We start from the raw sequence: 72,089 nt of genomic DNA, 5'->3' as shown, positions 1-72,089 counted from the left end.
ATACAGTACATAAGTACTGTATTTGTTAATTATGACAATAAATCCTCAAGATGGCATTTACATTATTAACATTCTTTCTGTGAGAGGGATCCACGGATAGAAAGACTTGTAATTCTTAAAGGACAAATGTGACTTTGTATATTGTGACTAAATATTGCCATCTAGTGGATTTTTATGAGCTTTCAGGAAATGATAATTCAGCCATTTAACTTCTTCCCAAATGCATGATGGGAAGTGCAACCATGACTGTGCGTAATGGTACCAATTGATATATCTTCTCAGCGTTGGGAAATAAAATAGGGTGTTAAGATAAAAGATCAACTACTACCTTTCTTCCCCACATTGCTTCCCACGATATTTCTGATCGTTGAGAGAGGGATTGTAAGGCTTTAGCCAATTAAAAGAAGGCTTCAAAAGCTGCCAAAATTCTCTCTACTCATTTTACGTTGCCTTTTAGTTCTATGTATACGTAATACAGTGCCATTATAGATTGAACGCGACAATGCGTGAGTGGGTAGTGCAGCGCATGCGTTAATTGCGTCAAATATTTTAATGTTATTACCGCCGTTGATGCGATAAATTTGACAGCCCCCCTTTAAGCCAAAACTAAAGACCCTGGATGAGTGTAAGACATTTTGTCTGTAACGTTAAATACAATTAGAAAACGATTTAATTAAAATATATATATATATACGTATATATATTAAAAAAGGCATGTCCGATATTTTTTTGCCGATTCTGATACTTTGAAAATGACGTGATCGGACCCGATCGATCGGGACATCTCTAGTTCCTACCTGGCTTTTAGCCGGTTGGTCGCCTTGGCCACTCTCGCCACGCCCTCACGGAACAACCTGCGACTCGACTCGACAACGTTTTGACCTGACACGACTCGTCTTTACAACTTTGTGACTCGGCTCGACTCGACATGATCTCCAGACTCAACTCGTCATACTCTTGATTCGACTCAACTTAATTTGCCCACAACGGTTAGGACTCGCGAGTTACTTGTGACCCAGATTATAGTGACTCGCACAACTGTCTGAAAAATACTTGGCCTAAATTAGTGCTGGGAGGTAACATGTTCCCCGCTGTGAAACACTGATTCACTTGAAAATCCCCTAACATTAGGTGACCACCAACTAAAAGATATTCGTCGGCAAATCTCTGCGTACAGCCTAAATCTGTCAAGAAAATCTGATAAAAGACTCTTTGTATTTTGCTCGCATTTCTCTCCCTAACAGCTCCTGTCTTTTGGGGCTCAAAAATAAGCAATCTTGCACACATAATTAATCACTCTGGGAAACCATTGTGTGTAATTATTCAGGTTACCACGGACGTCCACAAACCCGTCTTACCCGACATTGAAGTGAAGCTTTAAGGCAATGCATAATGATGTTGGATGCAGCTTTCTGTTATATAAACTTCTAAATTTAGGACAAGATAAACATGGTCTGACACAGACAGTAAGAAATTAACCATTATCTTTTCAGCATGACCAAGGGAGAAAAAAGATCACTGGGATATTTGCCTAAGATTGCGTTCTTCCTTAGCGTCTCTCATGAGCAATCGTGCCCGTCCCCCTTGTCGATAAAGGAGTTCAGCTTCAGTTCACCAAAAGATTAAAATGGCACCCAAAACTTACCCCCTTGGATTGGCTTTACCCGTTCTGAATGAACGCTATCTACAGCTGAACTGAAAGAGTTGGTCATTAGAATATAGAGCGAGCGAGTCAACATATGTCAACATAAAACAATAACTATGGTAATGAAATTTATCTAAGCAGTATTTGCAGTAAGGCAGAACCGTGGTGGTTTGCGGATTTGAGCGGTAAATCATGAATGCCTTTCAAGTATCTTTGAATTTAAATGATAACTCATTCAGTTAATTTGCTGTTTACCAGCTGATTTTTTTTTAGAAGAGAAATCATTTATTGAACAGCTGGAGCTCATATTTCCTCTTTTCATTTTTTTTTAACTGTCTTAATGATTTGTGTGACTTTTAATGTCTCATTTTATTTGTGTTACTATTTCAATTTCTCTGATGTGTCTGCTTTTCATGTGATATGAAGCACTTGGAATTAGAGATGTCCCGATCGATCGGCATCGATCGAGTCCGAACATGTCATTTTCAAAGTATCGGAATCGGTAAAAAAATATCGGCCATGCCTTTTTTAATATATACAGTATATATTTTTTAATTAAATCATTTTCTAATTGTATTTAACGTTACAAACATAATATGTTACACTCATCCAGAGTCTTTTATTTAGGTTTAAGGTAGGGTTATCAAATGTATCCCGAAAATGGCGGTAATTAATTTTATTAAAAATGTATCACGTTAAAATATTTAACGCAATTAATGCATGCGCTGCACGACCCACTCACGCATTGTCGCGCTCAATCTGTAATGGCACCGTTTTACCTATATAGAGAGATAAAAGGCAGCATACAATGAGTAGAGTGAATGTTGGCAGCCTTTGGAGCCTTTTTTTAATTGTCTAAAGCCTTACAATCCCTCTCCCTACAATTAGAAATATCATGGGAAGCAATGTGGGGATCTTTATCTTAACAACTTATGTTATTTCCCAACGCAGAGAAGATATATGAATTGGTAGCACTACGCACAGTCATGGTTCCACTTCCCATCATGCATTTGGCCATGGCTACAGTATCATTTACTGAAAGCTCAACAAATACACTAGATGGCAATATTTAGTCACAATATAAAAAGTCACAAGTCTTTCTATCCGTGGATCCCTCTCACAGAAAGAATGTTAATAATGTAAATGCCATCTTGAGGATTTATTGTCATAATAAAAAAATACAGTACTTATGTACTGTATGTTGAATGTATATATTCGTCTGAGTTTTATTCATTTTTTTTCTTAATGCATTGCCAAAATGTATATGATTGGGAAAAATTATCGGGAATGATTGGAATTGAATAGGGAGCAAAAAAAAAGCAATCGGATCGGGAAATATCGGGATCGGCAGATACTCAAACTAAAATGATCGGGATCGGATCGGGAGCAAAAAAACATGATCGGAACAACCCTACTTGGAATTACTAAATTTTGCTATCCAAATAATATTTTATTTTCTCGATGCATAGACTTCATAATGTATTGACTGGACGTGGGGCCGATTCATAGGGGGCCTATCCCTGTCAAAGCTGACTGAGTGGAAACACAGACAAAGAGCTTTTTCCGTGAAAATTCTTGTGAATAAATGCTGAAATCCCTGAATTACTTATAGATATGGAGGTAAAACAGTCTTGATTCTTGATTAAACGGAAAAAAAATGTGCAGTTAGCATTTATTTTTACGTAAATATTGCGAAGTATGATGCTAGTCAGTAAGCAAGTTAATGGCCGCCATATGTAAACAAAGAGCCTTTCCCGTTGAAAAGTCTTGTGAATAAATGCTTATAAATCCCTGAATTCTTGATAGATATGGACGTAAAACAGTCTTGATTCTTTGTCAATAGCAACAAAAAACAAACAAACAACAAAAACAACGGGCAGTTAGCATTTACAGGGTCCCCCCAGGATTGATAAATGTAAATTCAAGACTTTTAAGACCTTTTTTAATGCCATTTCAACTGAAAAGTAATACTTTTCTCGCACCCATTATTTAGATAATATTGAATCATATTAAAAAAAATAAAGCACTGAACATCAAATTTAACCTCAATTACTAAGTGTGTTTGACAAAAGAATGCACATTTACTGAAGATAGAATTAAAACACATTTAAATATAAGGTCTTTCAGATTTTTTTTCCCAGGATAAAATGGATTTTACACTATTTCTCTAAAGCAACTTCAGAAATTACATTTGCAATACAACAGGTTTCCCTTTTAAGAGGACCTAGGTTGGTGATTGTCAACTTGGTCACCTTAACTGTAAAGTGCTTGGGAAAATCTTGCAATTGGCAGTGAAAGTTTAAAAAAACAGCCACTAAATGGCAGTAGTTTACCATTAATTACCACAAAATAAAAAAGCTACACATGACCATTTCCCTTGGTAATTGTTTTTTTTCTAATCACATTACAAGAAGTATACAAAACACATGTTAACTTTGTGAGCTATTGACGACATTTCTTTTAATCAGATAGAGAAAATCCATACTCTTATTCAATCAAGAAAAACATTTAAATATACCAGGAGGTGTTTTACTATCACCTACATTATAATTTGCCTATCACCATGCCTTGTTATTCAGATCAACGTTACCCTGCACTCGTTCCAATAATAGTGTCAACCGTGTTGTGTATCCGAGGGTGATGGTGGATCTACGACTCCGGTTTATCCATGCTAAGGCTAGTGCACCTGCCAATACCCCATTGAACACGGCTAACTCTTGAGTTAAAACTACGAAATTCACATTCATTCGAAAGGCAAACGGTGCAGAAATACATTATTGCATTTAACACATTTTAATTGGAGAAATTGGCTACTTACTTTGAAATGTTAAGCAGGTCCACTGCCCTCGCATGACCCATAAACTGCGACCCAAATTATCTCACGATATCACGATACAGCGATTGTCAATATGCTGGTCAGAAGTTTGATACATGATATTCTATGAAACAACTGTTGAAAGGAAAAAAAAAAAAAAAATTCAAAATAGAAGAAATACTGTTAAGTCATTTATTAAACAGTGACACCTTTTCTGTGCAACATTGCTGTAAAATATACATCTACCGCAAATTGTGTATATAGAGCAGGGGTCGCGTTAAACGAATATTTTCCATCGTTGACCGGTTTTTTAAAACGGTGACGGAAAAAACTGAAGTCCATCTGTCATTTTGACAGGTTGCAACTCACACCCCAGACCACAGGGTGGCGAGTGAGCATATTAATTAGCTATTGTCTCTCTTGATGCATGCCTTACTCGGAAAAATGTCAAGGCAACTGAGTGTTTGCCTGGCACAGCCAAACTGTTCTCCCTGTATTTTTCAAACACAGAGAAAAGTCTGGGACATAGCCTCTCGAGTAGGTACAAAATCAATCGACAAATTAGTTTTGTTTATTTGCGTGACGTGTTGTTCACGAGCAACGTCACTCTTGGGCGCCGAAAGTCGTCTCTACAACAACACGGATGGCGGGAGAGCCGAGAATATGTTCCAATCCGCGGTAAATTCAGTTTTAAATGAGCTAAAACACATCGACACGAGACATTGACAACAGTCTGTCTCGCGCTAGCCATGTTGAATAAAGTCCATTCTCCTCGTATGTTTACTTCCGCGCGCAAGTCCCTCGTCCTGCCCTCGTCGCTTTGCTAACGGCACGTCTGCCTGTTGCTGATTGGTGCACTCCGCTGTCTGTTTGCCTCTTGTTAAGCTTGTTTGGACAGAATAATAATTAAAAATGAATGAAAACTAAATACTACTGAATATGTCATTATTATCATTTTAAAAATGTAAGTGACGGGTAAAAATAGATTATGACCGGATTTTTATGACACTGTCAGTCAAAATGACAGACAACGAAAAAGTCTAGCGCAACCTCTGATATAGATGCATATATGGCAATGGTAAATGGGGTTATACTTATATAGCGCTTTTCCACCTTTCAAGGCGCTTAAACCGCTTTACACTATCTCGCTGTCCACCTACTGGTGACGCAGCACCAGGAGCAATGTCTTGCTCAAGGTAGAGGGAACAAACCACAACCACTGATATCTCTTGGAGAGATCATGATAAAATGATAATGATAAAATTGGTGGGTCTTTTCTTCCTATATGACCTTTGTTGCCAAAAGCATTGGTTTGAGCACTTCCGCCATCCGCTTCAGCTTTTGAGACGTCTGACTCAGTCTTCCTCACATTCTTCCTCACCTTGAAAAAAAATATCGGACATGCCTTTTTTAAATATATATATATATATTGTTTTTTTAAATTTAAATCGTTTTCTAATTGTTTTTAACGTTACAGACAAAATGTCTTACACTCATCCAGAGTAGTTTTGGCTTAAAGTAAGGCTATCAAATTTATTGCGTTAACGGCGGTAATTTTTTTTTTTTAATTAATCACGTCAAATAATTAACGCATGCGCTGCACAACCCACTCACGCATTGTTGCGCTCAATCTATAAAAACGCCGTTTTACCTATAGATAGCACTAAAAGGCAGCGTATAATGAGTAGAGAGAATTTTGACAGCCTTTGGAGCCATTTTTTATGTGGCTAAAGCCTTACAATACTTCTCTCAGCAATTAAAAATAACTTGGGAGGCAATGTGGGGAAGAAAGGTAGTAGTTGATCATTTAATTAACACCCTATGTTCTTTCCCAACGCAGAAAAAATATATCAATTGGTGCCCCTACGCACAGTCATGGTTGCGCTTCCCATCATGCATTTGGGCAGAAATTAAATGGCTGCAGTATCATTTACTGAAAGCTCAACAAATACACTAGATGGCAATATTTAGTCACAATATACAAAGTCACATTTATCCTTTAAGAATTACAAGTCTCTTTATCCGTGGATCCCTCTCACAGAAAGAATGTTAATAATGTAAATGCCATCTTGAGGATGTATTGTCAAAATAAACAAATACAGTACTTAAGTACTGTATGTTGAATGTATATATTCGTCCGAGTTTTATTCATTTTTTTACTTAATGCATTGCAAAATGTATACGATCGGGAAAAATTATCGGGAATGATTGGAATTGAATCGGGAGCTAAAAAAAGCAATCGGATCGGGAAATATCGGGATCGGCAGATACTCAAACTAAAACGATCGGGATTGGATCGGGAGCAAAAAAACATGATCGGAACAACCCTAGTTATAAACGTCCTAGATCATTGGTTCGATAAAATGTAAACAAAGCTTCACGCGTGGCTATCTGACGACATCATTTCCTCGCCGAGGTTTTACAACAGCACTAGCAAACGTGCCAAAACGGGGGACATCTTTTAACATTGAGTGGCGAAAGGATACGATTTCCTCGCCAAAAGCAGTCGAGACTCGTTCCCCGGTTTTTGCATGCTTTGCCGGTGTGACGTGGACGTGAGCAGGAGGGGCAAAACAGCCTACATTCTGTAACCATTTCTCTTGTTTTCACATTCACAATGCGAATGTTTTTTTTTCTTTCATCTCTCTGCAAATCACATTCACAAGCAGACAATGAGAATATAATTTATTAGAATACACTCTGTGAGCGTCACACATTATTAGAGTTAATATTTATTTCTACGTGCTAAACGTAGCTATTAAAATGAAATACAGCAAACGTGCGTGTGCGAAAACCCGCCGAGCAAGGACTAAAGCAATTTTTAGCATGATTACTGGAGTGACACATCAGACAAGTTCCACTTTCCCCTCCCATCCATCCTTGCTTGTCTCATTAGCCTTCATGCATTTCTAGACCCATTCATTGTTTACGTAGAGTCATTTCTGCTCCATACAAGTGTTTCCAATTTGTCACCACATCTTGTTGACATAATGTTGTCGCACTGTCAGTGCTTTCTATTACCATATGAATGCCGTTTGAACACATTCCGACCTCCTAGATTGGTTGTGGTTCTGCTGAAATCTCTGCCAGATGTCTAAATAGGATCATCCTTGACAATTGTAATGCAATGCGTGTCCCTCAAAACATTCTCTTTCAGTGAAAAAAATAAAATGTAAATAAAGATTAGCAAATTCTGCCTTCTGTAACGTCGCTATGGATGTAAATGTTCTCTTGGACCTATCTTTCTCAACTCACAAATTCTAGTAAAAACATTTGCTCAATGAACATTGTCTTTTCAAAGAGGGATTATTAACAAAAATAATGCTTGCAATATCTTAGCGTTTTTTAACAATCTGCAATTTGGTGATTTTGTCAGCAGACGAGGACCCAAAATCAAGGAAACAGAGATGCAAGGTAGACAGCCGTTGGTGCAAAAATGCTTCATTAAAGTTACCAAAACCCAAGTACAAACATAAGACAGGTGATCCAAAAAGTGTCAAGGTAATTCAAAAGCCAGAGTTCAAACCAATTCACTGGGAACACGGCAGGAAGGGAATAAACGAACACATATCAGACCCGTGCGGTCCATTGAACGAGCTAGGCAAATGCTAGGGGCATCGCAGTGTCCAAAAGGGCGTCAAAAAAAAAAAAAAAAAAGGTTCAAATAATATTTGTTGATGGCAGTATTCATAAAAATATACAAGGCAATAAAACAAAAGAATAACAATAGTAGTAAGTCTTTAAAGAATAATGAAATCATTTTTCTGATGCACTTTCTGCCCGTTTGACATTTTCCTGTGATGCGGCAAACTCTAATGCAGGTTGGACTTTCAGTAGCAAAATTAGTGGTGTGTTTCCCTCCTCCACAACATTGGCGCCTTTTTAAATCACTTAAAGTGGCTGCTGCTGGCCCAAAAAACTTCTAATATCCCTCCTCTTCGAAGGGGGTGGAGGAGGCGGCATATTTTTTGACATGTATTTCTGTTGGGGTTGTGTGAGTGTGTGTGTCGGGGGTGGGTCAAGTCATCAGCCAATGAAACGTGCGTTTGAGGCAGGAAAATTGGGCCGGCACATTCAGCAAGTGAAATGGGGTGAATGTAAGTTTGAAATAGTTCACTTAATAATGGTAGGCTCAATGTTCAGTGGTTCGATTCCCGGCTATGACTGCCCACTGTCGAAGTGCCGATGGGCAAGGCACTGAACCCTGATTTGCCTCCAATGGGTTGACAGCGCCTTGCATGGCAGCAGCCCCATTGGTGTGTGAATGTGTGCGTGAATGGGTAAATGTGTGCTACTGTAAAGCGCTTTGGGCATGGTAACCATGCAGATAAATGCGCTATATAAGTACTGTCCATTTACCATTTACCTATGTTATCCTTGCAACATACAGTGCCCTCCATAAATATTGGCACCCCTGGTTAAGATGTGTTTTTTAGCTTCTAATATATATATTTTTTTAATTCAAATAATATGGGACCATAATGGAAAAAAAGGAGAAAAATCCAACCTTCAATACAAGTGCATTTATTCAGTGGGGGAAAAATCCCACATAAAGAAATAATTATTTGACATCAAATAATGTGTGTCACAATTATTAGCACCCCTGGCGTTAATACTTTGTACAACCCCCTTTTGCCAACAAAACAGGATCTGGGGACTGAGATGGCCATGGGAGGAGCTTGATTTTGTGTCTGGTGAACCATTTCTGTGTAGATTTGGCCACACGTTTAGGGTCATTGTCTTGCTGAAAGACCCAGTGACGACCCATCTTCAGCTTTCGGGCAGAGGGCAACAGATTTTGATTTAAAATGTCCTGGTATTTCAAATCATTCATGATGCCATGCACCCTAACAAGGTTCCCAGTTGAAGCCTGGAAGTGTGTGCTTTGGTCAGATGAGCCCAAGATTGAGTGTTTTGGCAACAAACACTCTAAGTGGGTCTGGCGTGCCGCGAAAGATGTGCATGCTGAAAAGCACCTCATACCCACTGTGAAGTATGGGGGTGGTTCAGTGATGCTGTGGGGCTGTTTCGCTTCCAAAGGCCCTGGGAACCTTGTTAGGGTGCATGGCATCATGAATGCTTTGAAATACCAGGACATTTTAAATCCAAATCTGTTGCCCGAAAGCTGAAGATGGGTCATCACTGGGTCTTTCAGCAAGACAATGACCCTAAACATATGGCCAAATCTACACAGAATTGGTTCACCAGACACAAAATCAAGCTCCTCCCATGGCCATCTCAGTCCCCAGACCTTGTTTTGTTGGCAAAAGGGGGTTGTACAAAGTATTAACACCAGGGGTGCTAATAATTGTGGGCCCACATTATTTGATGTCAAATACGGTTTCTTTATGTGGGATTTTTTCCCCCACTGAATGAATGCACTTGTATTGAAGGTTGGATTTTTCTCTTTTTTTCCCATTAAGGTTCCATATTATTTGAATTTTAAAAAAATTATTAGAAGCTAAAAAACACATCTTAACCAGGGGTGCCAATGATTATGGAGGGCACTGTATCTCAGTGACCTATATAACTAAACTCATTATATCATGCATATAAGGTTGCTTAAAATTTGGTAGGGACAATTTGAGCATCCTGAAAAGTTGCTAGTCTTAGGTCCCTACCGTCCCTATGCAAACCTACGCCCTTGATTATGTTTAGCTGCATTCTCTGAAACAACATGATATGATATAAACAACCATAATTGGAGTAGCTGAACAGAATACAAAATAATACAATACACGATTGCCCTCTTTTAATACAACCTCTCTTGCAACGGTTGTAGACCCACAGACTGCTCCGTGCCAGTAGTGCCAATCACATTCATTTGCTGTTCAGGGTCCAGTCGAAAAACACATCGCTGAGAAAATGACAAGATGTTAAATTATACCTCTTAGTTTTGTCACTGTGCTTGTCCTGTCTCATCTCATTTATTTCAAGGTTTTGCATTTTTCCTGTAACGCCGTGCAATATCAATAGCAGTGTCAAATCAATCTGAAAAGAACTGTTTCATCTTCCTTATGAAGTCATTAGAATAGCGCAATATTTTTGAAGAAAGCAGTTTTTTGCCATTATGTAATACACAAGTACTTTTCATCATTTGCAGAAAAACTAAGATTACTATTCTGTAAAAAATAAATAAATCAGTGCAATAAATGCAAAAGACATGTTTGTTATATTTAGCGCGAACCTTCATTTGCATTAATGACTTAACCCCAGACCTAATTATCATATGATGCACTTGATTTATGATAATAGCTCTGATGTTTGCTTGAACCTATTAGCTTTTATGAAGTCACGCCGCTGTATGTCTTTACACACACGCACACATACATGTAGAGTGTACGCGTGTGCCGATTAACACGGGTGCAAGAGCCCTGGCTATATCAAGTTCTTTTTTGCGGTATTCCAGACACTGCTTCTCTGATGCAGGCCAGCCCATTTCCACGGGAGAGTCCACTCTTAATACGATTAGAGTGCCTAAGACTTTAAGATAAATCCATGCATCTACATGACTAATTTCTTCCAGATGGAAAACATACCACAGCCGCTTATTGCTATTCTCCACATTGGAAAAAAGTTGACTTATTACCACACAATACCGACTAAGTGGGAAATCTCTCGGACATGGCTGGCCAACATATGCCTGCTTTAATTTGATTTTCCTCTACGGTTCTTGTTAAGTACTTTACCATTTCTTGTTCTGCAGTGAAAAGGGAAACGGGGTAACACTTTCACCATGGGACAAATAAGCTGCACTTTGGTCGTGCTTCTCAACATTGCTGCTGAGTATTTGATGCAAAAATGGATTAAGACTAATCCTTTGGAAAATGTGTTTCTTTCAAACCATATCCTTTTGTAAGTGTGTGCTACTATAAGCTTTAATCTGTGTATTTGGAATCAACCTTGTCAAGGGAAGAGGTACACAAATGATTATTTGCTTGACCTAAAGACCGCTAACACCTTTAATGTCTAATCGGATATTCGTGTCATGGAGGCTAGTGAGTGCTGTGTGGGGATGTTAGTGAACCTCACTGCGCCAATACTCTTAAAGACCAAATGTGAAGTAAGGTTGGCCAACCATGTTTTTGAATAATATCAATGGCTAAACAATTATAAGCATATTTTCGTTATTTTTTTTAAAGGGATCCTGTTTTTAAGACAAGTAAATCTTCAAAGATAAATGTTAGTATGAGTTATAATAATTTGATATTAAAACCCCTCTTAATGTTTTTGTTTTAATAAAGTTTGTAAAATTATTTTAAGTGATACGTCGCCATTCTTGTGTATAAAAGTACCAAAAAGAGGAGAAGTGAAACCACTCGTCACTCGGGAGCTCAGCAGTACGCAAACATGCGCTCCCTGACGAATTCCCAACATTAGCCACGTTTACGTGGAGCCAAATATTCCAATTGTAATCGGTTTAAATGTTCAAACCGAATAAATGTGTTCCATATAAACACCTCATTCGGAATGAACAGGCCCAAACCGAATGGAATTTCATTCCGTTTCACAGGGGTGGAATATTCCTTTTCCCAAACCGATTAGAAGTAAAATTATATCATGTAAACAGGGAAGCGGAATGGTGTCTGGTTGCGTTCTTTCTGCACATGCTCTGTACTGACGTGGTGATGTCACTTGGTGACGTAAGTAACGTCACTTGCAACATGGCTTCCAAGCACACGCATAGCGCACCTAATTGGAGTCCGGCGGAAAGTTTATATCCATGAATCCCTCCACCAGCCCAGACAACTTTTTAAATGAACGGCGTGTCATTCTGAAGTTTTGTTTCCACTCGAAAAGTTAAAACAGCAGCTGATCTGACGATCGATCTCCATGTTTTGCAACGTGACGCTTTGTTTTGATTAATCTGCGCATGTCATACGGCAGTTGTCAAACGTCCTTTCGGAATAAAGGCAGACACATGTAAACACTGGATCGGAATAGATGAAGTGACATGTAAGCAGCTGATCTGAAATTTCCATTCGGAATTATTTGAATGAATGAATAAAAGCATGTAAACGTGGCTAATGTTGTAAGGTCCAAGTCAGAGTCACTGTCGTCACTGTAGCGTGCCATAGTGCTTTAATTATTTAGTATGATTTGGGGAAAACTCCCACGAAGAATCGTCAACAAAAAAGATAGCAATAGTAATCCAAATCCGCGTTTTTTACTCACTCGAAGATCCAGGAATTAGACCGATCCCATGGCAATGTCGCAGCCGTCGATTCCACAAAATAGATTGATCCGAAAAGCCGCTGCGGGACCGACGAATCAAAAAAATGGACAGATCCGAAACCAATATTGCAGACGCGGTGGGACCGTCGGATCCAGAAAATAGACGGATCCCTTACTTGACTGAGGATCCGGGGAACATGTTCGGGCGCCAGTTGTAATGCGTGGTGGGTAGGGTACGTGCATACAGGGACCAAAAAGGGGGAGAAGTTTCCATTTATGCACATTTATTCACTAAAAATAATAATTCCACCTTGACCACTCACTTCACTCCCCTTGTTTCCATTTGACTGGAAATTGCATCCAAAAGCAGCACTCGTGGCATTTTGCTTCGCGAGTTTAGGCAGCAATAAGCAATTGTTGAACACGAAAGATACCAATGACGTCATCACTGCGAGCCCGCAAACCATGGCGCCAGCTAACGGTCAAAATATGGACTAAATATTATAAAATATTGCCACTGATTTAACATTTTATGTGTTTCTAACAACAGAATTGTGGTTTATTAGAGCCTACATGTATTTAATTTAGAGGATCACTTTAACGCAACCCTTCCAGATTCTTTGTTTAACCCATAGCAACGCCCTTGACAACGAAAATGCTTTTCTTCGACAATCTTCGGAAATGACGTCACACCGAGAACTGCGAGGGAAGTCCGCCATACACACAGTATTGTTGCATTGCTTCTCGGTAAGATGCCACAGTGATGTATTGTTCTCAATCTAAAGAAAAGTTGTATGAGTGGCTGAAGGATAGCAGAGCATGTGAATGGACATCTTTTGTTTGCACTAAGCGAATGAATTTCACGCCATCATCGAGTCATGTTCTCTGCTACAAAGACTTGGAAGATGCCTGCTTCCTCAACCGGTCTGCTTATGGTCAAGGATTTGCAAAAAAGTAAGTGTGATTTTTGGATAGAGGACTGATGACTTTGTCAAAGCAGAGCTGCCAAATGTTGTGGAACAGTGCTTAATTTGTAAATCATAAGGTGCCAGAACGCAAAGTACATATGACAGCGCAGGGATGACGGCACGTGGACAGGTCGCGGAACATATTGTAATAGCCCGAATAGGGAAATAGAAAGGAAAGGAGTGAATGATGGCTTCCTTCACTTTATTGTGGCAACAGTTAAATAACAAAAATAACAGCGGACTGCTGCAACATGCGACCGCCAACTTTGCTCTCATGCCGCACTCTTCTCCTCACTTCCCGCTACGTCACCACTCTGCTGTCTGATGGCCCCTTCACGGGCCCGTACACAGTTACGGGCATTACATGATGCAGAAAATGGTGCTGAAAACAAAACACAAATGCCCATTTGCCATGCTGTGGGACTTTCCTTTTTTACTTTTTGTTTTCTACATGCTTTTGTGACTCGTTTTGAACCGTCTTGTCTTTTTTCAAAAAGAAGGATCTTTTTGAAAAAAGACAGTAAATGCAACAGTCTTTTTGGCATGTTGAAAAACCGTTTCATCCTGGCTTCTTGCTCCCAAGATGCCGCAAATTTCAAGTTTTTTTTTTTTTAAATGTCAGGAGTGTGATTTGTTGGTCCAGCTTCTCAGCGCACCAACAAATCTCCGACCCTTTCATATGACGTTAATTTTCATAAACTACATGCAATGGCGTACCGCAAGCAACACGTCACTTCCGCTCATTAATATTCATGACAGTAGCTACTGTTGCTAAGTAGGGACAAGCCACCGTTTGTCCCTAATAGGAAATGAATAGAAATTGTGTACGAAGGAGATGTTTACAGAGCTAAACCGACCAATTCTCTCCGAAAATGATGTGCCTGGTGCCAAATTGACTGGCAAAGATGTGGAAGAACATAAAAATGTTCAGTTAAAGAGCTGGCTTTAGTGTCGAAGGCTGAAAAAAATGAGCCGACCAAAGCATAGCTTTAGCTTTTTTATCGACGCGACTGACAATGACATTCTCCCGTTTCAACAAGCTATCATTTACCATCAGCACTGTCTTTCTTATATATCCTCTGGTTGTCCTACGTCTCTTACCGTTCTTGGGGGTAATTTAGTTAGTTTTGTGTTGCGATCGCAAATGCTACTCAGTGACAGCCGACGAACACTTTTCATTTTTTCATTGATAACACATCTTAATTCTATAATTTATTTACACTTCCCCCTTACTAAAGTTATATATATATATATCCCCGTGAGTCATCACCTTATCGTGGTGGAGGGGTTTGCGTGTCTCAATGATCCTAGGAGCTATGTTGTCTGGGGCTTTAAGCCCCTGGTAGGGTCACCCATGGCAAACAGGTCCTAGGTGAGAGGCCAGACAAAGTATGGCTCAAAAAGACCCCTTATGATGAGCAACATTAATGAACCCCAGTTTCCCTTGCCCGGACGCGGGTTACCGGGGCCCCCCTCTGGAGGTGGGGCTCGAAGGCAAGCGTCTGGTGGCCGGGCCTGTCCCCATGGGGCCCGGCCGGGCTCAGCCCGAAAAGGCAACGTGGGTTCCCCTTCCCATGGGCTCACCACCTGTGGGAGGGGCCAAAGGGGTCGGGTGCGTAGGGAGTTGGGCGGCAGCCAAAGGCGGGGGCCTTGGCGGTCTGACCCCCAGCTGCTGAAGCTAACTCTTGGGACATGGAATGTCACCTCTCTGGCAGGGAAGGAGCCTGAGCTGGTGTGTGAGGCAGAGAAGTTCAGACTAGATATAATCGGACTCTCCTCCACACACAGCTTGGGTTCTGGTACCAATCCTCTCGAGAGGGGTTGGACTCTCTTCCACTCTGGAGTTGCCCATGGTGAGAGGCGCCGGGCAGGTGTGGGCATACTTATTGCCCCCCGGCTTGGCGCCTTTACGTTGGGGTTTACCCCGGTAGACGAGAGGGTAGCCTCCCTCCGCCTTCGGGTGGGGGAACGGGTTCTAACTGTTGTTTGCGCTTATGCACCAAACAGCAGTTCAGAATGCCCACCCTTTTTGGAGTCCTTGGAGGGTGTGCTAGAGAGCGCCCCCTCTGGGGACTCCCTCGTTCTACTGGGGGACTTCAATGCTCACGTGGGCAATGACAGTGAGACCTGGAGGGGCGTGATTGGGAGGAACGGCCCCCCCGATCAGAACCCGAGTGGTGTTCTGTTATTGGACTTCTGTGCTCGTCACGGTTTGTCTATAACGAACACCATGTTCAAACATTGGGGTGTCCATATGTGCACTTGGCACGAGGACACCCTAGGCCGCAGTTCAATGATCGACTTCATAATCGTGTCATCGGACTTGCGGCCGCATGTTTTGGACACTCGGGTGAAGAGAGGGGCGGAGCTCTCAACTGATCACCACCTGGTGGTGTGTTGGCTCCGATGGCGGGGGAAGATGCTGGCCAGACCTGGCAGGCCCAAACGTATTGTGAGGGTCTACTGGGAACGTCTGGCAGAATCCCCTGTCAGAAAGAGTTTCAACATCCACCTCCGGCAGAACTTCTCCCTTGTCCCGGGGGAAGAGGGGGACATTGAGTCCGAGTGGGCCATGTTCCGCACCTCCATTGTTGAGGCGGCCGATCAGAGCTGTGGCCGTAAGGTGGTTGGTGCCTGTCGTGGCGGCAATCCCCGAACCCGCTGGTGGACACCAGCGGTAAGGGACGCCGTCAAGCTGAAGAAGGAGGGCTATCGTGCCTTTTTGGCCTGTGGGACTCCGGAGGCAGCTGACAGGTACCGGCTGGCCAAGCGGACTGCGGCTTCGGCGGTCGCCGAGGCAAAAACCCGGACATGGGAGGAGTTCGGCGAGGCCATGGAAAACGACTTCCGGACGGCTTCAAAGAAATTCTGGTCCACCATCCGGCGCCTGAGGAGGGGAAAGCAGTGCACCATTAACACTGTGTATAGTGAAGATGGTGTACTGCTAACCTCGACTCGGGACGTTGTGAGCCGGTGGGGAGAATACTTCGAGGACCTCCTCAATTCCACCGACACGCCTTCCTTTGAGGAAGCAGAGTCTGGGGACTCCGTGGTGGGCTCTTCGATCTCTGGGGTTGAAGTCACTGAGGCGGTTGGAAAGCTCCTCGGTGGCAAGGCTCCGGGGGTAGATGAGATCCGCCCGGAGTTTAATCTCTGCTTTTTGCAGATGATTTAGTGCTGTTGGCTTCATCAAGCCGTGACCTTTAACTCTCACTGGAGCGGTTCGCAGCTGAGTGTGAAGCGGTTGGGATGAAGATCAGCACCTCCAAATCCGAGACCATGGTCCTCAGTCGGAAAAGGGTGGAGTGCCCTCTCCGGGTCGGGGATGAGATCCTGCCCCAAGTGGAGGAGTTCAAGTATATTGGGGTCTTGTTCACGAGTGACGGTAGGAGGGAGCGGGAGATCGACAGGCAAATCGGTGCGGCGTCTGCAGTAATGCGGACTCTGCACCGGTCCGTAGTGGTGAAGAAGGAGCTGAGCCGAAAGGCAAAGCTCTCGATTTACCAGTCGATCTACGTTCCTACCCTCACCTATGGTCACGAGCTTTGGGTCGTGACCGAAAGAACAAGATCCCGGATACAAGCGGCCGAAATGACTTTCCTCCGCAGGGTGTCCGGGCTCTCCCTTAGAGACAGGGTGAGAAGCTCGGTCATCCGGGAGGGACTCGGCGTCGAGCCGCTACTCCTCCGCGTAGAGAGGAGCCAGCTGAGGTGGCTCGGGCATCTGGTTCGGATGCCTCCCAGACGCATCCCTGGAGAGGTGTTCCGGGCATGTCCCACGGGCGGGAGGCCCCGGGGACGACCCAGGACACGCTGGAGAGACTATGTCTCTCGGCTGGCCTGGGAACGCCTTGGGATCCCGCCGGAGGAGCTGGTTGAAGTGGCTGGGGAGAGGGAAGTCTGGGCTTCCCTGTTAAAGCTGCTGCCCCCGCGACCCGACCCCAGAACAAGCGGAAGATAATGGATGGATGGATGGATGGATATATATATATATAACAGAAACGGTAACAGTGGCAGTCAGATACCATTGTAATTCTTTTCAGGTCATTCATTGTCAGACAGAAGCCATACGACACAACGTTACGCTAAAGAAATAAGTTACAAATATAAAAATGGCTTACCTCTTTGTCCTCTGAAAGACCATGACAACCCAACTAAATGTTTACTGCATATGAAATGTGAATGGGTTCACCGAGCTGGTGTTAAAGTCCGCATAAGTCTTCACATTTTTTCCTCCCGAGTTTTTGGTTTCCGGAAACGTATGAAGAAAACATCCTTCATGTGTCGAAATGTCTAGCGTCGTTTCTACAAGTTCCAAAAAAGCAATGCGTGATCGGCATGTTCGTTTTTGAAAGATTACCGGAGAAAAGTAGCACAAATTACGTTGTGTCTATGCAAGGGCGGGTCTATAATGTCTCACTTCGGCTTGACTTCCGCTTTATGATGCAACGTCACGGTCTAAAAATAGCCTGCGTGCGGTACGCCATTCTTGGGATTTGTTGTGTAAATGAATTTATGCATATTACTATTTTATTTTATGCTGTAATGTCCTAACTGCGTGTAATATTCTGATATGTTTTTCGAGGCACCCTGAAGTGCACGCAACGTTAGTCTTGTTTTGGTCACATGACGCGGGAGTCTGATAAAGCCCCAAGCTGTGTTCGTACTGTTAGCTCCATGTGTTACTAAAGAAACAAAGTTTGTTCGTGTGTTCGATACCTTTGTCAACAAAAAGCTCATAACAAGACACTATGCACGATCTGTTTAAGAGACGCTTGGACTGGAGAGCTGTGAGTAGTAGGAGGCGAGGGGGAGATGAGCGAGAAGCAAAACTTGGCGGTGGAATGTGGCGGCAGTCCGCTATTATTTTGTTTTCTTATTTTTGCCACAATGAAGTGGAGAAAGCCATCAACGACTCATCTCCTTCTTTCCCCCCAACGTTTTTATATTATTATTTTATATGCACGAGAGCTGCCGGATCTGCAAAAATGAACATGAAGTCTGATTATTAATTTTTTAAACAATGTCATCAGATAGACAAAACCATAAAATGATGTGCAAATGCCTGCATCTTCAAATCATGAAAATAATAACAGCCTATATTTTACCAATCTTCTAATCTCGATGGGTTTTGTCTCCATTCCATGTCAGGTAGTCTAGGCACATTGTTTGCATCCTGATTAGCGTCTGGCTAATACATGTTAGATCCAACATAAAATTCCAACCTCCTCTTCTTCCTCCAACTCTTCAAAAACTTGGATCTCCTCCCTTGCGCTCGATCTATCACTTATATCGCGGTTTGAATCATTGTTTGAAGGGCTTTGTATGGCGGCTGTATGGCGCGCTGTTCTCGGTGTGACGTATCACTTCTGGGTTCGTCCCCTTTCAGGCTCGAACTTCGGAAACGCGATTATTTTGACAAATATACAACATATAAATTATTTTTATCATGCTTTATTTGTTGGACAATGTTTAATTACTTTAATTGTGACTCTATTTGGCATGTTATGAAATTACTTCACATTTGGTCTTTAAAGGGAACCACGGACAGAAAGACTTGAAGGTCTTAAAAGATAAATCTTAGTATGAGTTATAATAATTTGACATCCGAACCCCTCTTAATGTTTTCGTTTTAATCAAATTTGTAAAATTATTTTAACTAGTAGGTCGCCATTGTTGTTTACATCGCAGGGCCGTGACGTCACATGGACACGCTGCCGGACTTCCTCAGTGTCACTCTTTAACTACATAAACATGTCTTCGCTTCTGCCCTTCAAATTTCAACCTAAGCGGAATATTAATGAGAAGAACAGCCCTTTTGATATTTCCCAAAACGAGCAGCAAAAGCTAAATGAACACGAAAGACGGGATGAGACGAGTAGCATACATGTGTCAAGTTCGCTAGTGACAACTAGCACTCTCCTGCTCTGGTGACAGAGCACAAGAGTGTTTGATGTCAAAAAATGTTTGCAGATCTTCACGGTAAACTATTGTGTGATCCAACTTATTCCAATATTATTATGGAGGTAGTTAGCATCCAGAGCTGTCCTGTGCTTTACATATGATTAGGGTATACAGTGAAACATAGCAGTTTGATTATTTTTTGCATCACACGAAAACGCTGATAGTTTGCCTCTACTGAGACGTCTAATGATGGCTTACCTTATTTTTGTCACGTAAAAGCGCTCTCCCCATCAGAAAGCAAGCAGCAAACAGTAACATACAGATTGAGTAAAAGGGTTAATTGCACACTCAAAAAAACATGCGATCGCAAAAAGGGAGACGCAAAAAGGGTCCGTTACAATAGATCGGCATCATTTTCAAAAAGTAGGGAAAAACATTGTGAGAGGCAGACAAACAAACAAAAAAAAAGGCAATGATGCAGCTAGCAACAAAGGCATGTACAAACTGTCAAATAGCAGCAATCCACCTAGGATTGATTTAAAGACACTGCTGATGAGCTGGAATTGGATGCAGGTACGACGTCGGGAACTCATCCCACAGCTCTGCAAACAAAAAAAATCTGACCAGAAGCAGAATGTGCCAAAATCATCCCAGTCATCATACTAGCTTTGCTTGCTAGCTAACACAGCTATTCTCCCAGTCCAGTCCAACTGCATCATCACCCCCAGCGTGCATTGCGTTAGTAAACCATGGGGCCCTCTGTAGGTCAAAACATGGATTAAATATTATAGGTTTTTAAATCAATAGCAATAATATATGTTTCAAATAAAATATTTAAATAAAATAGACAAATTGTGGCTTCTTAGAGCCTAAAAGTTGAGGTTCCCTTTAAAGCGACTGGTGGATTGTGAACCGATGATTTTAGTAGTGCTGCAACAATTAATCGATTAACTCAAATAACAGGGAAAAAAAAGCTTTTAATCAAATTTTGCTGCTTCAAGGATTTGTTTAATTAAAGTGCCGTTGTAATGGGTTGTTTTGGAAGTGTTTGCAATTAGTTTTATTCATTTAGGTGGATATACTGCCCTCTAGTGGCAACAATGAATATGATATGTCATATAATATGGCTGGATCCAGCTGCTCACTGTTAAGACCAACTTCAGGTTGTAAGTTTTTGTTTGAGTTAATATCATTGTTTATACATTCGTAATTTAGTTTGGAGGTTTATTTAGTTTTTTTGTTGGAATATTTGTTTGTAAAATTAGGAGCCTTGTAAAAAAAAAAAAAAAAGGCACCTCATAGCATTTAAGCTAGCGGACTTTTGCTATGAAAGTTAACCAATTGTTCTTTGGTTGTACTTCGATCCTCATTTATTATTATTATTTTTTTAAATACTGTTTAAGGCTAAGCTCAGGTACTGCATTTTAAATGCATTTATTGCTCTTGTGAAATAAAAGAGCAATTCCGCATAGTTTGAAAAAAACACTTGGGAATTTTGTTTTGTATTCGCATTTAATGCTCTTTCGAAAGTCCATTATTCAAACTAAACAATGGATAGATTAATCGATGACTTAAATAATCGATAGCTGTAGCCCTAGATTTTAGCCTCATGGTTAGGGTTACATTGCTTGAAACTGATGACAACAGTGTCTTACACCTTGCACATGTGTACATATAATATACACAGCAACACTGTTACATTTGTGCATGATAAGCATTCCTGTAGCAAAAGTAGCATTATTAGCTTAAAGGTCCTGTAAAGTCATTTTTATGATTTTTCTAAATACGTGGACTAGGTTTTAAGATACTGCAAGTGCTGAAAACTATGGTACTAAATCAAGGCCAAAAGTATTGTAATCTCAAAAAAAAAAAAAAAAAAAACAATAGGAAAAAAAATTGAAAGTGGAAGTTTTTTTGTTGAATCCCTGAAAAGCTTTTCAAAAAAAAACTTTTTTTTTTTTTTCAGTTAGAAAGTTGATCTAATCAGGTTCAAATAATAACTTTATGGTTGCGGTTTGCTAATTTTCACCTTTGTTTTTTTTTTTTTTTTTTCACTTTCAGATCTGACTTTTTTTTCAGTTTCAAAACTTTTGGTGGTGTTCTGGTGCGGGGGGCATGGCCTCGACGACAGCCCGTTTGGCTTTTGAGAGACAGCCTATCAAAGCAACCCCAAATGATGATTTGGCAAGGCTGTTTTATCTTTATTGTAAGCAATCATTGATTAGAGCAAATATATAATAAATATCTTAATAATCATCTCATCAACCAGGGGCGGAGTTTAGGACTGTGCTCAGGGAGCGGTGGCACTCTAGGGGGCCTGGTTTGTGGGCGCAAAAGGGGTGTGGTTGGATGAGGGGAGGGTCAAACAGAAAGGTAAGATGATGCACAGAGCTGCAATATAGTATTTAAATGTTAAAATGTAACCTCCACCCCTCCAAACGCACCATGATCACCTTAAAGGGCCAGCTCAAGAGTGAAGGGGCCCGCAAATAATTATCTAGTAGGACCCCCACCCGCCGGGGGTTCACCTCGGGGGGCCCATTCATACGCATCGCACCTGATCCCTGTTAACATTTGTTCCGCCACTGGAAACTGCAATTGAGTTATTTGAATTGATCGATAACTAAATGCAACAGCAACACAAATAAACGTGAAATACCAGATTTTGAAGAGGGGGAGTTTAGTTATTCGGACGTTTATGGTTGAATGAAAAGATTACCTGGAGAATTTAATTAACTTCCACTCAGAAAAGGGCAAAAGTGATGTTTGCACCTTGAACATCCCTTTCTGTAAATTGCCACTGTGCTGCCATCTGCAGTCCCATCATGAAGAAAATAATTTACAGTATTACAGGTTTTGTAATGACAAGCCAATATTGGTGTTTTTAAGTGCAGCGCTACGGTTTAAACTTTAAAAGCTTTGCAATCACCAGAGGTAGGTTAATCACGCGTTACATTTACTTTGAGTACCTTTTTGAGAAAATGTACTTCTAAGAGTAGTTTTACTGAGCCATACTTTTTACTTGAGTAGATTTTTTTTTGTAAGGAAGAATCACTGCTTTTACTCTGCTACTTAAGAGTCGTTACATTTTTCCTCTTTATTCTACTTAAGAGTCGTTACATTTTTCCTCTTTATTCTACTGTATATAGAGTATTAGATTTTTTATTTTTTTTTTGCCAGAGATGCCAACAGTGGCTCAACCAGTTTCACCTATAACTATAAGACTTTGCAACAATAATCACATGACTCCAATTTACCAATTGGACTCAAGCTTGCTGTTCTATGGTCACTCCAACCCATTCAATCACATGCCGTCTTTAAAGTTGCCTGGTATAGACCCTACCCACCGACGTCACAAAATCACGTGCTCGCTGTATGGTTCCGCCCACTTGTCCGTCATTTTGTGTCTGTATTATCAATGGTCTCAATTGATCGAGCAATTTATAATGCATTTCATGGAAGACCGTAAACGGATGCCGTAAACTCACTTGATGCGTTGCATAAAAGGCGTTATGTGGAAAAGCTTCAGTTTATCCATTCGCCAGATCCATATTTGATGCCTAAATCAATGTTTTTCGACCCGCTGTCTCCGCCGTATTTGCCTGACATCTGCTAGCTACCCTGAACTGTACAACTATCTTGTCCACACAAAATCAGCCTATTCTCACGAAAGTTTGAAAAACTTTAAGAGCTTGGAGGCTTATAAATACTTCGTTGCTGGTTGGGTGAAACAGGTCCTCGTCCACGAAAATTCGGCAGGAATCTATCTTGTGCTTGGAAAGGTGAGTTACGAAATTTTCAATTCAAAATCTTTTGTTATTGCTAACATCCACTGTCAAGTCTAATGTATTTCATGTCGTTTGTCAATGGAGTTAGGGCTTTTAATGTTTATATGGTTTAGCGATAGCACTCTCACTACATACATACGTGTATGTTGTCGGCGATTAGCCTAGCAATGATCTTAATTGTGGTTGTCAGCTCAAAACCCTCTAAATATATATTAAATGCAAATGACTACTACATAATCTGTGGTAATCGTTTGGAGCCCAGTTTTCTCGTCGAATTGCAGCAGCCCATCTCGCTCTCTTCTCTCCGGGTCTCTCGGAATCCGGTAGAACTTCAAGTCTCTCCGTCTTCTCCGTCTATCTTCTCTGTTATTGCAACCGACCGCCACACACGCCTTCACCATTTTGATTATTAATGTTAACGAGCAGAAAAACACGTCGTAAATAGGAGGAATGTACATAGCCGTAACAGGGAAACATGATGTGTTGACGGACAATTGGGCGGCACCAGTCAGGAGGAAGGAGTTGTGACGTCACGTGGGTAGGGTCTATACCAGACTCACCGCTGTTCCAGCGAATAAGTCTGGCGACCATCCAGCGGATCAAATTCCGAGGGCGGAGCAAGCCACGGCAAACAGACAGCAGAGTGGACCAATCAGCAACGGGCAGACGTGACGTTGTTAAAGCGACAAGTAATTAGCGTGAGCGGAGAATGGAGAAGTTTAATTAACATGGCTAGCGCGAGCCATGTTAACTGTTGTCAATGACTTGTTTTGATGTGTTTTTGGTAATTTAAAACTGGTTTTACCGCTGATTGGAACATATTCTCGGCTCTCCCGTTCGCCATCTGTGTTGTTGTAGAGACGACTTTCGGCGCGCAAGAATGACGTTACTCGTTAAGAACACGTCACGCAAATAAACGAATCTGATTGGACGATTGATTTTGTACCTTGCTCGAGAGGCCGTTAATGGGCTGGGTCCCAGACTATTTCTCACAGTGTTTGAAAAATACAGGGAGAATAGTCTGGCTGTGCCAGGCAAGCTTTAAAGTAGGGAGTCAAACGATTCAAATTTTTAATCGAATTAATTACAGCTTAAAAATTCATTAATCGTAATTAATCGCAATTCAAACCATCTAGAAAATGTGCCATATTTTTCTATAAATTATTGTTGGAATGAAAAGATAAGACACAAGACGGAGATATACATTCAACATACCGGAAATAAGTACTGTATTTGTTTATTATAACAATAAATTAACAAGATGGCATTAACATTATTCACATTCTTTTAAAGCGATCCATGGATAGAAAAACTTGTAGTTCTCAAAAGATAAATGTTAGTACAAGTTATAGAAATTTTATATTAAAACCCCTCTTAATGTTTTCGTTTTAATAAAATTAGTAAAATTTTCAATCAAAAAATAAACTAGTAGCTCGCCATTGTTGATGTCAATACAGTGCCTTGCAAAAGTATTCGGCCCCCTTGAATCTTGCAACCTTTCGCCACATTTCAGGCTTCAAACATAAAGATATGAAATTTAATTTTTTTGTCAAGAATCAACAACAAGTGGGATACAATCGTGAAGTGGAACAACATTTATTGGATAATTTAAACTTTTTTAACAAATAAAAAACTGAAAAGTGGGACGTGCAATATTATTCGGCCCCTTTACTTTCAGTGCAGCAAACTCACTCCAGAAGTTCAGTGAGGATCTCTGAATGATCCAATGTTGTCCTAAATGACCGATGATGATAAATAGAATCCACCTGTGTGTAATCAAGTCTCCGTATAAATGCACCTGCTCTGTGATAGTCTCAGGGTTCTGTTTAAAGTGCAGAAAGCATTATGAAAACCAAGGAACACACCAGGCAGGTCGGAGATACTGTTGTGGAGAAGTTTAAAGCCGGATTTGGATACAAAAAGATTTCCCAAGCTTTAAAAATCTCAAGGAGCACTGTGCAAGCCATCATATTGAAATGGAAGGAGCATCAGACCACTGCAAATCTACCAAGACCCGGCCGTCCTTCCAAACTTTCTTCTCAAACAAGGAGAAAACTGATCAGAGATGCAGCCAAGAGGCCCATGATCACTCTGGATGAACTGCAGAGATCTACAGCTGAGGTGGGAGAGTCTGTCCATAGGACAACAATCAGTGCACACATCTGCACAAATCTGGCCTTTATGGAAGAGTGGCAAGAAGAAAGCCATTTCTCAAAGATATCCATAAAAAGTCTCGTTTAAAGTTTGCCACAAGCCACCTGGGAGACACACCAAACATGTGGAAGAAGGTGCTCTGGTCAGATGAAACCAAAATTGAACTTTTTGGTCACAATGCAAAACGATATGTTTGGCGTAAAAGCAACACAGCTCATCACCCTGAACACACCATCCCCACTGTCAAACATGGTGGTGGCAGCATCATGGTTTGGGCCTGCTTTTCTTCAGCAGGGACAGGGAAGATGGTTAAAATTGACGAGAAGATGGATGCAGCCAAATACAGGAACATTCTGGAAGAAAACCTGTTGGTATCTGCACAAGACCTGAGACTGGGACGGAGATTTATCTTCCAACAGGACAATGATCCAAAACATAAAGCCAAATCTACTATGGAATGGTTAAAAAATAAACGTATCCAGGTGTTAGAATGGCCAAGTCAAAGTCCAGACCTGAATCCAATCGAGAATCTGTGGAAAGAGCTGAAGACTGCTGTTCACAAACACTCTCCATCCAACCTCACTGAGCTTGAGCTGTTTTGCAAGGAAGAATGGGCAAGAATGTCAGTCTCTCCATGTGCAAAACTGATAGAAACATACCCCAAGCGACTTGCAGCTGTAATTGGAGCAAAAGGTGGCGCTACAAAGTATTAACGCAAGGGGGCCGAATAATATTGCCCGCCCCACTTTTCAGTTTTTTTTTTGTTAAAAAAGTTGATATTATCCAATAAATTTTGTTCCACTTCACGATTGTGTCCCACTTGTTGTTGATTCTTGACAAAAAAATTAAAATTTTATATCTTTATGTTTGAAGCCTGAAATGTGGCGAAAGGTTGCAAGGTTCAAGGCGGCCGAATACTTTTGCAAGGCACTGTAATTACACAAAGCTCACTCATTGTGCTGAAACCAATAAAATCATTTGGACCCAAGCGCCAGCAGAGGGCGCCAAATGCCAAAAAACAAGTAACGAGCGGCCATTACACTGCTATCATTTTAATCTGTTTGAGCGGGGCATGTGCATTAATTGCGTCAAATATTTTAACATGATTAATTTAAAAAAATAATTACTCCCCGATAACGAGATAATTTTGACAGCCCTACTTTAAAACACTGTAAAAAATGAAGTATTTGACATAGAACTCCGCTGTCAACATGACTCAAAGCACTGATTTTAATCTTTCTCACAGTTTTTATTTAGCACTGATTGACTACGGAAAAACGGAGATATACTCCATTTAGTTTTATAATAGGAAATATGTTTTCTCTCCAAGGGGTCACTCATGATCTTTGGACGAATAATGCTTAATTTCTGTAGATTTTTTCTCTCACCAGAATTTTTTTTTTTTGTATTTCTTTGGCTTAATGTGGTTATGCAATATGGCATTGTACTAGGAGTGTAACGGTACACTACAATCTCGGTTCGGTACGTACCTCGGTTTTGAGGTCACGGTTCGGTTCATTTTCGGTACAGTAAGAAAACAAAATGCAAAATATAAATGTGCTAGTTGGTTATTACACACCTTTGTGCTTTCAACAATAGGAACATTAGCCCATACAAAGCTAGAATTCTGCTCAAAAAGAAGCGGTTATTTAAAGATAATCCAACAACAATTTGCCTTTCAGACCCCGCGTATTGGTCAACTTTCTTTCTGAAAGAAAGAAGAAAAAAGAAGTCCTGCGCTAAAGAGAAAAGCAATCCCAATGACAAAGATTTTAACATGTATTTTACAAATGAAATGCCTCAATGAAACATTTTTTTTTCTTATGAACGGTTTTCAAAAGCTTGATTGGTGGATTTTCTCAAGTTAAAGCACCACACAGAAATTAATAAATTTAATTGTGTGAGCAGGACCTGTATATTATTCTTATTATTTAATTTATAGGTGTTTTAGCTCATTTCAATTTATTTTATTTAAATGGGCTATTATTTATTTGATTATGTGTTCATATTTTACAAATGTGATGTAGTATTCATTTATATTGTATGTTTTATCTTGTATAACTTTAGTTTCCTATGTGAATATTACTTCCTACTTGTTTTGTTGTGGTAGGAGGGTTTTGTATTGAACACGGGGCCGTGTTGGTTATTGTTATAGCAGAGAAGACAGCAGTAAATCAACAAAGACAAGTCAACTGTGCCCCCATCTACCACTCAAGAGATCTGATGGACTCAAAAAGTGGGTTATGATTACATATTAGTTTAAAAATCGACCGGATCCACCGTATTTTTACACGAGTGACATCCGGTCCGATCCTAGCTAGTAGTATTGACGCAGGAGGGCCGTGTCTCGCGTCAAATAATAAACTCTGACGTTCTTTTCGCGTGCGTCGCGTTGAGCCGCTTCTGGGACGCGTCTAACACGCGGCCGCGCTGTGACTTGTGTGCATTGGCTGATTGACTTTAACGCCCGCGTTTCACTGCGTTGTCGCGGCGGCCACGTTGTCACGCCGTTGACGTTTCTGGGTTATACTGTCCTACCGTGTTGGTCCTCATTATAGTAGAGAAAACGGAGCAAATATAATCTACACAAAGAAACTGTAACCCGATCGACTCACAGCCTCGAAAAGTAGGGTTACGTTATGTCAGAAACCCATTCGGTACGCCTCTGTTCCGAACCGAACACCACGTACGAAACAGTTCAATACAAATACATGTACCGTTACACCCTTACTATTTATTAATACACGAATGTATATGTTACTTAATGTTAAGTAATGTATTAGATATATTATATATTATTATAACCTAACATTAAGTATGGTATTATTTCACGTGAACATACCTCATAAGTATTACTTAACCTTAATTAACCGTTACTGAATGTTTTTTGGCCCCTTAGTTACTGTCAGATTATGCATTGACTTGTTAATGTTAATGTTAATTAATATATTACTAAATGTTAAATAAGGGATTATATGAATTATTATAATGTTACTTAAACATTAGTTATGGTCTTGAAATGCATTAACTAATACATTAATTACTAACAATAATAATAATTTCATTAATCACGTTAAAATATTTGACACAATTTACGCACATGCCCCGCTCAAACAGGTTAAAATGACAGCACAGTCATGTCCACTTGTTACTTGTGTTTTGTCGCCCTCTACTGGCGCTTGGGTGCGACTGATTTTATGGGTTTCAGCACGAGCATTGTGTAATTATTGACTTCAACAATGGCGAGCCACTAGTTTATTTTTTAAATGAAAATTTTACAGATTTTATTAAAACGAAAACATTAAGAGGGGTTTTAATTAGGGCTGTCAAAGGATTAACATTTTTAATCGAGTTAATTACAGCTTAAAAATCAATTAATCGTAAATAATCACAATTCAAACCATCTATAAAACATGCCTAGACGGATATATACATTCAGCATACGGTACAAAAGTACTGTATTTGTTTATTATAACAATAAATCAACAAGATGGCATTAACATTATTAACATTCTCTTAAAGCGATCCATGAATAGAAAAACTTGTAGTTCTTAAAAGATAAATGTTAGTACAAGTTATAGAAATTTTATATTAAAACCCCTCTTTATGTTTTCGTTTTATTAAAAATTGTAAAATTTTCAATCAAAAAATAAACTAGTAGCTCGCCATTGTTGATGTCATTACACCATGCTCACTCCCAAAACCCATAAAATCCTTTGGACCCAAGCGCCAGCAGAGGGCGCCAAATAACAAAAAAACAAGTAACAAGCGGACATTACACTTGTGCCATTTTTATCTGAGCGGGTCATGTGCGTTAATTGCGTCAAATATTTTAACGTGATTAATTTAAGAAATTAATTACCGCCCATTAACGCGATAATTTTGACAGCCTTAGTTTTAATATAAAATTTCTATAACTTGTACTAACATTTATCTTTTAAGAACTTCAAGTCTTTCTATCCATGGATCGCTTTAATACAATGTTAATGTTCATGCCATCTTGTTAACTTATTTTTATAATAAACAAATACAGTACTTATGTACAGTATGTTGAATGTATATATCCGTCTTGTGTCTTATCTTTCCATTCTAACAATAATTTACAGAAAAATATGGCATATTTTATAGATGGTTTGAATGGCGTACCGCACGCAGGCTATTTTTAGACCGTGACGTCGCATCGTAAAGCGGAAGTAAAGCCGAAGTGGGACATTAAAGACCCGCCTTTGCATAGACTCAACGTAATTAGTGCTACTTTTCTCCGGTAATCTTTCAATCTTTTTTTGGAACTTGTAGAAACGACTCTAGACATTACGACACATGAAGGATGTTTTCTTCATACGTTTCCAGAAACCAAAAACTCGGGAGGAAAAAATGTGAAGACCGAATCAACTTGCGCGGACTTTAACACCAGCTCGGCGAATCCATTCACGTTTCATATGCGGTAAACATTATTTTGGGTTGGCATGGTCTTTCAGAGGACAAAGAGGTAAGCCATTTTTATATTTTTAACTTATTTTTTAAGCGTAACGTTGTGCCGTACTGCCTCTGTCTGACAATGAATGACCTGAAAAGAATTACAATGGTATCTGACTGCCACTGTTACCGATTCTGTTATATACATATATATAAAAAAAAAAACTTTCATAAGGGGGACGTGTAGATAAATTATAGGATTAAGATGTGTTATCAATGAAAACATTAAAAGTGTTCGTTGGCTGTCACTGAGTAGCATTTGCGATCGCTACACAAAGCTAACTAAATGATGCCCAAGAACGGTAAGAGACGTAGGATAACCAGAGGATATATAAGAATGTTACGTCCGCGAATACGGAAATAAGGTTGGACCAAGCAGCAGACAACAAGCGAGGATGGCGTTCAAGGGTTTATTAATAATAAACGAAAAAACAACACGCGATTGCGGAAAGGTAGAACAAACAAAAAGGGTCCGTGAAAGTAGGTCGACGGGGCTCAGTAATACAAGGGTTTATTAAGCGCTAACGAAAAACAACACGCGATTGCGGAAAGGCAGAAAAACAAAAAGGGTCCGTGACAGTAGGTCGACGGGGCTCAATAATGCAAACTCGAGGGTAACTGAGACAATAGGCAGATAGCCGGTAAAATACAAATACTCAAATACCTGCACAAGTTAGTGATTCACCGAAGGGCAGCACAACAAACAAAATCCTAGGCAGGGAATACGCGAGAGTAGCGAGGCTATAGTGCGAGAATGCAATGGCGATCAGCAAGCAATATCTCGGCAGCTTTCTTCGGGATCAGCCGTACTTAAGTGCTGTGTTGATGAGCCAGCATTGAGTGCAGGTGCAACGTCAGGAACGCCCCCCACAATGAGCTCTGTAACAAAACATAATCTAACCAGCAGCAGAACGTCACAAAGAAAGGTAGGGCTGATGGTAAAGGATAGCTTGTTGAAACAGGAGAATGTCATTGTCAGTCGCGTCGATAAAAAAGCTAAAGCTATGCTTAGGTCGGCTCGTTTTTTTCGTCTTTTTCAGCCTTCGACACTAAAGCCATGTCTTTAACTGAACATTTTTATGCTCTTCCACATCTTTGCCAGTCAATTTGACACCAGGCACATCATTTTCGGAGAGAATTGGTAGGTTTATCTGTGTAAACATCTCCTTCGTACACGATTTCCATTCATTTCCTATTAGGGACAAACAGTGGCTTGTCCCTACTTAGCAACAGTAGCTAATGTCATGAATATTAATGAGCGGAACTGACGTGTTGCTTGCGGTAGGCCATAGGGATTAATTACGATGAATTATTTTTTTTTTTATAGCTGTGATTAACTTGATTAAAAATGTCAATCGTTTGAAAGCCCTAATGTTAATACATGTTAGATAAGGGATTAAATGAATTATTGTCATGTTACTTAAACATTATTTATTGTCTAAAATTCCATTAACTAATGTTAATTAAGGGGCCCTTATTGGAGAGTGTTACCCAAATACGTGTATTAAAATTATGAGTCTTTGTTAGCTGTTTGTGAAGTTTTGTGCTTTTACGCTACGTTCACTTACATCCAGGGCCGGCCCAGGCCATTTGGGGGCCTAAGCAAAATAATGCAAAGGGGCCCATATTTTTGGCCCACCATTTCGTCACAGTGTACTGTGAAAGCCATACATGCAATCCAACCCATAGTCCATATTTTGGATATTAATCAGATTTTGTTGCACTGCATACTTCAAACTTCTCACCCCAAATGATTGTCAAACGTCTCACCCCAAATGATTATCAGTACTGGCGCCAAACCTTTTTCTAAAAGAGGAATGAAAGAAGTTAGGGAAGAACTTTTATTTTTTTTTAAGCTTGTAATCAAGTATCAAAACTCACAGAAGTCAAATAAAGCAAACTGTAGTACACAAAATAGAATATAAATTAAAAGATTGAGGGCCCCCTAGTGGTCAAGAGCCCTAAGCAGCTGCATAGTCTGCGTATTGGCGGGGCTGGCCCTGCTTACATCCTATGTAACTCCTGGGGGCTCCCCCCCCGTTCTTAAAATCTAGTGACGCCCCTGCTGTTTGGTCTTATTAATGTTCCTAACCCCAGCAAAAAGTGTGCATGCACGTTATGCTGTTATATCGTCCCTACCAATAATGAGCCCCTAGCACCTCTGATAATCACGCAATTTTAAGGGAAAAAAGGCAAGTTAAAAAAAATGTAATTTCCTCCATCACTGTGCCGCCCTCTATGGGTCCTTTTTGCGACGCCCCCTCCGTAACTTTCTCCCTCCCTCCCTTCCATCTCGCCTCCGCCTCCGACGTACCCCCCTTTTAAACTATTGCTTTCCATTCCCTTGCCATGGCAGCCGTGCGAACGGAGGATTTATGCCTTTGGCGCACCCTCTCCTGTTGCCACACGACGGTAATTGTTCCATGATGCGTTTGGCGCTTTCGATGTTGATGAGCACCGGCAGTTTGCGCCAAGCAACTTCCACTAGTTGCGACGTTTCCGAGGAGCCGAACGCGTGAAAGAAGAGGATTTGCGCATCCTTGCACGGACACATGCGCTGAATTAGACGCCATATGATTGGCGTGAGAGGGGGGGGAAAGTGCACACCAAGAAGCTGGCTGGTGCACGCCGCAGCAGACGCGGACGAAGAGAGGGAGGGAGGGAGGAAAGGAGGGGGGGGATTCGTGCTTCTCCCTGCGTGCACATGAATGAAAGTCACGGCTCCGGTCTCCTCTAATGTGGGATTACTGTGCTCTTTTTTTTTTTGCCTTTTTAGCCTTCATTTCCCGCATTTTTGGTTTTTTGAAATGAAAAATTGTGCCTGCCAACTTTGATTCGTGGCGTTCTTTAAAATGACACTGCTGAATTCATCTGCTGGAAGAAGACTGGAGCCAATATCGGCGCGCCAGCTGACTCGTCAATGAGACTGTTATGGAGCTAAACGCAGAGGAGACTTGAATCTTAAGAATTCTCCCGGCTGCTATACCGAAATCCATGTTTGCACCAAGACCGGAGCCCGAAGAAGGGCTATGGGCGTGATATCTTTTTCATTTTAATTTGTTCTTTTTCCCTCTCTCTCGTTGCTGTTGCGGATGCGTTGGCGTTTACAGGCATCTGCACGGTAAGTAGATGATTATTAACCCGCTTTAGAATGAGCTATCCGTGGTACTGAAATGGTTTTGACGTCATTGAAGTTGATTTCTGTATTAGGTGTTTGCAGTTTTACGCATTGCAAATTGTGCATTGCGCAAGAATATTGTGATTCATGGGGAATAAAGTCTATATTGAACGCCAAGTGAATTTTGCTGGTGTGTTAGACGGCACAGATTTGGGCATGTTGCTAGTGTGTAAGCTTTTGTGTTCTTTTAAGGACGAGGGGAAGGGGTGATGGTGTGTATGTGTGTGTGTGTGTGTGAGAGAGAGAGAGAGAGAGAGAGAGAGAGAGAGAGAGAGAGAGAGAGAGAGAGAGAGAGAGAGAGAGAAGAGGAGGAAAGGGAAACTATCTAGGCTTCTAAAGCAGATGTCAGCTTGCAAAATTATTTACCTCTTTAATAAAACTGCAGTAGGATCAATTTTGATTGACTTCTGTTTATTTACCTGAAAGCTAGCAACACGGTAGCAGACGTTTCCGTATTTAAGTGTTTTTTTCCCCCTTCTTCTTTCTTTTTTTTTATAATGTCACCTCAGCCGATTTATCCATTTATGTTGCTTATCTGTGGAACAATACTCCCACCTTCTAAATCCAGGGTTGGGTGACGCTATGCCCTGCCGATGTCTGCTATGTGGGATGAGTGATAAATCTTTTGGCGACAGGGGGTTAAGATTGTGGTGCTTGTTTGAAAAACGAAACAAGACATCTTGTGTATTTGCGAGTGTGTGTACATACAGTAAAAAAAAATATGTACATGAACTCCATGTCTGGATGATTAAATCCATACACATTCGGGCATTTAATTATGACATTTTGGCAACCTTTTCATCTGAATACACACAATAACAACTTTATTATCAGTACGTGCAAATTTCAATTTGGTCTGTGTGTTTTGAATTGTGCATATGTGCTGTGGTTTTATGGGTAACCCTTAAAAATCAAACGACGTGCCTTGTCTGCGTAATGTTAGGCCTGCTTTAGTTTGCGTGTTCAAATTTTGCTCCTAAAAAAGCTGCATTTCTATGGTGTTTAATCAAGGCCAAAGGTATTGTACTCTGGAAAAAATAAAGAAACGATTGAAAGGGGAAAAAATGAAACTGAATGTTTAAGTTTTATTGTTGAATCTTTCAACAGTTCCAAAGTGGCTTAGATTTTTTTTTTTCACTTTCAGATTTTATTTTTTCAGTTTCAAATTTTTGTTTTCACTTTTTTTTTTTCACCTAATGCAATCTTCTCATATGCTTGCAAGCATGACCAGTTGTTTTTCGCAGAAATTGCTGATAATTAGTTTGCCACAAATAATGACCTATTTTGCAAGCTGCGCAGGAAGAGTTAATCACCAACACACCTCCTTATTTGTATATAAGGAAGGCCGAGCTATCTGTTTAGTGTGCATTTACAGCTACACGGCTTGTTCTGTAACTAAATGCACCCAGAAAGTTCTGAAATTAAAACTGTGCAGTATTGATATCTTGCCTCCAGTCTTCATTTAACAATCTAGTCTAGCCGTCTCACCTGAATTTAAAAAACGAACACGCAGAGGATGTGAAAGACTGCCTCCAATACTGTCTTGTTCAGCTGCTCGACACGGAGAATGGAGATTTGAGTGTCCGATTAGGGCTGCAGCTATCGATTATTTTAGTAGTCGATTAATCAATGAACTAGTTAGTTGGAATAGTCAAGTAATCGAATAAGGAACATAAAAAAATTAAATACCTGAGCTTCAAATGGTATAAAAAAATTAATAAATGAGGATCTATGTACAACAAAAGAACAATTGGCCATCTTACATAGCAAAAGTTCGCAAGCTTAAATGCTATAAAATGCAAACTTTTTTTACACTGCTCTTGACAAATGGTCAGACACATATTCCCACAAAAAAAAAAAAAAACGGTTGAAAAGACCTATAAACTAAATTATGAATACATTAAAAAAAAACACTAGCTCAAACAAAAGCTTATGTTGGTCTTAACAGGGAGCAGCTGGATTCAGCCACGTGAAATGAGGCAGACTACAGGGCAGTGTATCCACCCAAATCAATAAAACCAAATGCAAACACTTTCAAAACAAACAACACCTCTTTAATTAAACGAATACTCGAAGCAGCAAAATTTAATTAGAATGTTTTTTTCTAATTGAATACTCGAGTTAATCGATTAATCGTTGCAGCAATATGTCCGATTGATCTGAACCGTTTTTATGTATCACATAGCAGTATGACATACATCCCTTGTGATTATTCAACATACCTCGTTTATTAAGCGAAAGCAGCAAACAGGAAAGTGTTATTGGGGAAAAAAAGAAAAGAGGGAGAGAGATACAGCAAAAGCACAAACAACAACTAGGAACACATTAATCGCCTATCATAGACTTCATAACCTATTGACATGACACGGGAAATGGGGCCAATCTGTAGGGGGCCTATTTTCAAAAACTTCAAATATTTTCAAAACCAAACCTGCTACTGACCTGAAACCAAAACAGGCACCTACCTTAGTCATATATGAGTCGCCATGAGCAGCGGCATCCAAAAATTCAAAGTCGTTCCCTTATAAAATCCCGATTAATTATTTTTATATAAGTGTAACACAATTTAAAATGGCTACAAAAGCCTCAGATTTTACACTAGATCCACAAAAATCCCCAAATGCAGAGATAATCACCTATATTTTCAGGATCAATAGCAATATTTACCATATCATAGAAGTTTTTGACCAAAATAGCAACTTATTTTTTTTTTTAATGTATTTACTGGAAGTTTTCAACAGCTAATAAATCACTCAACTTAACATCAGAAACTTATTACTTGAGGAAAACATGCAGAATCAATTATAGATAATATGTAAATAGATTATTAATAAATTCTACATACAATCACAACTTATTATAGATTAGAACAGCCCTTTATTATCATTATACACTATATACTGTAAGCGAATGAGGCTAACGGCCGCCTGACGTAAACAGAGCTTTTCTGGTGAAAATTCTTATGAATGAATGCTTAAATCCCCGAATTCTTCATAGATATGGACGTAAAACAGCCTGGATTGTTGGTTAAAAGCAAAGAAACCGTGCAGTTGGTGTTTATTTTATGTGTATATGTCAAAGTACAATGCTACTCTGTTAGTGAATGAGGGTAGCGGCTGCCTGACGTAAACAGAACTTTTCTGGCGAAAATTCTTGTGAATAAATGCTTAAATCCCTGAATTCTTTATAGATATGGACGTAAAACAGTCTTGATTCTTGGTCAAAAGCAAAGAAACCATGCAGGTAGCATTTATCTCTTGTAAATATTGCCAACTATGAGGCTAGTCAGCTACGAAAATTAGCCGCCTCCATGTGTAAACAAAGAAGAAAATTCTTGCGAATAAATGCTTCAATCACTGAATTCTTTATAGATATGGATGAAAAACGGTCTCGATGCTTTGTTGAAGGAGCTAAAAAACGGGCAGTTACGCATCTTTTTACATATTTATGTCGAAGAATGACGGCAATGCCGTAGCGGTTCCCATTCTCCCATTGATTTTTTTCACAACGTTTAAAAATGCATGCATGGTACAAAAAATATAATATTTACCTTGAATGAAGATTCAAGCTCAGCCGCCTATGGTAAGGCGTCACGCAAAGAATGACAAAGTGTCACGTCAACAGGTAATGAAGTCTATGGCGTAATGATAGGCCTGCTTTGGTTTGCCTGGTCCCCCCAAAAAAGTGCATTTTTATGGTGTTAAATCAAGGCCAAAGGTATTATAATCTGAAATAAGAAACGATTGGAAAAATAAAATTTGGAACCGAATGTTTTATTCTTGAATCTTTCAAAAGCGGAAAAAAACTGTTTGATTTTTTTTTTGGTTACAAAGGTTTTTCAGGTTCAAAGATTTTTTTTCCCACTTTCAGATCTTATTTTTTCAGTTTGCAATTTTTTTTTCCACATTCAAGTCTGTTTTTCGCTTCCAGATCTTTTTTGTTTTGTTTCAAGACGAGTTGACTTGTGAGACAGCCTATCAAAGCAACCCCAAATGATGCTGCCTTCATGAAATGTGGGTACTTTGATTAATTGTGACGCCACTCTCTCCAATTTATTTTCTTGATACCTGTAGTTAAAGTAATGCTAAGACGAGGAGGGGGCATTCTGCCATGTTAGCTGCACAACAACTGCACACCGCTCTCTCACTGTTTACGTCTTTGCCGTGTAGTAAAGCATTATTTTACGCCAAATTTGTGTTGTCCATGTGGCAGCTACGCGCTCCTCCGACGTTGGCTGGTTTGTTTAGCTGCTTCCTCGGTTCCCCTACCCGCAACGAGTCCGACGAGTTGCAACTTGCCCGCCGCCGGGCTGGTTGCCGATCGGCGAAGAAAATCGACAACCCCGCCGCCGTGTGACATGATCCTGGGTAGTTTTGTGTGATTTTTTGCTTCGAAAGCCGAGAAAAGGACAAAAAAAAACCTCAAAAAACATCACTCAGTTCGGGTTAGCATGTCGGTTAGCTGTCACGCCTCCTGGTTTGTTTATGCTTTCCCCAGCCGGGGCAGGGAAATGACAAAAGCCGGACTAACTCCAGTGGGATAAAATATAGTTTGGAAGGTGCAAGAAGTGGACAGTTTTGACCATTATGGAGTCATTTTGCTATGTCGTACTGAATAAATGCATTTTCAATATTTCATATTCCATTTAGCACAGGACTGTTATTTGTTTTGACCATACCATTTAATTAGCAATTGGGGAAAAAAATACTTCGATAAAAAGAATATCCTGTGAAAATATTGGAGTACAGAGATTGAAATAATCATGACATTTTGCCGCACTGTGTCGTATTTTCCTCATTCTGAATCTTCCCCCTCAATAGGCTGGATTCTAAAGAATGAAAGAATCAGATGAAACAATGACCCTGCCGATGTCATCCCCCAGCTGGGGACGCGAGAGCGCTATAATGACATGGCTAAACGGCAGATTAAAAGACTAATTTATTATCATCTGCGCTTTGCTAAATTGTTGTATATAGTCGAATCGTCTCAAAATTAGGGCTGTCAAAATTATCGCGTTAACAGGGGGTAATGAATTATTTTTAATTAATCACGTTAAAATATTTGACGCAATTAACGCACATGCCCCGCTCAAACAGATTAAAATGACAGCACAGTGCAAATGTTCACTTGTTACTTGTGTTTTTGGGAGTTTTTCGCCCTCTGCTGGCGCTTGGGTGCGGCTGATTTTATGGGCTTCAGCACCCATGAGCATTGTGTAATTATTTACATCAACAATGGCGGGCTACTAGTTTATTTTTGGATTGAAAACTTTATTAAAATGAAAACATTAAGAGGGGTTTTAATATAACATTTCTATAACTTGTACTAACATTTATCTTTTAAGAACAACAAGTCTTTCTATCCATGGATCGCTTTAACAGAATGGCAATAATGTTAATGCCATATTGTTGGTTTATTGTTATAATAAACAAATACAGTACTTTTGTACAGTATGTTGAATGTATATATCCGTCTTGTGTCTTATCATTCCATTCCAACACTAATTTACAGAAAAGTATGGCATATTTTATAGATGGTTTGAATTGCGATGAATTATGACTAATTAATTTTTAAGCTGTAATTAACTCGATTAAAAAATTTTAATCGTTTGACAGCCCTACTCAAAATATGATTCTAATTCACACAATAATGCAATTTAAGATTTTTTTATGCTGTCACAGGCACTTTGGACATTGAGTTTCAATTTTTTTCCCAATGGTTTCTTTTTTTTCAGATTACAATACTTTTGGCCTTGAATCAACAACATAGAAATGCACCTTTTTAGTAGCAAAATTTGAACACGCAAATTAAAGCAGGCCTAACATTACGCAGACAAGGCACGTCGTTTGATCTTAGAGGTTACCCATAAAACTGCAGCACATAAGCACGGTTTGAACACACAGACCAAATAGAAGAATAGAAATAGAAATTGGCATGTACTGGTAATAAAGTTGTTACTGTGTGTATTTAGATGAAAATGGGTTAATGTTGGTGTTATCTTAAAGGGTAGGGTTGGGTATAGTGGTTGTGCTAGGATTATTAATGAATTGCACTAGGGTTAGGGTTATAAGTACAAGGGGTGTGTTTAAGGTTAGGGTTTTAAGTAGGGATGTGGTTAGGGTCTCGGTTCTTGGGTTGCTATTAAGGTAAGGGGTTCGGGAAGGGTTTTGAGACTAGTAGTAAAAAAAGATTTGAATGTGAAAAAAAAAAAATAGAAACTGAAAAAATAAGATCTGAAAAGTGAAAAAAAAATATCCTTGCAACCAAAAAATAATCAACTTTTTAACTGAAAAAAATCAACTTGGGTTAGGGGTTAGGGTTAGTTTTTTTTTTTTTTTTTTTTCGCTTTTGAAAGATTCAAGATTTCTTTTTTTCAGATTACAATACTTTTTGCCTTAATTTGACAACATAGAAATGCACCTTTTTAGGAGCAAAATTTGAACACGCAATCTAAAGCAGGCCTAACATTACGCAGACAAGGCCCCTCGTTTGATTTTAAGGGTTACCTATAAAAGCACAGCACATACGCACAATTTAAAACACACAGACCAAATAGAAATTAGCATGTACTGGTAATCAAGTTGTTATTGTGTGTATTTAAATGATAAGGTTTAATGTTGGGCTAGGGTTGGGTATAGTGGTTGTGCTAGGGTTTTAAGTAGAAGGGTTGTGGTTAGGGTTAGGGTTAGGGTTTTTGGTTCTAGGGTTGCTGTTAAGGTTAGGGGATGAGGAAGGGTTTACTAGAATAAAAGATTTGAATGTGAAATACAAATTTGAAACTGAAAAAAATAAGATCTGAAAATGAAAAAAAATGAGGTCTTAAAGTGGGAAAAAAAATCTTTGAACCTGAAAATATCAACTATGTAGCTGAAAAAAAAAAGAACGTTTTTAAAACTTGAACATTGTTTCATTGTTTTTTTTTTTTCTATCGTTTTGCCCCCCTGAGGTCACAATACTTTTGCCCTTGATTTAACACCATAAATTTCAGGCAACTTTAATGATTAACTACTGTGCGTGTGTAACACAGCGCCCGTCCTTTTTCTTTCCCTCCCCAGATGACAACTCATACTGAGACCCCACTTGAGTGAGCTGGGGCGTCAACACCCAGGAAACATGCATATCTGGGCCCTAAATGTAATCCTTGTGATTGCATCATCTCTAAGGCTGGTCGAGATGTATGACAATTACGGGGAAATCTGCCGCAACCTATGCACGTGCGAGGAGAAGGAAGGCGTCCTCATCGTCAGCTGCGAGAACCGCGGAATCATCAGACTGACGGAGATCAGCCCGGTTCAGTTCTCCGCCTACCACCTCCTGCTGACGGGAAACCTGCTGAAAAAACTCTTGGTCAACGATTTCATCAATTACACCGGAGTGACCATCCTGCACTTGGGAAACAATGACATTTCCGAGATCGAATCCGGCGCCTTCAACGGGCTCCAGGGATTAAAGAGGTTGCACTTGAATAACAACAAAATAGACGCTCTGAAAGATGACACGTTCGCGGGACTGGAGAGTTTGGAATACCTTCAGATCGATTATAATTACATCAGCAACATTGAGCCCAACACTTTGAGCAAGCTGCACCAACTGACGGTGATGATTCTGAATGACAACTTGCTCTCTTTCATGCCCGCTAACATATTTCGCAACGTCCCCCTCACGCACTTGGACCTGCGGGGGAACCGCTTAAAAATGTTTCCGTACATCGGGCTCCTGGAGCACATGGACAAGGTTGTGGAATTACAGCTGGAGGAGAATCCGTGGAACTGCTCATGCGAGCTGATTGCACTCAAGGCCTGGCTGGAGAGTATCGCCTACACGGCTCTAGTGGGAGAAGTGGTGTGCGAGACCCCTTTCAGGCTACACGGGAGGGACCTGGACGAGGTGTCCAAGCAGGAACTCTGCCCGAGGAGGCCCCAAGAGGACACGGTAAGGCCGGCGCCTCCGAGTAGCACCAACGGATATTACCAGACGACGCCGGCGGCCGTCACCGCCTCCGCCACTTCGTCCGCCGTCTTTCGGTCGTCTTCTCGACCTACCAAGGGCACGCGGCAATTCAACCGGACCCGGTTAAAGCCCACGTCCCGACTCCCGGGCGGTAGCCCTTACAACTACGGCCCCATTATTGCTTTTCAGACCAAATCCCCCGTGCCTTTGGACTGCCCCACCGCCTGCACGTGCAACCTGCAGATATCGGAAATCGGATTGAATGTCAATTGCCAAGAGCGAAAGATCGAAAGCATCTCTGACCTGAAACCCAAGCCATACAATCCGAAAAAAATGTACCTTACCGGCAATTACATCCCCGTGGTACGGAGATCAGATTTTGTCGACGCCATCGGATTGGATTTGCTTCACCTTGGAAACAACAGGATAACTGTGATCCATGACAGGGCTTTTGGGGATTTAACAAATCTGCGTAGGCTGTATTTAAATGGTAATCTCATGGACAGGCTCACAGGGGAAATGTTTTTTGGGTTGCAGAACTTGCAATATCTTTATTTAGAATACAATAAAATCAAGGAGGTTGACGGGGGCGCCTTTCGCTACCTTACCAATCTCCAGCTGCTGTTTCTGAATAATAACCTCCTGAAAACATTACCCGTGGGCATTTTTTCCAGCCTCTCCTTGTCTCGGCTTAATCTGCGCAACAACCGCTTCCAAAACCTGCCTGTGAGCGGTGTTTTAGACCAGCTCAAGCTACTGGTGCAGATCGATCTCTTCGAGAACCCCTGGGACTGCTCCTGCGATATCGTGGGAATGAAAATATGGCTGGAGCAGCTCGGCGCCGGCACCGTGGTCAACGAGGTCGTGTGCGAGACGCCCAAACGCCACGCCAAAACCGACCTGCGTTCCGTCTCGTCGGAGCAGCTGTGCCCCGACTACTCCGACGCCTACGTTTCGCCCGCCTCCCCCACCGAGGAGCCGCTAGACGACCGGGCCGTCCCCACGGACGCGCCCCGCAAATTCAACTCCCCCGGCGGCACCGTCCCCCTCTCCGTCCTGATCCTGAGCCTCTTGCTGGTCTTCATCATGTCCGTCTTTGTGGCGGCGGGCCTGTTCGTGGTGGTGATGAAGAAGCGCAAGAAATCCCAGAGCGACCGCGCCAGCACCAACAACTCTGACGTCAGCTCCTTCAATTTGCAGTACAGCCTCTACAGCAACCGCTCCGGCCCGAAAGCCAAGGCGCCGGCCGGTCACGTCTACGAGTACATTCCGCATCCCATGGGTCACATGTGCAAAAACCCTATTTACAGATCCAGGGAAGGGAACGCAGTGGAGGATTACCGCGACCTTCACGAGCTCAAGGTGACTTACAGGAGTACCCCGGACGAGGAGAGGAATCGCAGCATGCTGAGGAGCCCCGCGTACAGCGTCAGCACCATCGAACCGCGCGACGACCCCTCCCCGGTCCAGGATGCGGACCACTTCTTCAGAGGGATCCTGGAGGCCGATAAGCAGTCTCCTCATCAATCCATCCCGGCCCTCCCGGTGGGGGCGAATCTAGAGTACAAGTACACCGGCCCGGTGTCGTACACCTACAACCCCAATTTTGATGTCAGGCGCCAGTTCTTGCACCCGGACAGGATTAGAGAAACGGTGCTCTACGGCACATCGCCCAGTACTGTTTACGTGGAGCCCAACAGAAACGAATACTTGGAGTTAAAAGCAAAACTGCAGTCTGAGCCCGATTACCTCGAAGTTCTTGAGAAACAGACCACCTTCAGCCAGTTCTGAGCCGCAAAGTCATGCAAAATGAAGCATTTTGTCCCGTTTTAACCCTTCGGGAAACTCGGGTGCCTTGGCACATACGGTACACGGACAAGCAGGAGGAAAGTTCTGCGGGGTGTGCCGAACAGTCTTCTTTTTATTTGTGCGACGTGACATTACGAGAACGGCGGATGAACACAAATTGCTAACTAACAATGCAAATTTTATTTTTATATAGCAATGATTTGAAGTGTATAGGTATGCCCAGCTTCAAATTCAGGAATAAAACGACGCGTAGGGTTTATGGTCACAGCCAGAAAATAGAAAAAAAAAATGTTGATACAATCACCCCCTGGAAAAAGAAAAAAAAACAGCAACAGAAAACAAAACAAACTGTACAGCAGATGATAAAACTGTGTAGGATTATTTCCTGCTGTAGTCTGTAAGTAAGTATTTATTGATATAACCTGCCATGTTTCAATATCAAACTTTTGATTCAACATCAACCTGTGTCATACATCACCATTTTCCGAAGGAAGAAAAAAAAAGGCTTTTGTTCGGTTGTTTCATTTCCTGTAGCTTGGCATTGTAAAGTGGCTTTCTAGTTTTCGAAGGAAATGGCACACCCCAAATATATATACATATTTTATATATATGACTGTGTCAATTGACGAGGAAGACAAAAAAAAAAAAAGAAGCGTCTTTGTATGATTTCAGCACTTTTTTGGGAATTAGAAGACAAGCTCACCAGATCTCATATAAACAGAGAGGATTACAGGTAGTCCCCGGGTTACGGCGCACGCGATTTCGACTTTACGAGGCAGGAGTCTCATCCGCCATTTTGTTAGTTGCGTAAACAGTATCTTATTGTACCTTTCAGAATCTTATTTTTTTATTATTAAAAAATGTTCTGTCCTCACTAAAGGTGAAGTTGTTCAGCTTTACAGACATCAAACAATCGTGGTTTTTGAAGCTTTTTACTTCCTTCACGTTTGCAAAACTGTAACACACATACATGTACTCTTATGCAGGAGTAAAAGTGGCTAGAATTTCCTGCCGGAACTCCCTGACTCCTTTTTTTAAATATTGTTTAGGGGCGGTGGGGGACATTGAGGGGGGAGGTCCTTCTTCCTACAACCACTAAAATTCAAAAACTACCTTTGGCACAGTTATAAATATACCGTATTGGCTCGAATATAAGACGGCCCTGATTATAAGAAGACGACCCCCTTTTTCAAGACTCAAGTTTGAAAAACGACTTTTTGAGCACCAAATTAATTTTTATACAGAAAATAATTACATTACATCCAGGGGTGAAAGTGGCTAGAATTTCTCCCAGACGTAAAGATCGTTACGGAGCCAGAAATTGTATTTATCTATTTATTCATTTCATTTGGGGTGGGGGTCAAACCTCTTAAACTACTGAAATGCAAAGAAAACTGTTTTAGCACAGTTATTTCTATAACATATACAAAAACTGATTGTCATTCAAAATTGTATTTTTTCCAAAATAAAAGTAAACAAAAACAGCAATAACCCCAACCCTCATCTCCTAATTTTTATTTTCCCTCATTTCCTCACATACTAAATGCCAAATCTCAATTTGAACTACTTAAGAACATAAGACATTATATTGAAATTGAAGTTAAAGTAAACGTTTTTTTTTTTTTAATAATAAAGTTATAAGTAACATACATGCAAAGTGAAATGGACTATATTTTGAAGATCATGCAAACATTGACTTTTTGAAATCATAAGGAAATGAATAAGTAGCCTAACATAAATATAAGTCCAAAGTGCACATTGACAACTAAGAAGTTCTGAACCTCCCCATCAGAGTAAACAAAACTTAATATGATAAATAAGCCTCCTCAATCCTTTCGTAGCTCTTAAAGGTTTGATCCATTTTATGTTGCATTGCCCTTTTTTTTGTCGCATCAATTCAAACATTTTTTTTTTTTTTTTTGCTGTTCCAGAAAACATGCACATTTAAACCAATCAGAGCTAACCATCTCTGCTGATCACATCAGTATGTCAGTCAATTGAATGGATAAATGGCGTTTTGCTTTGTTGCGTGCATTCGCACATTGACGTGACTCATAATCGTCAGACTCAGATAACTGCAGCATCTGGGGATACCTCCATGCTGTCTGTGGAATAAAATCAATAATAAATGCATGCATGTGTGGCAGCTTAGCATTTTTATATTTTTTGCGTTTTGACAGTTGCTGTCATATTTTCATAATCAAAGCACCGTGTACCGGAACAGCATTCCGGCCCTGAATCTTATACCGGAACTGCGTTCTGGCCCTGAATCTTATACCGGAACTACGTTCCTGACAGTTCTGGCCCACTTTCACCCCTGATTACATCTGAAACAAATGATTATGACAATATATTTGAGAGAAAAAGCATATTATTTTGCCTTATTCAAATCTTAATATCTGAACTAGGGCTGTCAAAATGACTGCGTTAACGCGCGGTAATTAATATTTTTAATTAATCACGTTAAAATATTTGACGCAATTAACGCACATGCCCTGCTCAAACATATTAAAATGACAGCACAGTGGAGTTTCCGCTTGTTACATGTTTTTTGGTGTTTGGCGCCCTCTGCTGGCGCTTGGGTCCAACTGATTTTATGGGTTAGTACCATGAGTGAGCATGGTGTAATTATTGACATCAACAATGGCGAGCTACTAGTTTATTTTTTGATTGAAAATTTCACAAATTTTAATTAAACAAAAACATTAAGAGGGGTTTTAATATAAAATTTCTATAACATTTATCTTTTAAGAACTACAAGTCTTTCTATCCGTGGATCACTTTAAGAGAATGTTAATAATGTTAATGCCATCTTGTTGATTTATTGTTATAATAAACAAATACAGTACTTGTGTACCGTATGTTGAATGTATATATCAGTCTTGTGTCTTATCTTTCCATTCCAACAATAATTAATAGAAAAATATGGCATATTTTATAGATGGTTTGAATTGCAATTAATTACGATTAATTAATTTTTAAGCTGTAATTAACTCGATTAAAAATTTTAATCGTTTGACAGCCCTAATCTGAACATTTAAATATGTAAACTAAAGTGCAATCACATTCGTAAATGAATGGCTTCTGGTTTTTGAAATGTAAATAAACCAATCTATTGTGATAAAACAACAAAAGTGCAATAACTGCATTAACCATCAAAGTGAAGTCTAACTGTAACTAGTCTTGAAACAAATCTGAATAAGGAAAACCACTGCAATAAAACAATGCAAACTGTTTAAATGAGAGTAGCTGAGCTCTGTCATGACAGAACATCACTTCAATGATATCTGGCGCCATCTAGCGTCATGAATGGAGAGAGTAGCTGAGATCTGTCATGACAGAACGTCGTTTCAAAGATATCTGGCGCCATCTAGCGTCATGAATGGGCAGAGTAGCTGAGATCTGTCATGACAGAACATTGCTTCAATGATATTTGGCACCATCTAGCGTCGTGAATGGGTATAATGTCTAGACCACGAATATATGACGACCCCCTCTTTTTCCGTCTTATTTCAATGCAAAAAACACCGTCTTATATTCGGGCCAATATGGTAATATACAATAAAACACAAAAGGTTTCACACACACAGTGGTTAGCACGTTTCCCTCACAGTTCTGAGATCAAGGGTTCAATCCCAGACTCCGGCCTTCCTTTTTGGAGTTCACATGCTCTCCCCGTGCCTGTGGGGGTTATCTCCGGGCACTCCGGTTTCCCTCCACATCCCAAAAACATCCATGGTAGGTTGATCGAACACTCTAAATTGTCCCTAGGTATGACCCTTGTGAGGATAAGCAGCTCGGAAAATGAATGAATGCATGAAAGATTACACACATGCATTTGGCTACTGCATTCCACTGGAACAAGGACAAACTGATTTCCATTCAAAATTGTAGTTTTTCACTGATTTACAAAATTCCATCTAAAACTCAATCTAATTGTTATTTTCCTTCATTTTCTCAAATCTAAAAGCAAAACCTCGAAGAACATAGGATGCACTTTAAAATTGAAGATTATGTAAACATTGACTTTATTTTTTTTTCAAAGTAAGATATAATTAACATACATTAACAATTTAATAAGTACAAATGACATACATTATGCACAGTGAAATGGAATATATTTTCAAGACAAAGCAAACATTGACTTTTTTTTTTAATTATCAGGAAATAAATAAGTAGCTTTACATAAATGAAGTCCAAAGTGACATGGAAACATGGAAGATCAAAATGAAATAAACATCATGAATTCTTTCCTTTCTCTTAAAGATCTGATCAATTTTCCGTTGCATTGCTCCTTTAATTCAACAAGCTCAATTTGTTGTTCCAAAAAATGGAGAGGGCTCTAGCTGCAAACCGCCCTTCTCAGGCTCCTCTTCCGCTCATCTCGGTCCTCTGTTTTGCACCCAACTCTCTTGGGGAGAGAAAACGTGCATTTGAACCAATCAGAGCTAACAATCCTTGCTGATCACATGTCAGTATGTCAGCCACCGTTTGACACCGCTTGTCAGATACAGAGAGAGACCCTGGGAAGAACTACTTAGAATAAATAAATGAATACTAAATATAGGTGGAAACGGATCACGGTACACAAGCACTATATTAGGCTTGTTGTTAAAACTTGTGTATGTAAATCTGGGGTTAGTAGATTGTTCTTATTGGAGATGTATGCCAGAATGGCGTTCCGCCTCAAAATTTCATACCGGTACGCCGTTCCGGCTCCTTACGGCCCACTTTCACCTCTGCTCTTATGTTCAAAATGACACGCATTTTAACAATTAAACACTGAACACAAAGCAATTGGCGTTCAGACGTCCATCTAGTCTGATCAATATGTAAATTTAACTGATTAAATTTGCCCAACAAAAGTCTGCTAGCTTAAATGCTACGAATGCTAATGTATTTAGAATTCTCATCGCAAATCGCTCACACATAACAGCACAAGCTGTGGCGCAGTCGGTAGCTGGAGTTGTCCTGGGACCGAAGGGTCAGCGGTTTGATTTCCGGCTACGACTGCCCACTGCCAAAGTGCCCTAGTGCAAGGCACTGAACCTTAATTTGCCCCCAATGGGTTGGCAGTGCCTTGTATGGCAGCAACACCATTAGTGTGTTAGTGTGAAAGATAAATGTGTGCTAATGTAAAGAGCTATTGCCGTTGTAATGATGTAGATAAATGCGCTATATAAGTGTTCTCCATTTACCATCTTTAAACGTCACGTATTTTAACAGTAAAACACTTGACACAAAGCATTCAGTGTTAAAATGTCCATCTCCTCTGATCAATATGTAAATTTAGCAGATTAAATTAGCCTAATTTGCCTAACAAAAGCCCGCTAGCTTGAATGCTACGAATGCTAACGTATTTACAATTCTCATGGCAAATCGCTCACGCATAACACCACAAGCTGTGGCACAGTTGGTAGCTGAAGTTGTCCTGGTACTAAAGGTTCAGCGGTTCGATTCCTGGCTAAGACTGCCAACTGTCGAAGTGCCTTTGGGTAAGGCACTGAACCCTAATGTGCCCCCGATGAATTGGCAGCGCCTTGCATTGGCAGCAGCACCATCGGTGTGTCAATGTGTGCGTGAAAGGGTAAATGTGTGCTAATGTCTAAACGTCACGCATTTTACCAATCAAAGCAATTGCGGTTCAAGCGTCCATCAAGTCTGATCAATATGTAAATTTAGCACATTAAATTAGCCTAATTTGCCTCACAAAAGTCCGCTAGGTTAAATGCTACGTATGCTAACGAATTTACAATTTTCATAGCAAATCACTCACAAATAACACCACAACTGTGGCGCAGTTTGTAGCCGTAGTTGTCCTGAAGAGTCAGCAGTTCATTTCCCGGCTACGACTGCCCACTGTCAAAAATCTCTTGGGCAAAGCACTGAACCTTAATTTGCACCCAATGGGTTGGCAGTGCCCTGCATGGCAGCAGCACCATTGGTGTGTGAATGTGTGCTAATGTAAAGCGCTTTGGGCATTGCAGCAATGTAGATCAGGGGTCCCCAAACTACAGCCCGCCTCCACATTTGGTCCGGCCCCCTGAACAATACCAGAAAGCATTTTTATTTTATTTATTTTTTTCTCAATAGTGTTATTTATTTCCTGGCCTTTTTCTGTGAAGAACTTATTTGGTTATTATCTATTTTATTAATATTGTTATTATTATTTATTAATATATTATATTATTATTTTATTTACTTTTGTTCCGTGAAGAATCCAGAAAGGGTTATTTGATTGTGGCTTTCTGAAAAACAATAATTTTTTACATTTAGGCACTCCTGCAATCACACTTTTTCTGTGACAAACTGACCCCGGCCCCTCCTCAGAGAAGGGAAAAGTTATGTTGCCCTCACAGGAAAAGGTTTGGGGACCCCTTATGTAGATAAATGCACTATATAAGTACTCTCCATTTACCATCTCTAAACGACACAGATTTTAACAATAAAACAATTGACACAAAGCAATTAAGCGTCCATGTACTGTTTACATAGACTGACGCTGGGCTGCTATAGGTGTGCAAACACCCCAGTAATGGCAGCCAACCACTAGATGGTGACGTACACAAATCTGTACTCGGAATAGTCAATAGAGTAGACAGGCATATTGATGTGTCAAGAGGCACAGGCCAGATTGCGGTCGTTAACATTTGATTTATTATTTCTCTGCAGCCCGGTAGCACGGACCGGTACTGGTCCCCGGCCCTGGGGTTGAAGATCACTGACGTAATGTACACCTGTTCAAAATGACACGCACTTTAAAAATAAAACTTTTTACACAAAAGATATTGTGTTCAAACATCCATCTAGTCCAATCTATATGAAAATTTAGCAGATTAAATTAGCAGACTTTTGTTGGGCAAATTAGAACGCTACGAATGCTAACGCAAAAACTTCATTATAAATGCATACTAGGCCTGAACGATATTTGAAAAAAACTATCATTGCGATTTTTGGGGGGGTTTGCGATAAATTGCGATATCATATATATATATTATAGCTAATAAAAGAGATCCAGGATCTGCACACTTCCTGCTTTTCTGAAGTAAAACTAAAGTTTACATGTTTAAAAAAAAAAAAAAAAACATTGCACTTCCTGCGATGTGACTATTGGGCATGCGCACATTGCGATGGCGATGTTCAAACGTTATATTTTGCAGGCCTAATGCATACACAAACATATATTAGCTGAAACAATTTACAGCCTTATGTGGGCCAAACTAGAGTGAAGCTGTCCTTTATCCATGTCAGATGTCCAGCCAAACCCAACACTGCCACCAGAGGGCAGTGTATCATCCATCATTAAACAAAATAAAACCTTTAGCACTTTTTGCGTAGTTAATTTGTAGGAGTTAATCGTAACTTACGCGGAAATTCTGGTTATGTCGCCAGCGTAGGAACGGAACTTGTTTGTAACCCGTGGACTACCTGTATTTTCAAATGAATCGGGGTGTTCATTCTTAATATATAGAGTTATCGAAACAAACAAGAAAAAAAAGACTCCTAAGTATGATTTGATTATGTTGTGTAATGATGCTATTTTAGTCTGTGTAACACCTATTTTTATACAAGCATTGGCAGAATCTCTATCCCTAATCAAGTCTATGTTTTGGATTGCTTTGCACTTCTTGCACTATATTGACCAAACTATGTTGTTGTCATCAAATAAACATGATGTCGGTTCTCATGATATGAGTAGTGCAAAAATATGAGGAGCTGGGAAGGGGGGAGGGCAGCCAAATGGGGAATATGTATTATGTAAGTATAGACTCTGAGGTCTATGTTATATACGGTATGTGAGGAAAAGGAAGGAGCCCTAGGCTACTTTTTTCCTTCATTCACAGCCATTGACAGCGATAAACGTCAAACGCCTGACATTGAATTCATGTTTTAGTGCTGTTGACGGTGATAGATGTCCAATCAATTTTCCAAGTTTGATGGTCGGTTTCCTTAGATTTAGTGTTTTAAATGGTTAAAAAAAGAAGTTATAGTGGTACCTCTACTTACGCACTTCTCTACAAAGAGAATTTTCAAGTAAAGACACGCCTCAACGTGAAAATATTGCCTCTTGTTATGAAAGAAATTTTAAGGATACAAAAGGCGAAAATACCGTATGGTTGGGACTCGCAGCTTCCAGAGTTTACTGATCGTAACATGCTTATAGCTGCTCTGCCATTGGCTATTACCTAGCATTGTGTTTATTGTGCAATGATCTAATTGTAACATGTATTTGTTACATGTGTTGATGCATTTTTATGCATTATAAAAGAGTTATGTCTGAATTTTGGGGTTCTTGGAAAGAACGCATCTCTACTTACAGAATTTTCAGGTTACAAAACTACTTCCAGAACCAATTAATATCATGAGTAGAGGTACCATTGTACTATGCGGTCACCCAAAAAATTTTTTTTAGAGCTTATCTGGTTGTCCATCATGGTCAACGGCAGCCAGTGAGTTAATAACAATGGTCAAAAAACAAAAAAAGTTCAGTTATTTTAAGTCTTACAGCTGTTTTAAAGCATTGTTTTGGGTGCTGAATCTAAATATGATTTTAGTTTTTTCCCAGTTATACTAACTTAAGATTTGAATTGGACATAATTTTGATTTTTTTCTTTTTAGTATTCCTGGCTCATTCTATCAAGTGGATTTGGAAACTTAAAATTTTGAGTTGAAACTTCTTAATGGAAGTCCAGGTTCCATAAAGTTTGGAGTTTTTAAAATCATAAATTGTTTTATTTTTTTGTTTAGTTTAGTTTAGTTCTCCATCAAAAGTGCCTTGTTTTTTTGTTTATTCCTGACTTACAGTATGTATATCCATTTAATGTTGTAAACTTTAAAATTTGAGTTTTAATTAGCGGGAGTCCAGTTAAATTAAAATTTTGAGTTATAATGACATAGCGGAAATCCAGTTTAATCAAAATATTGTGTTTTACCTGATTTTTTTTTTTTTTTTACATTTTTTTCCATCAAAATCTGACTTGAATTATCATATTCTGCATCCCTTATTATTATTTTTACAGCGTTGTTTCAACATGTCCACAATCACATCCTTTGCAAAAATTAATTATAATAATTAGAAAAAACGAGTTCAATAAGCGTTGCAAATATGCCTTTTTTTTAAAAATATATATTTTTTGTTTGTGATATTTTGTTTCCCATTAAAACAATCCCATATGTTAAATAAAGTTTTTATATAAAATGCATACAGTGGTATGAAAAAGTATTGGAACTTTTTGGAATTTCTCAGATTTCTGCATAAAATCACTATCAAATGTGAAATATGCAATATGAAAACCTATAAATGCTTGGGTGGTGTTAGCCAAAGCAGACACTGTTTTACATCTGTGTGATTTTAACAAAGATCAGATCACATTTGATGTTGATTTTATGCAGAAATGTGAGAAATTTCAAACCACTGTAGTTGAAAAAAATTGTACGGAAAAACAGAAAAACTAATATCAGCTTTGGATTCTGCACCCAAATTACGTAAAATATTTATAGCGGTTAGACCTAAAACGATAACAATAATATTGCCCGGTGTAATCAAATAACCCAATAATCTAATACAAATGGACCTAGACTATCATTAATGGATTAGGACAGGGGTCAGCTACCTATTACACTCTGAAAGCCATTTTGGTCCAGTTTCCATGGAGGAGGGGAGACAGCACTGGGAGCTGGACATGCTTTTTGTCATCTGAAATGAATGTTAACTTGGGTACATCTATAAATATGAGTACATGCTGTTATGTTAACGGATAACACATTGTTATTCTCAGAACACTCACCCATGACATGAATTCACCAATTATGTAAAGTCACGGTGCCACTCAGAAGGTGTACCCATAACGCTTGTGCGTATACAAGTGGCCTAAGTGTTCTGTTAAAAAAAAAAAACCTGACTGGTTCGACTTACTAAAAGGAAGCTAATTTCCTATATTATAACTTGTAAGGGCAACAACGGCGCAAAGGCTTGTGGGTAAACCTTCTGAGTGGCACTGTGACTTTACATATAGTGGTATGAAAAAGTATCTGACCCTTTTGGAATTTCCCACATTTTTTACATAAAATCACACAATTGACAAAACAGTGTCTGCTTTAACTAAAACAACCCAAACATTCATAGGTTTTCATATTTTAATGAGGGTAGCATGCAAACAATCACAGAAGAAGGAAAAATAAGTAAGCGAACCCTCTGCCTAAGGAGACTTAAAGAGCAATTAAAACAATTTTTACCAAACATTTTAATTCAGGTGTGTGCCCAATCACTGATGAGTGGAATAAAGCTGCCCTGCCCATTATAAAACACACACCTGGTAAGAAATGTTTTGATGAGAAGCATTGTCTGATGTCAATCATGGCTCGGTCAAAACAGCTGTCTGAAGACCAATTAAGCATTGTTGATTTGTATAAAGCTGGGAAAGGATACAAAACCATATCTAAAAGTCCGGCTGTTCATCAATCGACAGTCAGAAACGTTGTCTACAAATGGACAGAGTTTGGCACTGTTGCTTCTCTCCCAAGGAGTGGCCGTCCACCAAAGATAATGCCAAGAGTTCAGTGTAGAATACTCAGAGAGGTAAAAAAGAACCCTAGAGCGTCTGCTAAAGACTTACAGACATCACATATACTGTATGTACAACTATAGCCTAGAATGGTGTTCATGGGAGGACTCCACGGAGGAAGCCATTGCTGTCAAAAAAAAAAAAAAAAAACCTGCTCATTTAATGTTTGCAAAAACGCACTTACACACTTCAAGTTTTGGCAAAATATTTTGTGGACTGATGAAACCAAAGTTGAATTGTTTGGGTGTAACACACAATGTCGTGTGTGGAGAAAAAAATTGAACAACTCACCTCATCCCCACCATGAAGCATGGTGGAGGGAGCATCCATCATGATTTGGGGCTGTTTTGCTACCTCAGGGCCTGGACAACTTGTAATCATTAATGTAAGAATGAATTCAAAAGTTTTGCAGGAAAACCTGAGACCATCTGTCAGACAGATGAAGCTAAAAAGAGCATGAATGCTGCAACAATACAATGATCCATAACACAGAAGTAAATCAACTTGAACCTCATTGAGATGCTGTAGTGTGACCTAAAGACAGCGATTCATGCCAGACATTCCAGGAATCCCACTGAACTAGAGCAATTTTGTAGAGAGGAATGGGCCAAGATTAGTCCTGATCGATGTGCCAGACTGATCTGCAGCTACAGGAAGCGTCTGGTTGAAGTTACTTTTGGCGCAAAACATTAAATGTGATGGTTCACTTACTTATTTTTCCCCCTTCTGTAATTGTTTGCATACTATCCTCATTAAAATATGAAAACCTATAAATGTTTGGGTGGTTTTAGTTCAAGCAGAAACTGTTTTTTCATCTGTGCGATTTTGACAAAGATCAGATCACATTTGATGGTGATTTAATGCAGAAATGTGAGAAATTCCAAAAGGTTCAGAAACGTTCATGCCACTCTAGTTGGTGAATTCGTGACACGTGGGATTGTTCTGTTCAAAAAAAAAAAAAAAAAAAAAAAGGTACACAACTGAAGCCTGACTTTTTCTGCTTACTAAAGAAAAGCTAATTTTTTTGTGAAAAATCTCATAAATGCAACATTATATTTTAATCAACTATCCACGTTTAATTTGTAAATTTGAGCCACATCAATAGCCGAATGTGGCTCCAGAGCCGCGGGTTGTCTACCCCCGAATTAGGATGTCAGTGATTCACTCAAGGTGTATCAAATGTCTCCAGTTATGCGTGTTTTGTCGAGCGTTATACCCAAAAGCATGACAAATTCACCACAACGGCCTTGAGATTATTTTTTGTTTTCATTTTTATAAGTATCCCCAAAACAACAAAGCACCGCCTCTGGATTTAGAGTCGGCTGTTTTCTATTTTAAATCCTTAAGTAAACATCCCACACATGTGATTTTTGTGAAATGACCAAAAATAGTTGACCCACTTCAATTCAGTATATAAGGAGGTTTATAAAAACGCGGCACGCAAATGCGATTCGTGGCTTTACGTCTTTGAATGTCAGATTTCTTTTGTTTCACCGCGGCTACCTTTTGTGCAAATGAGCCGCCATCTTTTCATGAAAGAAGCGATGAGAGCAGAAGGCACCATTTGGGAGATGAGGAATCCTGGAACTGAGTGTAACTGTGGACATGTCACAGACGTGAGCAGGGGCAGTGAATCATAGCCAGGATGTGTGTGTGTGTGTGTGTGTTTGTTTCTCTATGTGTGTGTGCGCGTTGGCCTTTCAGATCAGTTTGGCTGACAGCATTTTTGTTTTATGTACATGCATATATATTTTTTCGCTGCTTACGCGCCAAATCTTTAATTAGAATGGACTAGCAGTGCGGCCCGACGTTGCTCGGGTTTGTGTAACGTGAACGCAATACAACCGAATCGCAGATAAAACATACTTTCCTGAGAAATGCAGCTGTAATGTAGTAATAGGAAAAGGACACCATAAAGGGGGTAATGAGCAATCGCTTTTCCAGCTCTCTGTACAGTATTTTAGAGAACAATGAGAGAGACAGTTTTTATGTTTCACACATGCTGCTTTTGTGCCCCAAACACCGCACGCACCAAGAGACAGCACCTCTAATGCACATAAAACACCACAACATAACGAATAACAATTGAAGGGATTCTGACCTTTTAGCCAAATTACCGGAATCAAGCCAGCCGAACAGCCAGACCCGCGCTGGCGCAGCTCCAACGACCCAGGCCGGCGAGACCCCGAAAGCCCGGCCAAAAGGCCAAACTCCGCGCCTTCACCCTAGTCTTAACCAGGGGTGAAATTGGCTAGAATTTGTTGCCGGAACTCCCCGACGTGAAGGTCGCCAGGGAGCCAGAAATTTAAAATTTTTTTTTTTTCCTTTTCTTTTTTTTTTTTTGGCGGGGGGGGGGGGGGGGGGTCAAACTTCTTTACTGAAATGCAAAGAAAACTGTTTTAGCACCGTTATTTCTATAACACATACCAAAACTGATTTTCATTCAAAATTGTATTTTTTTCAATGATTTGCAAAATAAAAGTTAACATAACGAGCAATAACCCCAACCTCCTATTTAAATTGAAGTTAATGGAAACATTTACTTTTTGTTTTTTTTTAATAATAAAGACATAAGTAACATACATTCAGAAAAATAAGTACAAATGACTTATATTATGCATAGTGAAATGGAATATAATTTAAACATCGCACAAACATTGGCTTTTTTAAATCATAAGTAAATGAATAAGTGGCTTAACATAAATGAACAAATATAAGTCCAAAGTGCCCATTGACAGCTAAGATGTTCTGAACCTCCCCATCAGAGCAAATAAAACTAAATAGGATAAATAAGCCTCCTCAACTCTTTCGTTGCTTTTAAAGATTTGATCCATTTTATGTTGCATTGCCCTTTTTTTGTCGCATCAATTAACCTTTTTTTTTTTTTTTTTTTTTTTTTGCTGTTCCAGAAAATATGTACATTTGAACCAATCAGAGCAAACTATCTCTGCTGATCACATGTCAGTATGTCAGCCAATTGAACAGATAAATGGGTCCAGGCTTTTTGCTTTGCTGCGTGCACTCACACGTTGACCTGACTCATCATTGTCAGCAGCTGGGGAAACCTCCATGCCGTCCGTGGAATAAAATAAATAACAAATATTGGTGGAAACGGATTAAGCCACACAAGTACTTTATTATGCTTATTGTTAACACTTCTGTATGCAAATCTGATGTTGGTAGATGGTTTTCTTCTTAGAGATGAAATGCATGTGTGGCAGCTTAGCATTTTTTTTTTTACACAGTGTTTTGACAGTTGCCGTCATATTTTCGGAATCAAAGCACCGTGTACCGGAACAGCATTCCGGCACTGAATCTTATACCGGAACTGCGTTTTGGCCCTGAATCTTAAACCGGAACTGCGTTCCTGACCGTTCTGGCTCACTTTCACCCCTGGTCTTAACCCCTTGTACTGACTCCCTTTTGAAAGCTGGAAAAAAAGGCTTCGAAACACAAGTTGACAATTTATTCTGAGTCGACAGCAATCATACAGCACAAAGGGACCCATGCAAGGATCTATGGTCACCATATCACAAGTCAACAAAAGGTTCCCAAGAAAAAATGACAACCCCTAGTTAAACATTGTCTTTTTTAAGGCTCTCGCGGGGCGGGCCGTGGGCAGGAAGAAGAAGAAGTAGCTCGCTGCTGGGGCAGTTGCCTATCGGTGAAGACAATCGACAACCCCGCCGCATTGTGAAATGATCCGGGGTAGTTTGATGTGATTTTTCGATTCGAAGGGCGAGAATAAAACTTGGAAACAACGCTCGGTTTGGGTTAGCATGTCGGCTAGTTGTCACGCTCCCTGGTTTGTTTACGTTTTCCAAAGCTGGGGAAGGGAAATGACAAAAGCCGGACTAACGCAGGTGGCATAAAATAGAGTTAAGTAGGTGCAAGAAGTCGACAGTTTTGACCATTATGGGGTAACTTTGCCAAATTCTGAATCAGATGAAATCGTGAGCCTGCCGACGTCATCCTCCACCTACGGACGCTAGAGCGCTACAATGACAGACGGGGCTAATCGGCAGATTAAAAGACTAATTTCTCGTCATCTGGGCTTTGTCAAATTGTTGTATACAGTCGAATCGTCTCAAAATATGATTTTAATTTACATAATAATGCTATTTATGACTTTTTTTATCCTTTCATACGCACTTTAACCCCTTGTATTGACTCCATTTTGAAAGCTGGAAAAAGGCTTCGAAGTTGAAAATTTATTCTGAGTCGACAGCAATCATCCAGCACAGAGGGACCCATGCAAGGATCCATGGTCACCATATCACAAGTCAACAAAAGGTTCCTGAGAAAAAATGACAACCCTGAGTTAAACATTCATTCTTTTTAAAGGCTCTCGCGGGGCGGGCCGTGGGCAGGAAGAAGAAGAAGAAGTTGCTCGCCGCCGGGAAGGTTTCCAATCGGTGAAGACAATCGACAATTCCGCCGCCGTGTGATATGATCTGTGGTAGTTTTGTGTGATTTTTCAAAAGGCGAGAATAAGACTTGGAAACGGCACTCGGTTCAGGTTAGTATGTCAGCTAGCTGTTACGCCTCCCGGTTTGTTTACGCTCTCCGAAGCCGGGGACGGGAAATGACAAAAGTCGGACTAACTCCGGTGGCATAAAATATCATTCGGGAGGTGCAAGAAGATTTTGACCATTATGAGGTAATTTTGCCATGTCGTACTGAATAAATGCATTTTTAACATTTCATATTCCATTTAGCACAAGACTTATTTGTCATGACCATACCATTTATTTAGCAATTGGGGAAAAATACTTAGATAAAAAGAATATCCTGTCAAAATATTGGAGGAAAGAGATTGAAACAATGATGACATTTTGCCGCTCTGGGTTGTATTTTCCTCGTTCTGAATCTTCCCCCCTCAATGGGCTGAATTCTAAATCAGATGAAATTGCGACCCTGCCGACGTCATCCTCCAGCTGGTGACGCAAGAGTGCTATAATGACAGGCGGGGCTAAATGGCAGATTAAAAGACAAATTTCTCGTCATCTGCGCTTTTGCCAAATTGTTGTATGTGGTTGAATTGTTTCAAAATCTTTTTCTAATTCACATAATACTGCAATTTAAGACTTTATTTATTTTGCTGTCACAGGCACTTTCAATTCAATGGAAGATTGCAATAGGTATTACATTTCCAGGCGATGCGTTTAATGCCAGTAAAATCACTGTAGTACACCGTAAAACTTGTAAGGGAGTGTATTCGTTTTATTTATGGTTGTGCACTAAACATAAGAGTTCGGAAATGATATATGGCGGAAACCACTCAGGTGACTTGAAGTTCCGACCCCCAATTTGGCCAGATTTCAAAATTGTCCGATATGCATGTGTGATACTTCATTGGAAAGCTTAAAATCTCCATTTTCTGGGGGAAGAAAAATTTTGAACAGGAGGGCATTTGAAAAATAAAAAAAAAAATTTAAAAACAGCAAACAGCAAAACCCTAACCATAGGTGAGAGCACACGAGAGCAGAATTACAGACGCCATTACTTTAACGAGATATTATCGCATACTTACCTTGTTTTGATCCAAAAACTCCATGTCGCATGTATCACTGAGTGTCAGGACACAGGTGTGAATGGCCACGGCTGCATTTTGTGTGGATTTTATGGGTGAAACATGGTAATATAACAAGGGTTGCGATGCAGAAATCGCAGACATTAGCAAGTGGTTGAGATTTTCTTTTTCATATACAGTATTTACCCTTTTAAACTTTTTTTAAAAAAATTCTTTGTTCGGATCGATTATTTATCATCTAACATATCATAGAAAATGCGACAGTAACAGAAAAAATACAATTAAGCGATAGTTATGAGGTAGATATCCATGACTTTTTTACAGACGCCATTTTTTTCATTGTGACATAATTTGTTTACAAGTTCGAAATATGTGAGTGAATAATTTTTTAAAGTCTTTTTTTTTTTTTTTTTAAACGAAATATGAGACATCAAATAATGACTTTAAGCAAAAAACGACAGACATTTTGAATAATCAATGTAATCTATTACCTTCGTTTTATGGCTGGGTTGAAACACAAGCAGTTGCGCGATGTCTGTAAACGAGGGTTTTCAAGGTAAAACGGACAAATTAAAAATAGTTCGGGGGCTTAATCTACCATGAATCTGCTATGGCAGCATATAGACATATTATTTCAAACACAACAGTTTTTTTGGCTTAAAATACAACCGTTTATTTTAAAGAGGGTTGCAAGAGCAGAAACTGCTTTTTCAGTCTTGTCTGTGTTTTCTGCCATATGTAATACGGTACGTTGTCCGCAACCTCAGCCCTGAGGTTATTTCCTGGTTGTTTAGGGTTGTAGAGGTGAGCGTGAATATGCAGAGATGGGAAAGCGTACTGTAAATTTAATTAAAAATGGATTGGAGATGGTTTATTTAAGAGGCGGTTGGCCCCTGTTGAAAATAACAGTGCCAGGTGCAAAGTCTTGCAAAAAGACTTTTTCGTTAGAGCCAATGGGGGTCAAAACTGTTGAGTCGCTCATGAGAAATTGTTGCGACGTGTTTTAGTCTTGAATTATAGACTCACTGGCCACTTTATTAGGTACACCATGCTAGTAACGGGTTGGACCCCCTTTTGCCTTCAGAACTGCCTCAATTCTTCGTGGCATAGATTCAACAAGGTGCTGGAAGCATTCCTCAGAGAGTTTGGTTCATATTGACATGATGGCATCACACAGTTGGTGCAGATTTGTCGGCTGCACATCCATGATGCCAATCTCCCGTTCCACCACATCCCAAAGATGCTCTATTGGATTGAGATCTGGTGACTGTGGAGGCCATTTGAGTACAGTGAACTCATTGTCATGTTCAAGAAACCAGTCTGAGATGATTCCAGCTTTATGACATGGCGCATTATCCTGCTGAAAGTAGCCATCAGAAGTTGGGTACGTTGTGGTCATAAAGGGATGGACATGGTCAGCAACAATATTCAGGTAGGCTGTGGCATTCCAACGATGCTCAATTGGTACCAAGGGGCCCCAAAAAATATTCCCCACACCATTACACCACCACCACCAGCCTGAACCGTTGATACAAGGCAGAATGTTTTCATGTTGTTGACGCCAAATTCTGACCCTACCATCGAATGTCGCGGCAGAAATGGTGACTCATCAGACCTGGCAACGTTTTTCCAATCTTCTGTTGTCCAATTTCGATGAGCTTGTGCAAATTGTAGCCTCAGTTTCCTCTTCTTAGCTGAAAGGAGTGGCACCCGGCGTGGTCTTCTGTTGCTGTAGCCCATCTGCCTCAAAGTTCGACTTACTGTGCGTTCAGATGCTCTTCTGCCTACCTTGGTTGTAACGGGTGGTTATTTGAGTCACTGCTGCCTTTCTATCAGCTCGAAACAGTCTGGCCATTCTCCTCTGACCTCTGGCATCAACAAGGCATTTCTGCCCACAGAACTGCCCCTCACTGGATATTTTTTCTGTTTCGGACCATTCTCTGTAAACGTTAGAGATGGTTGTGCGTGAAAATCCCAGTAGATCAGCAGTTTCTGAAATACTCAGACCAGCCCTTCTGGAACCAACAACCATGCCACGTTCAAAGTCACTCAAATCACTTTTCTTCCCCATACTGATGCTCGGTTTGAACTAGGAGATTGTCTTTAACCATGTCTACATGCCTAAATGCACTGAGTTGCCGCCATGTGATTGACTGATTAGAAATTAAGTGTTAACGAGCAGTTGGACAGGTGTACCTAATAAAGTGGCCGGTGAGTGTATATTTTCAAGGTCTTAAAAAGCATTGGACTTTTTTGAAATGGTGCAAGAACCCTGCATTGTTATGTGACCTGTCCGTATTTGCTGGGACGTTGCGAGTAATGCGCGAGGCTGCGTGCGTGCGTCAACTCCTGCCAGTTAAAAATAATGCTTTTAATCAGCCAATGGGCTTTTTAAGGTCTTAACATAAATGGAGGCACAAAAGGCTGTTTTTATGATCCCTCCATTAATCTCTCAAAAGCTTTGAGTGCGTTTCTCCGTTCTGTTGAGCTGCTCTCCTATGTAGTCAGTGGTTTGGATGGTAACCGCTAAAGAGTGAGACTTTATTATGAATATGAAAAACGCATAATCCCCTTGATGAAAAACATAGCCTGTGGTAAAATATGTGAAAGTGTTGCCTCATGCAATTTAAGAGCTCTGTAATGCAAAGTGCTTGATTCAGGCTAAGGTAGCGCTTAAAAACAAACATTGCAATGCTAGAAAACTCTGCCGTCATTACACTTCACATTTTGGAACAACACGTTGGCTCGGATGCGTGTACTCTCGGCCAATAATTTTCTAACCTTTTGAATACGGCGGATTAATTATATTGTAATGAAAACATTGTTTGTCTTGTGTTTACGGTGAATGAATCAGCTCGATGCGGCTAAATTAGCTGCCTGAGAAGCTACGGAAACAATAACGGGTCTTATCTGAACCTCGTTGTGGCTTTAAGGAGCCATACAATAAGTGCACAGTGCGCGGTAGGTTACTTTTTTCTGCGTGTGCGTGATGTGATTCAAAAGTGCACTTTTAAAAGTGCATTAGTAATCCAGTTGAGGCTTGTCAGAACCAATGCAAGCTGTTGTTAGGGCTATATGTGGATATTGGAGGTCTTAATGGCCAATTTGGAATTTGTACCGTTAATACAGGCTGAAGTAGTTGTTGTTCTTTTTCCTTCTTGTGGAATAAAACTTTTAAGCCATACTTATTCGTCATTTGTGAGCGTGTATTGAAACTAGGGCGACCACTTCCATAAGGTCAAAATGGAGGACATAATTAAAAAATATAATATTAATAATATAGGACTGTCAAACGATTCAAATTTTTAATCGAGTTAATTACAGTTTAAAATTAATTCATCATAGTGAATCGCAATTCAAACCATCTATAAAATATGCCATATTTTTCTGTAAATTATTGTTGGAATGGAAAGTCACAAAATGGAAATATACATTCAGCATACGGTACATAAGTACTGTATTTGTTTAAATAAATAAATCAACAAGATGGCATTAACAATATTAACATTCTGCTAAAGCGATCCATGAATAGAAAGACTTGTAGATCTTAAAAGATAAATGTTAGTACAAGTTATAGAAATTTTTATATTAAAACCCCTCTTAATGTTTTGGTTTTAATAAAATTTTTAGAATTTTCATTCAAAAAATAAACTAGTAGCTCGCCATTGTTGATGTCAACAAGTACACAATGCTCATGGTCCTTAAACCTATAAAATCAGTTGCACCCACGTGCCAGCAGAGGGCGACAAAACACAAAAAAACACAAGTAACAAGTTAAAAAATTAATTACCGCCCGTTAACGCGAAAATTTTGACAGCCCTATAATAATAATAACAATACATCTGACTTGCTGTGTATTTTAGGCAACAGTCAAGTTTTGCACATTTATACACTGCTGGCCAAAAGTATTGGCACCCCTGCAATTTTGTCAGATAATGCTCATTTTCTCCCTGAAAATGATTGCAATAACAAATGCTTTGGTAGTAATATGTTCATTGATTTTGCCTGCAACGAAAAAACACAAAAGAGAATGGAAAAAAAGTTAAATCATTATCATTTTACTCAAAATTCCCAAAAATGGGCTGGACAAAAGTATTGGCACCCTTCGAAAAAATCATGTGATGCTTCTCTAATTTGTGTGTTTAACATCACCTGTTACTTACCCGTGGCACATAACAGGTGGTGGCAATAACTAAATCACACTTGCAGCCAGTTAAAATGGATTAAAGTTGACTCAACCTCTGTCCTGTGTCTAACACATCGAGCATGGAGAAAAGAAAGAAGACCAAACAACTGTCCGAGGACCAGTGTTGTAAATCTTACTATAAAAAAAGCAATTAATTACAGTTACAAATTACTTCTCCCAAAAAGTAATTGCGTTAGTAACTCAGTTACCTGAATGTAAGAGTAATTAGTTACTTGGCAAAGTAACTGGTGATAATTTTCATGTTTTTATTTTTTTTCCCCTCCAAAAACAAAATCAAACAGGTCACACAATGTGAAGTTTAAAGGGTTTTTGGGACAATTGGCCCTAGCCCATTTCTTTACCCTAAACTTAACTAGACACAGGGGTATTACGGATATTGCGATCACTATATAGTAACCTTTGCTATAATTAGAAGTCATTTTATGTTGTGAATCAACCGTTAAAGTTGTTAAAATTGCTCCTGTTATTGCATTAGTTCCCTTGTGTCTACTTTCAACCTAAGTTTTAAAACTGTTTCATCATTTAAAGACAGATTTAAGTCAAGATTTTACCGATTTAGGAGCATTTTAGATTAAAAGTTACTTAGGTTCGCTAGGAAGGTTCTCTACAACAGAGCCTTCCTGAGAAGTCTACTGCTTTAAGATGGCGGCTGTTTACTAATGCATCTAGTTCTTTATACGTACATGTTGCTAATGCCGCCATGTCCATAACTGGCATCAAGTTCTATATATGTGATATCTACCGTAGCATCATGTGGGCGTAGTTTGTAGGCTATCGGCTTTGCATCGCGTTTGCAACGCCGTCACAACTCCCTTGCCTCCTCACCACTCCTGCTCTGCTCTCTCGTCTCCGTGAGTCTGTCTTTCTCAGACTTTTCTTGTGTCATTCAACCGGCCCATTTTTGGAGTTTTGTGTAAAATGAGCTTGGTTTTTTTTTTCATTCTCTTTTGTGTCTTTTTATTGCAATAAAAATAAATGAAGATATTATTACTAAAGATGTCCCGATCTGCTGATCAATCGGGTCCGATCACATCATTTTCAAAGTATCGGAATCGGCAAAAAAATATCGGACATGCCTTTTTAAAAAAAAAAAAAATATATATATATATATATATATATATATATATATATATATATATATATATATATATATATATATATATATATATATATATATATATATATATTTTTTTTTTAATTAAATCGTTTTCTAATTGTATTTAATGTTACAGACAAAATGTCTTACACTCATCCAGAGTCTTTAGTTTTGGCTTAAAGTAGGGCTATCAAATTTATCGTGTTAACGGCAGTAATTATTTTTTTTTTTAATTAATCACGTTAAAATATTTAACGCAATTAACGCAAGCGCTGTACGACCTAGTCACACATTGTCGCGTTCAATCTATAATGGCGCCGTTTTACCTATATATAGAGTGCATTTTGACCGTCTTTGGAGCCTTTTTTTAATTGGCTATAGCCTTACAACCCCTCTCTCCACAATTAGAAATAACGTGGGAAGCAGTGTGGGGAAGCAAAGTAGTAGTTGATCTTTTTCTTAACACCCTATGTTATTTTCCAACGCAGAGAAGATACATTAATGCCTTTTTTTAATATATATATATATTTTTTTTATTAAACCGTTTTCTAATTGTATTTAACCTTACAGATATAATATATAACACTCATCCAGAGTCTTTAGTTTACGCTTAAGGTAAGGTTATCAAATCTATCCCGATACCGGCGGTAATTTTTTTTTTTTTTTTAATGTATCACGTTAAAATATTTAACGCAATTAATGCATGCGCTGTACGAACCGCTCACACATTGTCGCGCTCACTCTGTAATGGTGCCGTTTTACCTATATAGAAAGCTAAAGGGCAGCGTAAAATGAGTAGAGTGAATTTTGGCAGCCTTTTTTTAGTTGGCTAAAGCCTTACAATCCCTCTCCCTACGATTAGAAATAACGTGGGAAGCAATGTGGGGAAGCAATGTAGTAATTGATCTTTTTCTTAACACCCTATGTTATTTCCCAACGCAGAGAAGATATATCAATTGGTAGCACTACGCACAGTCATGGTTCCACTTCTCATCATGCATTTGGACATGGCTACAGTATCTTTACTGAAAGTTCAACAAATACACTAGATGGCAATATTTAGTCACAATATACAAAGTCACATTTATCCTTTAAGAATTACAAGTCTTTCTATCTGTGGATCCCCCTCACAGAAAGAATGTTAATAATGTAAATGCCATCTTGAGGATTTATTGTCATAATAAACAAATACAGTACTTATGTACTGTATGTTGAATGTATATATTCGTCTGGGTTTTATTCATTTTTTTCTTAATGCATTGCCAAAATGTATATGATCGGGAAAAATTATCGGGAATGATTAGAATTGAATTGGGAGCACAAAAAAAAAAGCAATCGGATCGGGGAATATCGGGATCGGCAGATACTCAAACTAAAACGATCGGGAGCAAAAAAACATGATCGGAACAACCCTAATTATTACCAAAGCATTTGTAATTGCAATCATTTTCTGGCAGAAATTGAGCATTATCTGACAGAATTGCAGGGGTGCCAATGGCCAGCAGTGTATGTAAGTCGATGCCATTGACGGCCATGTACGTCAAAATCAAAAGCGTAGGTTTGGTCTCAACATTAGTAAGGACGCTATAACAGCATAATCTGCATGTATATTTTTTTTTGCCAGGGACAGGACATTAATTAGGTGTAATTAGACATTAGATGAACGGGGATCAGGGTTACGTTTCCCACAAATATGCTGATACGTCAAAATGAAAAAAGTTTTTACATGGGAGAAGTCATTTTTTTCAAAATAGGGGAATTCTCCCTCGCGTCATATAAAGAAAATTTACAGTGGTTGCTTTTTTGGGGGGTGGGGCTGCGGGGGGGGGGGGGGGGGGGTACTACTTAATCTATACATGGAACTACATGTTAGCCGACATTGTCCTTCACCACAAGAGTAATAGGTTGCTTCAATAGGTTGTTTCTTTTAATTCTTGAATTAAGGCCATTTCTGACATTTCAAAGCTTTTTTAAGATTAAATATCCATTTTTTAAAGATTAAATACACTCATTTACAGTTTAAAATGAGTCTGTCAAACTTATTTTCAGCTCGCTATTTTTCTTATTTCAAGAAATCTAAATGAGTAAAATTTATTTGAAGCATTGGCAGATCATTTCACTCATTTCTAGTAGATTTACACTGAAACCAAGGGAATTGAACTAGTTTTAAGGAGGTGTGTTTTTGCAGGGTGTACTCTATCACTATGTTTCCATGCCTTCCAGCTTAAAAGGCCATGATATTTGTTGTGTCAACACACACTACTGGAATGCTGGCAATTTCTTTTTTTTCCCCCTCTTCCGAGCGAATCTACCACGTACAGTATCTGAACGGAGTTAGATGGGCTATAAAATGAGGTCACGTCGTGTAAATCCGGCCTAAAAGCTAATACCGTTGTTAATTTACCTTGTTGCTATATTAAAGAGTGCGTGTAATGTACTGCAGCCATATGTAGGCATGATAATTAAGCTAATACCAGCCCCTATGGACACACAGGGGAGGTGGACACATTCCATATGCTCGAGCAACTGTCCGCAACCCGCTCGCCATCCCGATCTGAGCAATTTGAGTTCAAGGCGATGCGGGTAATTGAGAGGGCAGGGATGGCATCTGACAGGCTCTGATGGCTCCCATGATTACTTTAATCAAAGTGGTTAATGGAAATCCTTCAGGCATGCAGAAATGCGCAAATGTTCATCAGCACTCAACCGACTTGGAAGTGCAGCGAAAGCAGCGCCGCAGTTCACAACTCGTACCGTCAAACATGCGGAACGGCTACTTTGATTTTTGGAAGGCTAGGTTTGAAAAAACAAAAAATGGTGAAATCGGATGTCCAATAGCCACCCGAAATATTCAGTCATGGACAAAATTATTGGCACCCCTGGAATTTTTCCAGAAAATACACAGTTTGTCCCAGACATTAACGCAATTACAAATGTTTTCAGCATGAATGTGTTTATTTTTTGGATTTGCATCGGAAGAAACACAAAAAAGCTGAAAAGAAAAGCCAAAATGTACACAATTTTACACAGAATGCAAACATAGGCTGGACAAAACTGGTGGCACCTTCAACTTAACACAAAGCAATCGCTTCCTATAACATTCAACAAATTTTGTGCACCTCTCTGATGGAATTTTGGACCACTCTTTTGCGAACTCCAGGTCTCTCAGATTTGAAGGGTGCCTTCTTGCAACAGCAATTTTGAAATCTCTCCATACTGTAGGTGTTCAATGGGATTTAGATCTGGACACATCGATGGCCACCTCAGAATTCTCCGGCGCTTTGTCTCCAACCATTTCTTGGGACTATTTGAGGTATGTTTTGAGTCTTTGTCCTGTTGGATCACCCATGATCTCTGACGCAGACCCAGTTTTCTGACACTACAGCCTACAGTCCCTGACAAAACTTCACTGTTTTTTAACAAAAGGTGGATTTTTCAGATGAATCTTCCATTGAATTACACAACAGTCGCTGCAAATATTGCAGGAGATCTACTGGAGCCCGAATGGATCCGAGATTCACTCAGAAAACAGTGAAGTTTGGTGGTGGCAAAATGATGGTCTGGGGTTAAATCTAGTATGGGGGTGTGCGAGAGATCTGCAGGGTGGAAGGCAACATAAATAACAAATCTTAGCTGCCTCTTACATTCCTAACCATAAAAAGGGACAAATTCTGCAGCAGGATGGTGCTCCATCGCATACTTCAATCTCAACCTCAAAGTTCCTCAAGGCAAAGAAGATCAAGATCCTCCAGGACTGGCCAGCCCAGTCACCAGACATGAACAGGATGAGAGAGGAGGCATGGAAGACGAAACCCAAGAATGACATGCAAGACTGCTTTCTTTGATGTTCCTGATGACTTGATCAATAAATTGTATGAATCCTTGCCGAAGCCCATGGAAGTTATACAAAATATTAAATTTAGATCTCACATCACCACTACTTAATTTGCTTATGTTATGTAACATATTTATGTATTTGAAGTACATTTTTTTGTTCAATTTCACACTAGTTTCTGTAGGCGACAAAACTTTTATCTTGCCAAAATTGGACCTTTATGTCTTTATTAAATGATAAATCTTTTTTCAGTGAAACAAATATATATAAATCTATATTATATTTACTTTATATAACATCATTTGGGAGGGTCTCACATGAGCTTTCATATTAGCCATTTCTGAAACCAATTGAATAATAAAAAGTCAGGTTATTAGCAATTGTTTCTACAAAATGGATAAGCGACAAGAATTTTGTCAGGGACTGTAGACTAGACTAGACTAGACTAGAATGGAATGCCTTTATTGTCAGGTCATTGTCCTGTTGGATCACCCACGACCTCTGACGCAGACCCAGTTGTCTGACATTACATTGCTACCCAACAATTTTGATGGTCTCCAGATTTCATGACTCCTTGCACACTGTCAATGCACCCAGTACCAGAGGCAGCAAAACTACCCCAGGACATCACTGGACCTCCACCATGTTTGACTATTGAAGGGAATAGTTACCTTTCTCGCACACACCATATAACTGTTTGCATTAGTCTAACACATTCATTATAGTAAAGCATTTAACCATAGTTTGAGGGACGTCACTCCATGCCTTTTGACACGGTAAAGTGGATCACCTTTTCAGCCCTCGCATGATAAGCGAAGGAAAGGACGTCAACGGCTCTTCGGTGGGTCAGGGCACCCTCACCCTACCAGGACAACAAATTGATAGTGCGGAGTCTTAGACGTCAAGACGTGCCTCAGTTGCCATGACAACCATGTCCCAGCCACGAAGGATGACGCACGAACTTGACCGCCCAAACCTGCCACAGAAGGATGATACCAAGACAACACCCAGACACGCCTTCCGCCCGGCCCACTCTACCACAGCTTTCAAAAGACTGAACATTTTAGCGAACAACGGTCGCTTCTAGGGGACATTTCGATGTATCCGTTGTTTTGCTAACCCTGGATCCAGCATTGCCTCGCCGTCGTCTGTTTTGCCTTGTTTTTTGACCATTGTCGACGAATAAATTGTCAACCTGTTTTCGATGAGCCTTCTTTAAACCGTTCAAAATGGAGTCAGTACGAGGGGTTAACACCAGAGTGGAAGCGCAGTGTTTTGCCTCGCCGGCCGACTGCTGGAGCAGCGCCAGCGGAACGCCTTCTGGTTCGGGTGTCGCTGTTCCGGTGGCTTGGCCGGAGGGCCGAATTCCTTCAGTATAGGCACTATGTAGTTTTCTTTGTAGACCTCATTCATTTTTTCTGGGTGCCTTGACAATGTGCAAGGAGTCATGAAATATGGAGACAATCAAAATGATAAGGGCCGGAATGTCAGGTGTAGTGTCAGAAAACTGGGTATGTGTCAGAGGTCATGGGTGTTCCAACAGGACAATGACACAAAACATACCTGAAATACAACCCCTAGCAAAAAGTATGGAATCACCAGCCTCGGACAAGCACTCACTCAGACATTTTATTATGCAGAACAAACTCAGATAAAAAGCTTGACAAAAACGTACGGTTGCCAAAAATGTGGGCTGTTCACAGTCAGCTGTATCAAAAATCTGGACCCAGTAAAAACAGCATGGCAAAGTTGTTAAAGTTAAGCATACTAGTAGACATTCAAACGTCATGACAAACAACTAAAGGCCATATGTCTTGAAAACAGAAGATGTACAACAAGACAAACGAAGAAGAAATGGGAGGAAGTTGGAGTCAAGGTATGTGACAGAGTCGTGCAAAATCGCCTAAAAGAAATGGGGTTTTCATACAGGAAAGCTAAAAGGAAACCATCATTGACACTTAAACAGAAAAGAACAAGACTGCAATGGGCTAAGGAGAGGCAATCATGGACTGTGAATGACTGGATGAAGGTTACTTTCAGTGATGAGTCAAGAATTGTGCATTGGACGAGGCAATGATGACTTTTGTTTGGTGCCGTTCCAGTGAGATTTACAAAGATAACTTCCTGAAGAAAACATCAAAATTCCCTCAGTCCTTGATGATATGGGGCTGCATGTCAGGCACAGACACTGGGGAGATGGCTGTGGTTAAATCTTCAATAAATGCACAAGTTCACATTGGAATTTTAGACATCTTTCTTATCCCTTCAATTGAAAATAGGGATCTGGCAACTGGAATCAAAGAGAGTTGGCACCAAATTGATGAAGAATACTCATCAAGTCCATGCCTCAGAGACTGCAAGCTGTCATAAAAGCCAGAGGTGGTGCAACTAAATACTAGAGTTTTGATTGTTATTTCTTTGTTTGCGTCTCATGATTCCATATTTTTTTCCCCTGCATTTGCTCTATAAAAGTAACATTTACTGACCACCACAGTTTTTTTGTTCATTTCTTTTAGTGTTTCTGAATGCCAATGAGTTGCACTTTTGAACTAATTCATTATTTTGTCAAGCTTTTTATCTGAGTTTGTTCCACATAATAAAATGTCTGCGTGAGCGCTCGTCCGAGACTGGTGATTCCATACTTTTTTGCTAGGGGTTGTGGCACCAAGAAATGGTTGTAGACAAAGCGCTGGAGAATTCTGAGTTGGCCATCGATGAGTCCAGAAAACTATGGAGAGATCTCAAAATTGCTGTTGCAAGAAGTCACTATTCAAATCTGAGAGACCTGGAGTTCGCAAAAGAAGAGTGGTCCAAAATTCCATCTGAGAAGTGCTCGAAACTTGTTGATGGTTATAGGAAGTGTTGGAGGTAGTCGTTCAGGTCCTCCGCATGTTCGTTTTCAATTCAGGTGAGACGGCTAGACTGGATTGCTAAATAAAGACAGGAGGCAAGAGATCAATACTGCGCAGTTTTAATTTCAGAAATTTCTGGGTGCATTCAATGACAGAACAAAAGCTGTGTAGAGACATGCACACTAGACAGATGGCTCGGCGTTGCTTATATGCTCTACAGATAAGGAGGTGTGTCTGGAACGTTTGGTGATTAGGTTATGAGTCTTGCTACGTTGGCAGTTAAAAGTCCATGATTACATTTGGCAGTTAGATGCCCATGAGTATTTGAGGCAAAACTAACTGTCAGCGTTTTTCTGTAAATAACAACTTCATTTATGGACATGATTACATTAGGCGAGATGCATACTGACTTCAGAAGCAATTTCTTTCTGTTATTTCTTCCAAATGATCTGCAACCAAATATTGAGGTTAGGATGCCAACAATTTTGTCCAACCTATTTTTTGAGTTTTGTCTCAATTTTGACTTTTTTCCTGAGTTGTTTTGTTTTTTTCCAATGCACATCAAAGAAATAAACTCATGCATACTAAAAACATTTGTAATTGCGTTCATTTCTGTGAGAAAATGTTCTATTTTCTGGAAAAAGTCCAGGGGTGCCAATAACTTCGTCAAGGACTATATGATAATTTGGGCTAAAATGTCATCTTTTCAACAGCGTACGCACCCGTGTGTTTCCCAGTACTGAACGTGATATACAGTAGTAGTGTACATATAATTCCTTTTGGAGTTTATAGCCTCACCACGTCCCATACTTAGCCCGACAGTAATTTATCATACGAGCTTGTTGTCTGTGTCAGGCGTCTCAAGGAATGTGTCCTATATTTTTCCCCGCTTCTTTTGTATTCTACATATCTTTGAAACGTTAGGATAAAAATCTTATATATCTCTTTATGACATTTGAAATACTGTTTGTTTTATCTGAAAACATCAATGTTATACAGAGCAAGACAAGGAACATCTTGACAAGATTGATGACCACATCCGTATTCTCCCAACTATAAGTTCCACTTTTTTTATTTTTATTTTTTCTTAGTAAGACTTTAATGCAGTGGTCCCCAATCTTTTTTGTACCACGGAACCGT

General features: G+C 39.8%; 1 protein-coding gene across 1 annotated transcript; it reads left to right on the top strand.

Moving 5' to 3' along the window:
- The first annotated feature begins 32,603 nt into the window (after window positions 1-32,603).
- LOC130911981 (SLIT and NTRK-like protein 5) lies at window positions 32,604-55,761 on the top strand. The gene is made up of 2 exons (XM_057829687.1): window positions 32,604-33,045; window positions 40,158-55,761. Exon 2 carries the CDS (start codon window positions 40,216-40,218, stop codon window positions 42,841-42,843), a length of 2,628 nt encoding a protein of 875 aa, XP_057685670.1. The 5' UTR covers window positions 32,604-33,045; window positions 40,158-40,215; the 3' UTR covers window positions 42,844-55,761.
- Window positions 55,762-72,089: the final 16,328 nt, after the last annotated feature.

Source organism: Corythoichthys intestinalis, chromosome 2 (assembly GCF_030265065.1).
Source record: "Corythoichthys intestinalis isolate RoL2023-P3 chromosome 2, ASM3026506v1, whole genome shotgun sequence".
Taxonomy (NCBI): domain Eukaryota; kingdom Metazoa; phylum Chordata; class Actinopteri; order Syngnathiformes; family Syngnathidae; genus Corythoichthys; species Corythoichthys intestinalis.
This window is presented reverse-complemented; position numbering and strand designations above follow the sequence as displayed.

What these genes read in the sequence shown, in the direction of transcription:
- LOC130911981 (XM_057829687.1), top strand. Translation starts at nt 40,216, where the DNA reads ATGCATATCTGGGCCCTAAATGTAATCCTTGTGATTGCATCATCTCTA.